At 36.1% G+C, this 72089-nt stretch overlaps 3 protein-coding genes and 1 long non-coding RNA gene across 8 annotated transcripts; 2 read left to right on the top strand and 2 right to left on the bottom strand.

The window, feature by feature from the left end:
• Positions 1-7397: 7397 nt before the first annotated feature.
• On the bottom strand, positions 7398-8633 carry LOC110624179 (paramyosin-like). Its single transcript, XM_043960670.1, has one exon. It carries the CDS (start codon positions 8631-8633, stop codon positions 7398-7400), a length of 1236 nt encoding a protein of 411 aa, XP_043816605.1.
• A 14437-nt stretch (positions 8634-23070) lies between these two features.
• Positions 23071-37076, top strand: LOC110625219. The gene is made up of 2 exons (XR_002489549.2): positions 23071-23609; positions 36683-37076. It is a non-coding gene; the product is annotated as an uncharacterized LOC110625219 (long non-coding RNA).
• A 7802-nt stretch (positions 37077-44878) lies between these two features.
• LOC110624903 (beta-glucosidase BoGH3B) lies at positions 44879-52089 on the bottom strand. Of its 5 annotated transcripts, none has more exons than XM_021770336.2 (11): positions 51672-52087; positions 51242-51486; positions 50139-50343; positions 49707-49797; positions 49423-49568; positions 48804-49047; positions 48098-48202; positions 47775-47957; positions 46496-46700; positions 45436-45928; positions 44879-45151 (listed from the first exon to the last, which is right to left on the bottom strand). In XM_021770336.2, the coding sequence occupies exons 2-11, from the start codon at positions 51462-51464 to the stop codon at positions 45067-45069; spliced, it is 1980 nt and encodes a 659-aa protein (XP_021626028.1). In that variant the 5' UTR covers positions 51465-51486; positions 51672-52087; the 3' UTR covers positions 44879-45066. The 5 variants fall into 5 exon arrangements, with proteins under 5 accessions (XP_021626028.1, XP_021626029.1, XP_043817047.1 ...); XM_021770337.2 differs by having other exon boundaries at positions 51734-52087; XM_043961112.1 differs by having other exon boundaries at positions 51242-52086.
• A 14013-nt stretch (positions 52090-66102) lies between these two features.
• Positions 66103-67888, top strand: LOC110624665 (inactive protein RESTRICTED TEV MOVEMENT 2). The gene is made up of 2 exons (XM_021769888.2): positions 66103-66301; positions 66512-67888. Exons 1-2 carry the CDS (start codon positions 66184-66186, stop codon positions 67711-67713), a joined length of 1320 nt encoding a protein of 439 aa, XP_021625580.1. The 5' UTR covers positions 66103-66183; the 3' UTR covers positions 67714-67888.
• The last annotated feature ends 4201 nt before the right edge of the window (positions 67889-72089 follow it).

The raw sequence follows: 72089 nt of genomic DNA, 5'->3' as shown, positions 1-72089 counted from the left end.
CTGGAGCTTCTGGTGGCATTATATTGTCTGCGGATGTCTGTGGGAACTGTGCTGACATGACCGTAATGGGACACTCTCGTGCCATGTGCCCCTCCTGTCCGCACCTGAAACATGCTGTTGTCCCAGCCCGACATACACCTTTGTGCCTCCTACCGCACTTCACACATCTAGAACTATCCCAACCAGAACTCGAACCCTCGCGACAACCTATGCCAAACTTTACCCTATTCCAAAACTCCCTTTTCTTTGACCCTTTCAGGCCTCTCACTTTCTTTTTATTCTTTGCAGCAGCTTCACCCAAAGGAAAACGATCACTAGTCTCTGGGTCATTTTCTATACTCATGTTTTCTGTCTGCCCTGGCTGCTCACAGTCACTCTCTTTATGCTCCCTTGAGCTATCTGAACAAGCCCATCCTGCAAACTCTATAGCAAACTGTTCCCAGGATAAGTTTTCTACCCTCGGATCCACATACTGGGTGAACCATTCCCTTGCCTTCTCACATTTCAATGTAACCCCTGCCATCTGTATGGCTCTACTCTCATTAGCTCCCAACTCATTGGTTATCAGCTTAACCATTCTAAGATACTCAACAGGGTCATCACCAGTCTCAAATTTGGGAACATCCAACCTCAAATAAGCTGTCATCTGCACCATACTTTCCCCAGGTGAACTAGGCTTGGGTGTTTGGACAATTGGGGCTACTGTTTCTCCTGGTGGTGGAGGAGGTGCAACATTCCCTGAGGTAGGGTTTGCTAAACTTGGATAACCAAAGAAGGGTGGAAACATGGTATACTGTGGATGTGGCGGTGGATATGGCAGATAAAAGGAAGGATAGGGCATAAAGATGGGATATGGGATATACCTAGGAAACTCTGATGTACTTCTTATCGGGTACTCTGCCCCCCACTGATAGGGTGGATACTGAGGTGGAACAAACCTCGAGGCCTGAGTGCCTCCTTGGGACTCACCCATATCTCCTCCCAACCTACTTCTACTAAAGCTATCATCTCTACTCTGCTCATCCTCCTCTCCTTCTCTCCGATACCCTGACATACTACTCTGAACAACTCCCCTTCTACTCTCATCAACAGACCTTCTAGGGTCCCTTGATGTACCTTCTCTGTTTATACTATCTGATGTTGCCCTTTGCAGAACGGGGAGATGAGCATCCATGTCCTCATCCTCCGGCGGAGCTCCTGTCAATCTAGCAGATCGACGAGTTCCTCTCATCCTGCCTCTGAAAAGCACAACATCACACAAAAATATCATCAAATGATCCATGTGAAAACACATGAATCCTCAGCACATATTAAATATATCAATAATGCACATGCAACTCATCATGGCATTTCACATCAGCATGCAAAACAGGACTCCACATCCTATCCTAGTGGACATGATTTTACCAATTGTGCTTCCCCTCCTATACAAGACAACACCTCTTTCCGATGTGGGATATCTCTAATCCTTGAGCAAAGATGCTCAACACACCGTACTCTTGAGGCCCTATGCTCTGATACCAATCTGTAACGACCCGGAAACCGGTACCCCTCAGTAACGGTCCGAACCATCACTGGCACTAGGATCCAGATCGGCTTAAGGCCGCCGGGACCCGTAGCAAGCCGACTATACTCTCTGTGTACCTGATAAATCCCATACATGATACAACGATACTCAACAATCCTGTAAAACTTTGTAGGCTTAACTACTGCTACTCAGATATATCAATCTGAAATGGCCCTCAGGGCCTATACCAGGGACTACTATCTGCTGTGGATCAAGGGAATGAAACCCTTTTACTCTGTAACACAATCCACTGGTATCACATCAAAGCCATACATTAAGCCTAACTCACACATTTCTCATCAAGAAATGTAAAACAGGATTCATGTACAAGGGATTAATCATACATCACACTATAGCAATGATACTAGGAAAAGCACAAGTCTATCCAGTATACGACAGTACATATCTATACATTACATTACATTACAACTACTCTTTTAATTACATCATGTCCACTACGCTATTACAACATACATTCAAGCACAACTTTCCTCTGTACTCTTGCTGACTTTGACTTCCCATAGCTATCTCAGAACCTGCAAAACTGGGGTTAAGGGAGTGGGATGAGCTCTATAGCCCAGTGAGGAGGAACAGTAAAACAGTTCATTAATTACATGTTATCGTGAAATGCGTCACATCACAAACAAATCATCAAACGGATGAACTTGTCACCTATAGCCCCCTACTATAAACAAATACCCTACTTGCTAGGGAGGCAGAGCCATCACCTAGACTTCTATGCCCAACTGTGCTAGGGAGGTAGAACCATCACCCAGTCTTCTCTGTACTGTATCATATCACAACAAATCCAATAATGCTAGGGAGGCGGAGCCATCACCCAGTCTTCTCTTATGCTGTATGTCTATCTGTAACTGAGTACCAGGAGCGACCTGGACTATCCAGGAGCGACCTGGAATGGCTATCTCATGCCATATCTCTGTAGTAGTATCTTATCTCATGTCAAGGGCTAAGGATCATCCAACGTTCATCCACACCACAACAACAACTTATGCAATGCATCAAATTCGTGGAGTCTAATGCAATACAACCTATTACATAACATGGCATTTTATGATGCATGGATCATGCTAGAATCGTGTCATTTCTCAAAATAAAATATTCAGTTTAGTTCCACTCACCTCTAGCCAATGCTGGCTAACTCTGGGCCAACTCTAACTCTGGAGCCTCCTCGGTTCCTCGGTCCAATCCTACACAGATGGACATAAATGAGGTACCAAACATACTCTAACATAACTAGGAACATCTCTCCAAAAACCCTCTAAAACATCACAAAACATGCATGCAAAACAAGCAAAGGAAGGCTGGACAGGGCACCTTCGGCAGCACCTTCGGCGGCCGAATGTCTCCTCCAGAGACGAAAGTCAGGCATGTTCGGCGGCCTAACTTGGACTTTCGGGGGCCGAACCTGAGTTTAGCCAGAACTCAGTTTCGTGCACAAGGACGCCTGCCAGTCCCTCCATCACCTGTTCAGACCTCAACACATGCATTTAACCCTTCTAAAACATGCATAAACACTTCAACAAGCCTAAGGGAGCTTCAAATAACTTTAAACTCCAACAAACAAGCTCACAAGACACACATCAAACATAAAGGATTCATAAACCCTATGATGCACATCTCATGCAAACTCATGCCTAGCTCCCTTTTCCCTTTACAACACTCATAAAAACATCAGAAGAACCATGGATCAACACTTACCTCTTGAAGAACAAAGGCTGAGATGATCCAAACTCAAAGATATGGAGAAACCAAGCTTTAAAAGCTTCAAACTCCAAAACCTTGTTTCAAGCTCACAACTCTTCAAAACAAGGGTAAAACTCATAAAAACCATGAAAGATTTGAAGAAAAACCATGAAAATACTTGAAGGAGATCAAGACCTCACCTAGGTCAGAAGGAGAGAAGAAACCTCCTCCTTTTTCTGCCACTCGGTGCACTTATAGATGAGCAACCGCCTCAGGTTCGGCTGCCGAATCGCATGCAAAACTATGCAACTTTCGGGGGCCGAACATAACCTTCGGGGGCCGAACATTGGGCACTTTAGGCGGCCGAACTTAACCTTAGGGGGCCGAACATGGCAAAATGCCTCCTTGGCCATATCTCTTCAAAACTCAATCCTTTTCTACGCTAAACCTTTAAAACACTTGCACATATTTTAGAAAACTTTCTCTTACCCTTCCAGAGACCTCTGACATCCTCGAACTCCCCCGGACGGTAGGAATTCCGATGTCTGAATCTAGCCGGGTATTACAATTGAGGTCTGCTCTTTTGCCAGGACCTCATTGAGGTCTTCTCATGTCAGGACCTCATTGAGGTCTTCTCATGCCAAGACCTCAGTGAGGTGAAGCCAGGACCTCATTGAGGTCTTCTTTTGCCAGGACCTCATTGAGGTCTTCTTTTGCCAGGACCTCATAGAGGTCTTCTCATTGAGGTATGCTCTTTTGCCAGGACCTTATTGAGGTCTTCTCATGCCAGGACCTCATTGAGGTCTTCTCTTGCTAGGACCTTATTGAGGTCTTCTTTTGCCAGGACCTCAATGAGGTCTTCTCATGCCAGGACCTCAGTGAGGTCTTCTTTTGCCAGGACCTCAGTGAGGTCTTCTTTTGCCAGGAGATCTTGGAGATCCTGGTCTTTGTTGTTCCGGGAGATCTTGGAAATCTTCGCCGGCCGTTTTTGTTTTGTTTTCCTGGGAGTTCTAGGGGATCCCGGTCTTCTTTGTTTTCCTGGGAGTTCTAGGGGATCCCGGTCTTCGTGCTCCGGGAGGTCTTTTAAGATCCTCACCGGCCGTTTTTGTTTTGTTTTCCCGGGAGTTCTAGGGGATCCCGGTCTTCTTTATTTTCCCGGGAGTTCTAGGGGATCCCGGTCTTCTTTATTTTCCCGGGAGTTCTAGGGGATCCCGGTCTTCGTGCTCCGGGAGGTCTTTTAAGATCCTCACCTGCCGTTTTTGTTTTGTTTTCCCGGGAGTTCTAGGGGATCCCGGTCTTCTTTGTTTTCCCGGGAGTTCTAGGGGATCCAGGTCTTCATGCTCTGGGAGGTCTTTTAAGATCCTCACCGGCCGTTTTTATTTTGTTTTCCCGGGAGTTCAAGGGGATCCCGGTCTTCTTTGTTTTCCCGGGAGTTCGAGGGGATCCCGGTCTTCATGCTCCAGGAGGTCTTTTAAGATCCTCACCGGCCGTTTTTATTTTATTTTCTCGGGAGTTCTAGGGGATCCCGGTCTTCTTTGTTTTCCCGGGAGTTCTAGGGGATCCCGGTCTTCTTTATTTTCCCTGGAGTTCTACCAAGAGTGCTTATCTCAGACAATGGCAGACAGTTCGACTGTAGTACCTTCAAAGCATTTACAACAAACATGGGCATATGGCACAAATTCTTCTCCGTGGCCCATCCCCAGACTAATGGCCAAACAGAGGTTACTAACAGAGCTATTCTCCAAGGACTAAAAAAACGGCTGGATGGAGCAAAGGGGAACTGGGCAGAAGAGCTCAACAGTATCCTGTGGGCACTTCGGACTACCCCCAGGACGCCTACTAAAGAAACATCTTTTGCACTCGCCTACGGCACAGAGGCTGTAGTCCCAGTGGAGTTGCAAATCCCCACTCATCGAGTCCAATTCGTTAGTGAAAACACTAATGATGACAAGTTAAGAAGCAACCTGGATGCTCTCGAAGAAATCAGAGAAGAAGCTCAAGTCCGAACTGCCGCTTATCAACAACGGACAGCACGATATTACCACCAAAAAGTCAGAGAAAGAAGCTTGAAAGTGGGAGACATAGCCTTGAGAAACCTGGAGGCTACGGGAAAAAGAGTCGCAATGGGTAAGTTGGCACCGACCTGGGAGGGCCCATTCAGAATAACAAAAGTGGTCAGGCCGGGAGTATACCGAATTGAAGATATGCAGGGAAACCCTGAGCCCCATGCTTGGAATATCCAACACTTGAAGAGGTATTTCCCTTGAAATATTTGTAAAGAAAAATATTATATTCTGAAAAACACAACTGAATAAAATGACGTCATTCTTTATACGATAATGTTATTTCTATTATGAATGTCACTTGTCAAAAGGAAAAACAGAATACGAAGGCCCTGTAGCAGAGAAACCTCAGGGGTAGAAGACCGGGATCCCTAAGAACTCCCGGGAAAACAAAACAAAAACGGCCGGTGAGGATCTTAAAAGACCTCCAGGAGCATGAAGACCGGGATCCCCTAGAACTCCCGGGAAAACAAAGAAGACCGGGATCCCTAAGAACTCCCGGGAAAACAAAACAAAAACGGCCGGTGAGGATCTTAAAAGACCTCCCGGAGCATGAAGACCGGGATCCCCTAGAACTCCCGGGAAAATAAAGAAGACCGGGATCCCTAGGAACTCCCGGGAAAACAAAACAAAAACGGCCGGTGAGGATCTTAAAAGACCTCACAGAGCATGAAGACCGGGATCCCCTAGAACTCCCGGGAAAACAAAGAAGACCGGGATCCCTAAGAACTTCCGGGAAAACAAAATAAAAACGGCCAGTGAGGATCTTAAAAGACCTCCCGGAGCATGAAGACCGGGATCCCCTAGAACTCCCGGGAAAACAAAGAAGACCGGGATCCTTAAGAACTCCCAGGAAAACAAAACAAAAAACGGCCGGTGAGGATCTTAAAAGACCTCCCGGAGCATGAAGACCGGGATCTCCTAGAACTCCCGGGAAAACAAAGAAGACCGGGATCCCTAAGAACTCCCGGGAAAACAAAACAAAAACGGCTGGTGAGGATCTTAAAAGACCTCCCGGAGCATGAAGACCGGGATACCCTAGAACTCCCGGGAAAACAAAGAAGACCGGGATCCCCTAGAACTCCTAGAAAAACAAAGAAGACCGGGACCCCCTAGAACTCCCGAAAAAAAAAAAAAAAAAAGACAAATCCTAAGTTACTGAGGAAAAATCAAATTCCGACCTCCCAAAGGAAGCTCGGGGCATAATAGCCAAGAGCGTCACAGCCCCAGGCCAATCTCCAAAAGCGAGCTCGGTACAACATTAAGCTCACAAATCAACTTCTAATGCTGAGTTAGCTAGCCTAGAAAGAGGTCCGAACGGCAAGGCGTCCGGACAATACTCAGAAGTATAGGACGAGCTGCAGATTGCAGGTATAAAAGCCTAAGCAAAAGCGAAGAACCGATCTCCCAGCTCGGATAGACTCGTAGTATGTGACATTCAGAAAGATAGACACAGGCAAAAGATCGTGTTCCCAGCTCGAGCCAATCGGTCTTAAGCAAACATTTAACAAGAACAACCCCAACAAAAAGAAAAAACGACAAAAGCCGACCTCCCCGTCCCAGTGGAGCACGCAGAAAGGCAAGGACCAGACAGCCGACCTTACAACTAAAAAAGGCAAAGTAAAATCGCCTAAGGGGAGGCCATGCGAGCACAAATAAAATACAGAGATTCACTCCCTCACTACTCATGTAATAAATATTGAGGAAGTAAAGGGGCATTCCGAGGGAAATCCAGTGGCATGAAATAGAGGATACCTCAGCTCCAATCCCCGTCAAGACAGAACTAAAGGCAAAAAATCAGCCCTGCTATTCACCATCAAAAGGTACGCGATCTGAAAACCGAGCTCATGGCTAAAAATAATCCAGCTCGACTAGTTCAGATAGGAAAAGGCTCATGAACAAAATTTCTTAGTGAAATATCTTAGTAAAATATAAATCACGAGATATGGAGATTAAGTGCTCCAGTTACGATAAGAAAAGATAAGTTCAAGAATAAAACAAAAGCAACAATAGTTCAAGTACAAGAAATTAAAACTTTCATTAGAAGAAGAAGATGGTACAACTTATTTATCTGATGGGTTTGAAGGAAAAACAGTCCTCAAGGGACTTACATCTCTCAGAATGTCATCACCTATAGTATCTTTATTTACATTTACACCCGGAGGGGATCTGGCACCCTCCAACCCTGGGCCAGGGTCTCCCTCCTCAGGCTCAGGGTCTTCGCCTTCAGTCCTAAAGTCCTCCATATTGTCCCCCTGTTGCTCGGACTCTTCCCCAGAAGACCCAGCCGCAATACGAGAGGTCCCCCTAGGCAAGGGAAAATCATCTTCCCCATACAGAACCTCCTCACCATCAGAATCCACTTCTTTAGCTCGAAGTTTTGTCAGAGGAGTATCAGGAGCACGTCTGGCTTCCCTTAAACCCCTATTATAACCAGATCTAAACATACGAAAGGCTTTTTGCCAAATAGCAGTCTTCATCTCCTCAGAGGCTTTATACTCGTCTAGATGCAACTCACAGGCCTCAGCTATAACCGCCTTCAATTCAGAAGAATCCTTATAGTCTTGGAGGTGAGCTTCACAGGCCTGCTCAATCTTTCCTTTCAGCTCATCCGACTCCTGATACTCCTCCAGACGCCTCTCGCACTCCCGCTGGATCTTATCCTCGGCATGTTTAACCACCTTGAGTAGGGCTGAACATTTACGCTCTGCAGCCCTGACTTCATGGCTAAGCTGTTGATTACGAAGCGTAGACTCCTCGGCCGATGAAACTAGGTCTCTGATACGCGCAGAACTCGTGCTCAGCTCCTGCTCAAGGACCTCCACCCGAGCTAAGGCCCTCTCCTTTTGAACATTCACCTTATTTAGGTGAACTTGAAGCCCTTCAAAATTAGCCTTCAGGGCCTCATACTGGCGCTGGACCTCCTCCTTCTGGCTTATCGCCTCATCCCTTTCACGAAGGGCCTCCACCAGGGAGGACAGCTGCTTCAAAACTTCTTCACTTCGAATCTCTGCTGCAGCCGCCCTCTCATCGGACTCCTTGAGAACCCTGCGAGTATGAGACAACTCTGCCTCCAGGGACTTAGTATGCTCTTGTGCTTCAGCCGTCCTCTCGTCGGCTCTTTTGAGGGCCTCCAAGGCAGAATGCAGCTTCGCTTGGAGGGACTCAGTATGAGCTCGCGCTGCGGTAAGGTTGCCCTTGGCATCACTAGTGGCAGACAAATTCTCCTCTAGACGAGCCTCCTCTATCCGACAGTCCACAGATTCCCGGAGAGAATGATCACGGGCATCCACCTCCATGAAGAGGCCCATCACCTAAAATAAAGGAAAAAACTGTTAAAACAAAGAAAACCAGAATAAAAGCAAAAGAGGTAACTTAGTTTACCATCAGGAGCATCTCCCTGATCGTATCTCCGAGGTCCCCGCGAGATCGGGAACGGAACGCTGCTTGCTCCCTAGTAGAGCTGGCCAAAAGACCAGTGAGAGCAAGCAAGCGCGAATCTGAAGCCTCCAAGACGCCACCGAACATCCGTTCCTTGACAATCTCAGCAACCACGCTAGCTGGGGACTGATGAGTGATATCCTTTGCGTTCAGAATGTCGTTATCAGGAGCAGACAGCAATGGTGTCACAGGGACTTCTTTCTCTTTCCCAATAGGAGGGAGAGTTGGAGCTGATCCCTTAGAAGCTTTAGACCTCTTTTGAGCTGGAGCTGGGGATGGCACTTCGAGGGAGGCAGGACGTTTGTCCCCTACCTTCTCTATGACATCCTCGTCCTTGGCAAGGTCGGACCTCACCCCCTCAGGGGCATCTCTGGTAGGAACCTCCGGGACACTATCGTCAACAAGAACAATCTCCAGCCCTGTCCCGGGAGCCTCCTCTTCAACAATAGGGGATTCAAGCCTTCCCCCTGATGCCTCCTCAACAGAAAGAGCAAGATCCGTCCTCATCTGTCCAATATCCCCTGCCTGCTTCACAACAGTTAGGGGAGCTCCCTCCGCATCTTCTGTAGAATCCTGACCAGATTTAGCCTCCTGAACGGGTTTTAAGGCAGGGGCCAACCTGCCATGACGAGATGACCGAGAAGGTCTGGCACCATGAGAGCTCGACTTTGGAGCTCGAGAGGGAGCTCTAACAAGAGGCTGGCTAACCTTTTTAGCAGAGACAACCCGAGCCACCTCTGCAGCGACCTCAGGCACGGGACGCCCAGCCAGGAGGGCATCTAAAGCAGCGTTCATACTCTCCCGAGATAGAACTAAGTTCTTAGGGGGCTTGATCTCATCCATTTTCACGTTAGAAGCTGCCAAAAAACACAAAGTCAGAAAGAGTTAGCGTACTTTCTAATGTCACTTACGAGGAAAAGCGAAGTTGCTAAACAAGGCATTATACCCGTGTCCTGGATATCCCTAAGATTAGACACGAACATACATCTCTCGACGTCATACTTCTTGTCAACAAAAGTCAGTCGAAGATACCCCACCTGCTCGGTGAGGCTTAGTTGGGGCAGGTCGTTGATGCCTGGGGGGACATCCTCCCAATCTAGCCCCACTCCCCACGACACGTCAACATATTTTCTCGGCTCCGCCACAAGGAAATTCTCTACCCATTCTTTTATTGAATCCTTGTAGCCCGTGAAAAGAGACAATCCACCACGAGGGGAAAAATAATAAAATTTCTGAGTCACCCTGACAAGGCGGAAGAAAGTGACAAATAGACACGCTGTGGGTGTAAAACCCTAACTCAGGCAAATGGATTCAAAACAAGACATAAACAAAATGGAGTTCGAGGACAGCATCCGGGGGGTTATCCCAAAATATTGGAAAACCTCGATGAAGAAAGGGGTAAAAAGGAAGGTCAGACCGAAATCCCTCTGTTTAAGAAAGAAGACTATGCGAAGACCCCTCTGGGGATCTACCAAACCAGGAGGGGCAGGCTTTGGAAGAACTATCCTTTCATTCCGGAGAGGAGCGCGAATATAGTAAAGAGGAGTATCTAAATAACTCCGAGAAATATACTTGGTTATGGAAGAATGAGTAATGTGCGACTCGAGATTAACAACAACGGGAAGTTTAGAATCCTCCATGGCAGAGTAAAAGAGCGTACCTGAAAAGCAATAAGGTCGAGAAGGCAGAAGAAGTTGAAGGAAAACAGAGAGCAGACGAGAACAAGTTTCTTCAGGAGACAAAGAGAATTCGAAAGGAAAGGCAATAATGAAACGAAGTATCACTCTGAACAATTTTGTCTTGGAGCAGCGCGGTCATTAATTACTCTCGAAGTTTACCCCCTCCTCAGTTATACAATAACTGACGAGAAGGTAAAGGGGCAATAACCGACGGCCGCTGGATTTCACCACCTCTATTAAGGGTTGGGCCCACGATAATAGCCCATCACCCAAAAGCAATTGACGGCCACTGGATTTTCCTCACCTGGTCTAGGGCTAGGCCCATGGCAATAACCTGTCACCCAAAAGCCCACATGCCATCTGCATAGAACAAACCCAACTCGCTCAAACCTTAAGACCAAGCTTCACTTGGACATCTCGCCCAATGATAAAGACCAGCCCTGCTTATTACCCAAGAAGGTCAGAAGCTCGGCTCAAAGGTTAAAAGCAGAGCCCACGAGTACGACTAGTCCAGCTCGGAAAAAAGTGAGTCAAAAGCTCAGTTGGCCGAATGAACTCTAGTTCTGAACGATTAAAGGCGCAAGAAGGAGAAAGCAATACAGCAGATCCCTTGGAAAAAATTACGGAGCAAGCAATCTAAATACTTCAGTTATGATAAAGAAAGAACAGTTCGAGTATGAACGCAAAATAAAAATTTCATTAAAAGAAAAACACATTACAGCATGTCACAAATACCAACACTACGGGATAAAAGGCTATCCTTAAAGGATTTACATGCCCAGATACATCATCATCTACGTTTACATCACTATCGCCTACCCCACTATCTTAGCTTTCGATTCAGAGGAATTCCTATAGTTCGGAAAATCAACTTTGTAAGCCGGCTAAGCTCCGTCTTGAGGAGTGATTTACGATACATACGAACGAGCTCAGATATTATATGCCGATCTCATGAAAAACATAAGTCTTCGAGTTAAAGTCCCAGGGAGATCGGCATCATTACCCGTCCACCTGCCCGAAGCGCCAACAAAAAACCGGCAAGGTTGTAACGACCCGAAAATCCGGACCGCTACCGGCGCTAGGATCCAGATCGGCGTAAGGCCGCCGGGACCCGTAGCAAGCCTAACATATATCCTGTAAACCTGTAAATCCCATACATGATCAACAAAACTCATAAACCTGTAAACATTCTCATATAACAACCAAGCTCAACCTGTACATAAACATGAACATATCATAAACCTCCACTGGAGCCCTCATCAAATGCTCCAATGGGGTAACTCATCATACATAAGCTTGGTTGAAACATAAACTCATATCTCATATCATAAGGACCATGTACATACAAGTGGGATTAACAATCTGTATTGGTCAAGCACAACTCTATCCTCAATATTCAAATTACATAACATAACTTTAAACACTTTTACATTACATCATAATACAATTGTCATGTCCACCATCTAACTATTACATAACATTGCTTCAAACTCTGTCTAACCTCTTGGTCTACCCTGTACCTGCACATCTGGGGTTAGGGGAGAGGGGTGAGCTAAAGAGCCCAGTGAGCAGAATAGAGAAAACATGTATTAAAATATTTCATGCTTCCATGAAATGCAACACATCACAAACATATCACATAAGGATGGTATTGTCACCTATAGTCCTCAACATAGTCCAATCGTGCCAGGGGCGTAGAATGGGCCTCACTGGTCTTCCTCTTACATACATAACATAACATATCATTCCAATATGCCAGGGGCGTAGAATGGGCCTCACTGGTCTTTCTCTTAACATAGTCCAGGGGCGTAGAATGGGCCTCACTGGCAATCCATACCGTATCATCATCATATCTGTAACAGCCCGGAAACCGGTACCTCTCTGTAACGGCTCCAAACTGCTCGGCGCTAGGATCCAGATCGGCTTAAGGCCGCCTAGACCCGTAGCAAGCCTGCTACTGAACTCAGGGTACCTGCTCAATCCCATACATGATCCAACAACTGGAAAACTTTTCTGAAAGACTACCAGACTTAACTTAAAAACCACTCAGATATACTAATCTGAAATAGCCCTTAGGGCTATCTGTAATACACCAGTGACACGTTACCAAGTAACCTCCATGCACTATGCGCTGTGTCATAGAACCCACTCTGTAAAGGTCAGCATATCATAAGTTACCTTGGCTACCATAGAGTCACAGGAATCAAACCTGGTCTTCTCTATTGGCCTCTCTATGGATCACAGGAATCAAACCTGGTCTTTCCTCCGCACTGGTCTTGGGTCAAAGGAAGTAATCCCTGTCTTCCCTCACAGTTATAATTCACTGGGTTTTCGAAACACAACATTTAGTAAGCCTGGTTTGACTCATTTCTCATCAAGAAACTAAAAACAGGATACATGCATATACAAGGGATTCAGCACACACTGGGCAAAGCACAACTCCTCATTATACTCTATCTCTTTACCACAAGCTCTTTCCATGCATAACCTGTATACACAGTATATCCATACATCATGTCCACAACTATACTATACAAAAATACATAACATACCATATCATCCTTAATCTTTACATCATCTTGCCTAAACATATACATCAAGCTTCTTCGATACCTATACATGCCACATACTACTCTAGCAAAACCTAGCTATGCTATTACAGCCAAACACGGCAACCCATGCTTAACCTCTGCTCTCCCATAGCTCACTCTGCTGAACTCTGGCCCTGCAAAACTAGGGTTAAGGGAATGGGATGAGCTATAAAGCCCAGTGAGTAGAAACACTGAAAAACAGTTCATTAAATACACTCGGTCATGAAATGCATCACAACACAACTAGTCCATATCTTGGATTAGACATGACCTCAAAACTCCCTCGACGGGCTATTGATGTCGCCTTGGTCCAATCCGCATAAACAATGATAATGCAATGCACCATCTTCGTGATTCTAATGCAATCACCCTAATACATATCATGGCATCCATGATGCATGAACTATGCTCAAACATTCTGTTATTTTATTCTAAAATAGTATGTTTAGTTCTACTCACCTCTGCTCCTCTGGCAGAAACTGTACTGACTCTGCAACTGCTAATCCTGACAACCTCCCTGAACTGTCGGGTCCACTCCTACACAAACGGACTCGAATGAGGTGTCAACCAATGCTAACATAACTCTAACACAACTCCCTACACACCTTCCCAAAAACCCCCTAAAAGATCCTAGAACCATCATGCAAAGCATGCAAAAGAAGGCTGGACAGGACACGTTCGGCGGCAGGTTCGGCGGCCGAATGTCCTCTCCAGAGACGAAACTCGCTTACTTTCGGCGGCCGAATCTCCTCTTTCGGCGGCCGAAGCCTTCGGGGGTAAGGTTCGGGGGCCAAACCACACTCCAGAGACGAAAGTCTCAACCTTCGGCGGCACCTTCGGCGGCCGAACCTCCCCTTCAGAGACGAAAGTCCAATCCTTCGGGGGCAGGTTGAGGCAGCCGAAACCACCTCCTCACCACGTTCGGTGGCCGAACCTTCTTTCGGCAGCCGAAGCTGGGTTCTCCAGTTAGGCAGAACCTAGCTCACCTCATGCACAACTTCCCCCAAACCTCACTCAACATGCATCTCAACACACATAACAAGCATATACTCAAATATATGCACAAAGGGGTCCAAAACTACCTAAAAACCCCAACAAACAACACCCATAACACAGAAACATACTCATGCATAAAAACCCTCAAAAACCGCCTTGTACACCTCACCATGCAACTCTTCCCTTTCCCTCCATAAAACTTGCTGAAAACACTCTAAAACATAAGGATCAACACTTACCTCTTGGCTGGTGTGATCCTAGCTTCAAAACATGGAGAAACCAAGCTCCTCAAGCTTCAAGCTCCACAACTTCCTCTTTTTACTCAAAACCTTCAAAACCAAGTGAAAACTCATAAAAACCTTGAAAGCTTTGAGGCAACATCATAAAAACATCCAAGGAGAACCTAAACCCCACCTTGACCACAAAGAGAGCTTCCAGCACCCTCCATGGCCAGTCAACGGGGCTTAAATAGGTGGCCAACCGCCCTTCCTTCGGCTGCCGAAACTGCATGCAAAACCATGCAATGTTCGGCGGCCTAACGTGAAGTTTCGGAAGCCGAACCTATCGCACTTTCGGCGGCCGAACATGACCTTCGGCGGCCGAACCTGCATTCTGCCTCCTTGGTCTTTTCTCTTCAAAACTCATTCCCTTGCCTTTCAAAACCGAAAAACACTTAAAACATAACCTTGCTAAAACCTTGTAAAACCTTTAGTGTCCCGTGCAATGCCCCGCAAAACGAATCCGACATCCGAGATTCCACCTGACGGTAGGATTTCCGATGCCTGAACGAGCCGGGTATTACAATATCATACCATAGGAGGACTAGAGGATCATTCAATAGCCAATCCGCATCCACATCATATTATGCAATGCAACATATTCGTGAATACTAATGCAAACAACCTAAAATATATCATGGCATATATGATGCATGAACATGCTCTAAAAAGTTATATTTCATTTATTTAAAAACTTAAGGTTCATTCCACTCACCTCTTAGCTGAAGCTCAACAGACTCTGAAGCAGCTATCTCACTGCTGGGGTCCCTGATTTCTCGGGTCCGAACCTACACAGGTGGACTCCAATGAGGGACCAAACATATATAAACATAACTCTAATAAACTTCCCTAAAAACCCCCTAAAACATCCTGAAACATTACATAAAAATATGCATGAAAAGGCTGAACAGGGCACTTTCGGCGGCACCTTCGGCGGCCGAAAGTCCTGGACAGATCCGAAAGTCAGGCACTTTCGGCGGCACCTTCGGCGGCCGAAAGTCCCAGACAGAGACGAAAGTCTCTTTTCGGGGGCATCTTCGGCAGCCGAATGCTGCCTCCACAAAGGGGGTTCAGCGGCCGAAGGTCACTTCGGCGGCCGAACCTGAGCTTCTCCCGAAGGGCAGAAACTCAGCTCTTTTATGCCCATTTCGCCTCTCAATCTCAAATCATGCAAAAACTTGCTCTACAACATGCATACTTCACATACATCACACCTAGGGGTCTCAAACTAGCATATACCCCAACTACAACACTTTCAACAACACATAACAAGCTACATTGTTCATCAAAGCATTAAAACCCATAAACTCAACATATATTCTAACATGCATTTCTACCCATAGATCTTGCATAAAACTTGGTTAAAACACATAAGGAGCTTAAGATCGGCTCTTACCTCTTGAAGATCGAGAGGGAGACGACCTAAACTTGGAGATCCACGAAAATGAGCTCCTGAGTTCCCAAAGCTCCAAAACTCGTTTCAAAAGCTTAGATCTTCAAAACCAAGGGAAAACAAGTGAAAATCTTGAAAGATTTAGAGGAAGAACATCAAAAATGGGTGAGGGGCGGCGGAAAGCTCACCTTGGCCGAAAATGGGGAAAAACTCGCCCGTTTTTGGCTAAGGGACCCTTTTATAGTGGCTGGCCAGACCACGTTCGGGGGCCGAATGTGCCTCCGCATGCATGCCATGTTCGGCGGCCGAACCTGGACTTCCCTCACTCATGCTTTCGGGGGCCTAACGTGCCTCCAAAACGCATGCATGTTCGGCGGCCGAACTTGACTTTCGGCGGCCGAACCTGGGTTTTTCCTCCAAAGACTTTTCATGTAAAAACTCATTTTCTTTCATACTTAAAACATTAAAATACATGAAAACATTTTATAAAACATGTTTCTACCCTTTTAGAGGTCTCCGACATCCGAGATCCCACCGGACGGTAGGGATTCCGATACCGGAGTCTAGCCGGGTATTACAAAGGTATTCTGAAGGGCAATGGAACAAGTGAAGGCAACACCAGAAAATTAGCGAAACATTCTGAAGAGCAATGGAACAAGTTAAACTTTCAATATTGTAAAACATATGCGGAAAGGCATCATCAGGAGACAAGGCAAGCTTTGATCCTGTTGACCTGACGTTCGCGATCGATCTCAAAGTCCGAGAGGACCCAACAGTTCGAACAATTGAAGCAGTTGAGATTGACTTGACACTGGTGTACAGTCTTGAAGATTCGGAACCTCGAGAGCTCGGTATGGAAGCCCGAGCTAGGGCAAGGGAAGAGCAAACCATCGAGAAGAGAAATCTCGCTGTTTTGTTAACGATCCCAAGGATAAGAAGGAAAGGTTAGTAATATATAATCAGAGGTTGAGCTTTTAATGTGAAACAGAGCGACTTTATACTCTAGGCGGGTAGCATCAGAATCCTTAAAGGCTATTCACCAGAAAGGAAAGGAAACGTACCGGGAAGATAAAAGTAAGAAAGCGAGGGTAACAGTGCGCACAAAAGGCAGAGGAAAGCTAAATATAGAAAAAATATAGAGAAGATTTAAAGCTACAAGTGACAATAAGATGAAAGGACAAGCCGAATTCCAACAGACGCGGTCATAATGATTCTAGGGGTTTACCCCCTCGACAGTCGGAGCAATAACTGCCGAGAAGGTAAAGGGGCAATTGATGACCTCTGAGTTCACCTCATCTCCGTCTAGGGTCAGGCCCATGAAAATAGCCCATTGCTTAGAGATCCTCGAGCAATTCACGCCAGCTGGGTCCAGTCCACTGAGCCTCACGACCGGGTTTATCTGGCTCTCTCCACCAGGCCGGCCTCATCTTCCCTGCACCTTGGGTCGATCCCATTTAGGCCCTGCTTTGTCCCTACTCACCAGTCCAGCCCAGAACCTGAAAGAGGATCCATCCATCCATCTTGCAGACCCGCCTACCCGCACCCTGAGAGAATCAGAGGCCGTTACGCATGGGGCAGAGATTTGATTCCCTCGTACGTCCATATCTGCGTGGCAGGGACAGGTGGTTTACTGATACTCGTTCTATTGGCACGTCGCTAGCAGACAAAAGGAAACCTATAAAAGGAGAAATACTCTCTTCTAGGTTCAAACTTTTTCTAAGTTTTACAGAGCCCATTGTAAAAACCCTATTTCTCTGGATCTCAGATCATCAATTTTCATTTTATATTAAACTTGTTAGATATAAAAAGCCAAATTTTACGTGTAATCATAATTATAACTAAATTTTTTAATTATAAATTATAAATTTATTATAATTATAGGTAATTTTTAAAATATTTTATCTAATTAGACATAAAATATAGTCAACTCATAAAATATTTTTTTTATCATTTTTAAATTAGTGCATGTGTTATATTCTTTATTCTTTATTTATTTTTTAAATATTAATTAAATCCAGTTATTTAATTTTAATTAATTATGTATCCTAAAAACACTTGACATTTGTTGTTCTAATCTCTAAATTAAAATTATTTAGATTTAGAAATTTATTTTAAATCAAGGATTAGAATAATAAAAATTAAAGAATTATTTATATAGATTTAACTAATATTTAAAAAAGATAAATAAATAACATATAATATGATATAATATGCATACTATTTTAAAATTGATAAAAAATTATTTTAAGCTATACACATAAAATTTTAGCTTTTTAGGTTTAATTAGATAAATTATCTAAAAAATTAACTACAATTATATTAAATTTAAAAATTGAAGTTTGGTATTTAAATGTTTTGGTTACGTAAAATTTTTATTTTTTATATAAAATAAGTCTTTATTTTATTATATTTTTAATTAAATATGTGATTTTATAAGTTATAAAATTTTTATATTAAATAATTAAAATTTTTATTTTATTAATAAATTATTATAAAAATAAAGTGGTAAACTTTATATTTCACATTTTAAGTTTTTAACGTGATAATGACTCCTGGTGATTTTTCATTTGCATACATTATTTGAAGTAAATTAATGTAATATAAACTATTAAAGTTTTATTTTAATTATAGCAAAATTAAAATGTAATAGAATAAAATTTAGATGTATCTTATTATAAACAAAATGGAAAAAAAAAAATCTCAGCAACCTCAGTGAAAAAGAAAACAGTAAATCATATGCTTAGTAAGAAAATAAAATATTAACAAAACCATTAAAATATATTTTATTATATTTGAAAAAGTAAAATAAAATAAAATAAAATACTGGACACATCTTTTAGTCATATTCAGTGACCGCTGCATTAGACACGTTTATAGCTGTTTTATTTTTTCATTAAATGATACAACGGAAAGTATAGATATGCTGTTGATTAAACCTCAAAGAAATAGAAAATAATTGATTATATATATTGGCAGTTATTTTGATATTTAAATTAATAAATTAAAATAATAGGATTAGTGTAAGAAATTTATTTAAATTCAAATATAGTACATTTATCTGTGTGATCGTTGACTTTCACATGATTTTTATATTGTGAAAGGATATAGTTAATTATAGTATTTTTTTATAATTCGATAACAATGTATTGATAAAAAATCTTATCAGTTTAACTCGTCAATGATCTCATAATTATAAGTGTAATGAGAGTCTGCTGAATTGTGACTATTAACGGTAATTTCAAGTGAATGTTTGACTTCTTTAAATGCGGGCGAGTCTTAATAAAGAACTGAATGCCGCAATATCTGAGTCTTCTTTTTCTTAGTGGGACTGCATACCCACTTGTCAGACTCTTATCACGTAATCCTATTTTAGAGTGATAACTCATGATTCACTTGGATATTCTTGAATAGTATAAAAAAAAATGGCAAAAGATGAGTATAAATCGACTTAAAAATATTCTTTTTTATAAATAAATTTTAATTCAATATCAAAAGGTAAATAATTTTTTAGTCCCATAATTTATATAAAAGGTATATTTTAACTGTTAAACTATTAATCAATAGTGAGATAAGTCTTTAATTTTTTTTAAGTCTAAACAAGTGCTTTAATTATTTTTTCTTCTCTTGTTCACTCCATTCACTCTTAGACTTTTGCTTTTATTTTTCCTCTACCATTTTTGTTGGAAAAAATGACCATTCTCTCTTATATCCCACAAATCAACTCCTAATTTAATGAAATAATACATTTTATTTTTTTAATATAGAAAGTCATTCCCATAAAAAAAGGCTAACAACCAATTAACCTTCTTGAGCATTGAGGGTTGCCATTAATTTTTTACTTTAAGATGATTAAATTTCCTAGAAATTAAGACTAGCTTTGGTATCACTTATATCCCTTAAAGCAACCCAAGAGGGGAGGGGGTGATTGGTTTTATAAAAAATTTAAAGGCTACAAGCAATTTAAAGAGTTGAAATGGAAGGAAATATAAACTGAACACGTCCTCAAGCCCACGTCCTCTCCTCAATACCCTCTTTCAAAGTTCAACTCCACTATTAAATTTCCTTTGGGTGAAGATTAAAACCCTTACAATTCTAGAGCAAACATTTGGTCTTTACAATCCATTTTTCTTACAAGAGCAAACCTTTGCTCAATATTGCATTCAATACAATAAATTCACTCAACAACCTTTACTCAATTTAAAAATGCAAACTAATTACAGCTCAAAATTAACTGTTAAGAAATTAATGCTATAACTCAAGACTTAAAGAGAGAAAGAGTGTGAAAATCTTGAATATCAATAAATGTATATTTAAATGGTTGTTGTAACTTTTTTCATATAAAAACATATTATATTTATAGTTCTAACATAAATATGATTGTTGGGGATGCGTTAAATGCAAATAGAGTTGCTTGTATACTAAAATAGCTATTATATTATGTTAAAAAACACTCAGGTTTGGTGACCAAATATTTAAGTCCGGGTGCCGAAACCTTGGGAGGTAAGAAATCAAAGAACTTTAAAAACATATTCGGCAAATTAAAGTCCACTTTCAGTAGTCGAAAGTTGTAGACTTTTGCCTCTACTTCTCTTCACTTCTACCACCTAAAGTCCACTTTAGGAAGCAGAAAATTTATTCATTGAATCTTTGAAAAACCATAACTTAGGCTACAAAACTCCATTTTTAATTCGCTTAAATCTTTGTAACCTATATTTTAAGATCTTTTACTTTGAGGAAAAATAACTTTAAGAATATTCTATTTGTAAACCTTTGCTGCCTAAAATCTTGATATCGAGAAAATACATTTTTGTCGCTCTTTAAGAGTATCAATATATCAAAACAAACCAATCAAAACTCATTTCATTAAAAAGAGAAAACACACTATTTCATGAAAATTAAAATGCAACATTGCTAAAAATGATTGAGGTGCTTAAGATATAAACAAACTGTTTCAATTACAAAACATGGAAGTACAATTTAAAGACATACATAGTGTGAAAACAAATGAAAGTTTGGCAAAGTGGTTTTAAAATAAGACTTGTTAAAAATATAGCTATTCAAAAACAGATCTCTAAAACTAGTATGGGATATTCTCAAATAGAGTATAATAACACTTCATATTCAAACAAGAATATCACCAAAATTATCAATGGATATGCATCATTTAACATTAGTCAAGATTAATCATGCCAAGCTGTTTTTAATCCTACAAAAGACATCCTCATTTAAGGATTTTGTAAAAATATCAATAAATTGTTCTCTGTAGGTATAAATTCTAGTTCTACATATCATTATGTACATGATCTTAAGAAGTGATGTTTGATCTCTATATGTTTTGTTCTAGAATGCTAGATAGGATTCATTGTCAGATTGATAGCATTAGTATCATCACATTTAATGCATACAAGATTAATCTTAACACCATAGTCCTCTAATTGTCGCTTCATCTAAATAATTTTTGCAACACAATTTCCAACAGTAATATACTCAACTTAAGCGATAGATAGAGCTACTGAAGTTTGCTTCTTACTAAACTAAGAAATTAAGGCATGTCCCAGAAATTGAGAAGTTCTAAATGTGCTTTTACTATCTATTTTTTTTCAGCAAAATCAAAGTCACTGTATCTTATCAGATTAAAACTTTCACAAATAGGGTATCAAAGACCAACAGAGGGAGCGCAAACTAAATATCTAAAAAAATCATAAAAATATAAATTAAACTAGAAAAATACATATTTAAACAGTAATAAAAATGATAAAAATGTTGCTAATTTATGTTTGATCAATTACCGTAGTTTTTTCTTTTCAAGCCTTTAGAAGAAATCTAAAGATCTTCTTGACCAATTAAAAATTTTCAAACCTTTTACTGGGGGCTTTCAAAAGGTTAACCAGATCAGTAAATCTGGTGCTCCTTTCAGCAAGGGTTTCACAATATTTTGTATCAAAGAGCTCATAATCTCTAACTAGTATATTTTTTTTTAGACTCTTCCACTTGGTTTGTGCTTTCATATATCACTTAAAGTTTGTCTCATACTTTTTTAGCATATACATATCTCGAAATATAGTTATATTCAATTATATTAAGTGCACAATCACTACAAAAAAACTGTGAAATTGCGACTAAAATTAGTGACCAAAATTTTTGGTTGCTATATAGCAACCAATCAGCGACCATTCTGCTACTACATGAATGAAATAATATTTTTATTTAACAAAAAGCTCAACGACCAAAAATTGGTCGTTATTTGGTCGCTATTTAGCGACCAAATCTTAAATCATCGCTAAATTTAGAGGGAATTAGTGGCGCGAGATATTTGCGATCATATTTGCGACGAAATTGTGACTACTTTTTGGGCGGAAATATTTTGCGACCATATTTAGCGACTAATTAGTTTAGTCGCTAAATAGCGACCAATCAGCAACCATTTCATTTTTTAAATTTTAATTTAATTTTTAATTAAATTTTATTTTATTTAAAATTTTAAATTAAGTAATTTCAATTCGGTATACAAAATGACATCGTTTTGATAATTTAAGGATACTCTAACCTAATCCCTAATCCTAATCCCTAATCTCTAATCCCTAATTAATCCCTAATCCCTAATAAAATTAACTCTAATCCCTAATCCCTAATCTCTAACCCTAATTCCTAATTAATCTCTAATTCCTAACAAAACTAACTCTAATCTCTAATCCCTAACCCTAATCCCTAATCCTAATCCCTAATCCTAATCCCTAATCCCTAATTCCTAATTCCTAATCCTTAATCCCTAATCCCTAACAAAATTAACTCTAATCCCTAGAGGTGAGTAGAAATCGGTTCAAACCGAAAGAATCGACCGTACCGAATCGATTTAAAATTTTGGTTCGGTTTTTTATACATTTCGGTTCAGTTCGATTTTTAATTTTAAAATTTTTTATTATTTCGATTCGGTTTTGATCAGAAAAAATCGAAAAAACCGAACCGAACCGATTAATGATAATAATATGTTTTTTCAATAATATAGAGAAATTAAATCATATTAAGATTAAAATATTTTAATTAAATTTTAAAATACTAAAAATAAAGTGTAAAAAATAAAAAAAAATTATTAAAAATCGAAACCGATCAAATCGAATCGAATCGAACCGAATCAGACCGGTTCGGTTTGATTCAATTTCTGACCAAAATCGATTTGGTTTGATCAGTTTCTGACCAAAATCAGTTCGGTTTGATCAGTTCGGTTCGATTTGATTTCTGATCAAAACCGAACCGAAATCACCTATACTATGTCGTTTTGAAATGTACCCTTATTTGCCCTAAATCTAAAAGTCGTGCCACTGAGTAGAGACGCTAATCTCCATTCCACGCCGCCTCACGTCACACATGCCTCTGCCTCTTCTCTGAGCATTGAGCTCCACCACTTCCAGCGGGTCCACTGTCCACCGTCCAACCAACCTCCACTCTCCTCTCGACATCGACCGATTAACCATCACGACTAACTCGGGTCATCGATCTTCACTACGTTGCGGATGCGCGACTTAGTTAGCAACGCCGACTCCTCCTTACCTCACTGTCGCTCTCTAGTCTCTCTGTCACTGGTGGATTTGTAGTTTTCTCCCAAGGTTTTTTCAATTTCTCTAGCTTCTAACCCAAATCCTCTCTCCCAGTACTTGCTTCTTTGTGTTGTTGACATTTTTTTCGCTTTCTGATGTGTTGCATGCAAGAAGAGCCTCTTCGCGGCCTCCACACCATCGTCGGCGTCGGTCGTCGCTCTCCACGCAATCGTCGGTCGTCGCTCTCCAGTCCATCAGCTCTCCGCGCCGTCAGCAACTTGGTTGTCCTCAATCCTCTGTCTTCCTCAGCCCTCAGTCTTCCTCAGTTCTCAGTCCTCAGTCCTCATCAGCAACTGTAAAAGGTAATTAAATTTTTTTTTATAAAGAGTATTGAGTCACTATTGAGAAAAGTGTTGGTTGTGTAACTTTCTTATTTGAGGTATCTTATTAAATGTCCTAACACTACAAACAATATAGACGGCATGATAAGACAAAATCTAACATAGCTAAGAAAAGAGACTTTATACTTGTTACTAAAAATCTCCTTAATTCCTTTCAAATTCTTCTGATGCGGTCATGCTTTCTGGAGAAAATGCCCATGGAAAGTAAATGAACTGTGAACTTGGCTCTGTAACAGCCCGGAAACCGAACTGCCACCGGCACTAGGATCCAGATCGACTTAAGGTCGCCGGGACCCGTAGTAAGCCTGCTATCCTGTCTGTCTACCTGTAAAATCCCATACATGATCATACATTTGCTGTAAAAACATAAAACTTTTCTTCATTCCAAGGCTTAACCTGTGCATGCACTCTCTCTGTGCTCTACCAATCCCTACTAGAGCTCCTCATGGCTCTAGGCGGATCAATCTCATAATGTTAAGCCTGGTTTTGCTCATAAACATACAACAATAAAGAAACATACATAAACTGATCATGTGACTCCACAAAGGGATTACAAGTCTTATAAATCAAGCACCATTCTATACACTATACATATACATATACATTATCTCTATACATTTACATGTCCACACTAGCTATTACACCACTCTGTACTCTTCCTGTACCCTGCTGAGTTCTCTCTGACCTCTGAACCTGCACAACTGAAGTTAGGGGAGAGGGATGAGCTACAATAGCCCAGTGAGTAGAATAGGCAAATACAGGTGATAAAACATGCTCTCATGGAATGCAACACAGAATCACATCACCTCGGCCGGACGGATCAAAACTCCCTCTATCTCATCTGGGGTACCTAAGTACCATGTGCCTGGTCCCCGTAGGGCTGTTCCAGGTCTTTCTGTGTGTGCCTGGTCCCCGTAGGGCTGTTCCAGGTCTTTCCTCTGAGGGCTAATGAATCCTCACGAAGTCCGTGCCGTCTCACATAAGCAATGTACAAGGAGCAGTGCCAAGTACAAGGATAAATGCAATGCATCATCTTCGTGTACACTAATGCACTCACCCTATAGCATATTCATGATGCATGAAGCATGATAAAATATTCAGTTCTCATATTAAAACATTAAGTTAAATTCCACTCACCTGTAGTTCTCTCTGAACTGACTCTGCAGGTTCTGACTCTGGACTCACTGCTGATGTCCCTGATTCCTCTGGTCCGTACCTACACAGGTGGACTCAAATGAGGGACTAAACTCACTCAAGAACATCTCTAAGAGACTCCCCAAAACCCCTCTAAACAATCCTCAAACCATCACATAAAACATGCAAAAGGAAGCTGGACAGGGCACTTTCGGCGGCAGGTTCGGCGGCCGAAACCCCACTCCAGAGACGAAACTCATGCATGTTCGGCGGCACCTTCGGCGGCCGAAGGTCTCGTCCAGAGACGAAACTCACACACTTTCGGCGGCCGAACTCCCTCTTTCGGCGGCCGAAAGTCCCTTTCTAAACCGAAAGCCTAGCTTTCGGGGGCAACCTTTGGCAGCCGAACTGCCTCCACAAAGGGTTCGGCGGCCGAACCTTCCTTCGGCGGCCGAACCTGGTTTTGCCCGAAGGACAGAACCCTGCTCTGTTTCATGCAAACTTTGCCCAAAAACCTACAAACATGCATAGCAACTACTCCCAACTAGCATATACACATAGATATGCACAAAGGGGTCTAAAACTACCCTAAAACCCCAACAAACATAACACACAACACTTAATCATGCTGGAACACCACAAATCACCAAAAACCTCACCTAAACCTAAACATGCATACTACCCATACAAACTTCATAAAACCTTTCACAATCCATCAAAGAAGCTCAGGATCTTCACTTACCTCTTAAAAAACTTGAGGATGAAGGATCCCAACGTGGAGATATGAAGAAAAGCTCTTCCAAAGCTCCAAGCTTCAAAACTTGCTTCTTTTGCTCAAAACCTTCATAAGTCACCAAAACTCTTAAAACTCATGAAAGACTTGATGAAAATCATGGAAAACATGAAAGTCAACGTGGGAGAGGCTGAAACTCACCTCTGGCTGCAAGTGGAGGAGAAATAGCCTCCTTCCACCGACCCTTGGCCCTTTTATAGGTGGCTGGCCAGACCACCTTCGGCAGCCGAACGTGAAGCCGCAACCATGCAATGTTCGGCGGCCGAAAGTGACCTTCGGCGGCCGAACCTTTGCATTTCTCCCTTGTTGCTTTTCTTTCAAAACTCAAGTCTTTTAACCCTTCAAACCATGAAAACCAGTGAAAATACTTTAAAAAAACATATGTATTACCCTTCTCGAGGGTTCCGACACCCGAGATTCCACTGGACTACAGGAATTCCGATGCCGGACTCGAGCCGGGTATTACATTCTCCCCCCCTTAAGAACATTCGTCCCCGAATGTCCCTAACACAACATAAACACATAGAAAAGGGGAAAAACTAACCTTAAAACAGATATGGGTATTGCTGGAGCATGGACTCCCGAGTCTCCCAAGTGCACTCTTCTAGGTTGTGGTGGTTCCATAAAACTTTCACCATTGGTATCTCCTTGTTTCTCAGCTTTCTGATCTGGGTGTCAAGGATCCGCACTGGCTGCTCTATATAGGTGAGATCACTTAAGATTTCCACCTCAGGTTCACTAAGAACCTTCTCTGGATCTGACACAAACTTCCGCAACATAGAAACATGGAATACCGGGTGAATTCGTTCCATAGAAGCTGGTAAATCTAGCTTATACGATACAGGCCCGATCTGCTGCAATATCTCAAAGGGACCAATGTACCGTGGGGCCAGTTTACCTTTCTTTCCAAACCGAACCACTCCCTTCATCGGAGATACCTTAAGCAATACCATATCCCCCTCCTGAAATTCTATCTGCTTCCTACGGAGGTCTGCATAGCTTTTCTGTCTGCTTACAGCTGTTCTGATCCGCTCTCTGATGATAGGCACTAACTTGCTGGTTATCTCAACTAACTCTGGCCCTGCAAGAGTTTTCTCTCCTACCTCTTCCCAGCAAACAGGTGTTCGGCACTTCCTCCCATACAAAGCTTCATAAGGGGCCATCCCTATGCTAGCATGATGGCTGTTGTTGTAGGCAAACTCCACCAAAGGTAGATGCTGCCTCCAAGAACCGCCAAAGTCTAACACACACATTCTCAACATATCTTCAATGGTCTGGATGGTCCTCTCGGACTGACCGTCTGTCTGTGGATGGAAAGCAGTGCTGAAATCCAACCTTGTGCCCATTTCATTTTGCAGACTCCGCCAAAACCTGGAGGTGAACTGAGGTCCTCGATCTGATACTATCGACACTGGAACTCCATGCAACCTTACTATCTCGTCTACATACACCTGCGCCAACTTGTCCACAGAGTAGTTACTCCTGACTGGAATGAAGTGAGCAGATTTAGTGAGTCTATCCACAATCACCCAGATGGAGTCTAGTCTGTTAGACGTCGCCGGTAAGCCCACTACAAAATCCATAGCTATGTTTTCCCATTTCCATTCTGGAATCGGCAGTGGGTTAAGCATTCCAGCCGGCTTCTGGTGCTCTAGCTTCACCCTTTGACATGTCTCGCAGGCTGACACGAACTGTGCCACTTCTCTCTTCATTGCTGGCCACCAATACACCCTTCTCAGATCTTGATACATCTTGGTGGCTCCCGGGTGAATGCTATACCGCGCATTATGAGCTTCCCTCATAATGTCTGCCTTCAAACTGCTATCATCTGGTACACATAACCTCTTACCATGTCGAAGAATCCCCTCACCGTCAAATCTGAACTCTGTACTGTTGCCCGACTGAACAGTCCTGGCAATCTTCACTAACTCGGGGTCTTCGTGCTGTTTCAGAGCCACTTGCTCTAGAAACACTGGTGTCACTCTCATCTGTGCAATCAAAGCACCTGTACCAGATAACTGCAACTGTAACCCGTCTTCCACGAGCTTGTAGAAATCCTTCACCACCGGTCTTCTCTCTACTGCAATGTGGGATAAACTGCCAAGTGACTTTCGGCTTAAGGCATCAGCTACCACATTAGCTTTGCCTGGATGATACTGGATCTTGCAATCATAATCACTGAGCAATTCTACCCACCGTCTCTGCCTCAAGTTTAACTCTCTCTGACTTAAGATGTGCTGCAGGCTCTTATGATCCGTATAGATCTCACATTTTACCCCATAGAGGTAATGCCTCCACATCTTAAGTGCAAAGATAACAGCTGCCATCTCAAGATCGTGTGTCGGGTAATTCAGCTCGTGCTTCTTCAGCTGTCTAGAAGCATAAGCTATCACTTTGTCATTCTGCATCAACACACAACCTAATCCCACTCGGGATGCATCACAGAACACTGTGAAATCTTCATCACTGATTGGCAGCGCTAACACCGGTGCTGAAGTTAACCGTCTCTTCAACTCTGCAAAACTTTCCTCACATTCCTCTGACCATATAAACTTCTGATTCTTTCTGGTCAGTCTGGTCATAGGAGCAGCTATCTTCGAGAAGTCCTGAACAAACCTCCGATAGTAGCCTGCCAAACCCAGAAAACTCTTGATCTCTGTCACCGTAGTGGGTGTAGGCCAGTTGGCTACTGCCTCTACCTTTTTGGGATCTACTGCTATACCGTCCTCTGATACAACATGTCCCAAAAAGGAAATGCTCCTTAACCAGAACTCACACTTGGAGAACTTGGCATACAAGCCATGCTCTCTCAAGGTTTGCAGCACTATCCGAAGATGCTGGGCATGGTCCTCTGCATTCCTGGAGTACACCAAGATATCATCAATAAAGACGATCACAAAACGATCTAAGTACTCCCTGAAAACCCTGTTCATGAGATCCATGAATGCTGCAGGGGCGTTAGTCAACCCGAACGGCATCACAAGGAACTCATAATGCCCATATCTGGTTCGGAAAGCAGTCTTAGATACATCTCCTTCCCTGATCTTTAACTGATGGTATCCGGATCTCAGATCTATTTTAGAAAAACAACCTGCTCCTGCCAGCTGGTCGAATAGATCATCAATCCTGGGTAAAGGATACTTGTTTTTGATCGTGACTTTGTTCAACTGTCTGTAGTCGACACAAAGTCTAAGAGGTCCATCCTTCTTTCTGACAAATAATACTGGAGCACCCCAGGGTGAGGTACTCGGGCGGATGAAACCCTTAGCTACCAAATCCTGTAACTGCTCTTTCAACTCTCGCAACTCTGCTGGTGCCATCCTATAGGGAGGAATAGAGATCGGTCTGGCATTGGGCATCAACTCAATCTCGAACTCTATTTCCCTATCCTGTGGTAGTCCTGGAAGCTCTTCAGGAAACAAATCTGGGAAGTCTCTAACAACTGGTACTGAGGATGGTTCCCTAATCTGACTGTCTAGCTCTCTCACATAAGCTAGGAACCCCTGACACCCCTTCCTTAACATTCTACGAGCCTGGAGGGCTGATATCAAACCCCTAGGTGTCCCTCTCCTGTCTCCTCTGAAGACACACTCTGACCCATCCTGGTCTCTGACACTGACTACCTTGTCTCTACAGTTCAGGGTAGCATCATACGTAGATAACCAGTCCATCCCTAGAATGACATCAAAATCTGTCAACTCTAGAACCACCAGGTCAGCTGGAAGGTATCTACCCTCTATGCACACTGGACTGAACCGACAGACTGACTCTGCCAAAGATGGATCACATTTGGGTCCACTGACCCATAGAGGATACTCTAACTCAGACACCATCAGACCCAACCTCTCTGCAGCTCTAGAAGAAATGAAAGAGTGAGAAGCACCGGGGTCCATTAAAGCATACACCTCAGAACACCCAATGAGGAGATTACCTGACACCACCGTGTTCGACGTGTCTGCCTCCTGCTGAGTCAGGGTGAAAATCCGTGCTGGGGCTGACGGACCTGCACCTCGGGAACCCATCCCTGATGAAGAGGCTGCCCCTCTTCCTCTTCCTCTGCCACTGCTTGGTGGTACGGCTGAAGCTACGGGCTGAACTACACTGCCCGTACTCATCTGCTGGGATGGTGCAACCAAAGTCGCCTGAGGACATTCCCGTGCATAATGTCCCTCCTGCCCACATCTATAGCAGGCTGTGGATCCCAACTGACAAGCTCCTCTATGCTGTTTGCCACACCTCTTGCACACTGGAAAATCTGCGCCAGAACTGGAGCCACTACTCATTCCTAGACCTGACTTAAGCCTGTTCCAGAACTTGCCTTTCTTTCCTCTGAATTTCTCCCATCTCCTCTTACTTGCACTTACTGTACCCTGTGAGGAGGAACCTGGTTTAGCACCAGAAGACTGTGCCTTAACTACACCTTGACTTATAGCACTGGCCTCCATCTTTCTAGCAGCATCCACAATAGAGTGGAAACTTTCCTTCTCCGCATGAAGAATCAAAGAGAAATACCTGGGATGAAGCCTTGTGGCATATCTCTTTGCCTTCTTCTGATCTGTATCATATGCTTGACCGACATATGGCAACAATTCCAGGAACTTATCTGTATACTCATCAACGCTCATCTCCTCCGTCTGTCGCAACTGCTCAAACTCCACAACCTTTAGTTCCCTGGAACTGTCAGGAAAAGCCCATCCAGCAAATTCGTTGGCGAACTCTTCCCATGTCATACTCTCAAGTCTCGGGTCCACATAGTTCTTGAACCATTCTCTAGCTTTCTTACACTTTAACGTGAACCCTGCCATCTCAATGGCTCTACCATCATCTGCTCCCAACTCACTTGTTATCATTCTGACTGCACTGAGATACTCAAAGGGATCATCTCCTGTATTGAATTTCGGAGCATCCAACTTTAAGTACTCGGTCATCTTCACCTTACTTCCCCCTGACGAACTGGGTTGCTGTGCTTCCACAACAGGGGCTACTGGTTCAGGAGGTGGTGGTGGAGGAACTGGTTCCCTCACTTCAGGCTGTACTGGACTTGGATGAACAGGTGGGGGTGGATACATATGATATGGTGGATAAAAAGCAGGATAGGGCATATATGGCATGTAGGGTGGATATGGGGCAAAACTGGAGAAATCCGACGTGCCTCCCATCGGATACTCTGGGCCCTGTGAAAAGGGTGGATAGCCAAACCCCGAGGCCTGCATGCCTCCCTGGGACTCCCCCATACCTTCTTCTGACCTTCCTATACCCATGCTTGCATCTCTACTCTGATCCTCTTCCATCACACCTCTTTCTTCTACTGACCTTCCCCCTCTGCTTACTCCTCTCCTACTCTCGTCAGAAGACCTTCTAGGGTCTCGTGACGTTCCCTCCCTGCTTGACCTGTGAGATCTTGCCCTTGGCAAGGCAGGTGGACGAGCAGCTGTACCCTCACTTACGGGTGGGACTCCAGTCAATCTCGCGGATCGACGAGTTCCTCGCATCTTCACTCTCTGTAAAATAACAAATCACATAACACATCAGCAACACATCAAAAACATGCACATGCATAACTCAGGGCATAGCACATCAGCATATAGACAGGACTGACATCCTATCCTAGTGGACATGTTTTCCTATGGTGCTTGACCTGCTAAACCTCTCTATGAGCCCAACTCTCTCTCTATAGGTCCGACCATATGAACCTAGGGCTCTGATACCAATCTGTAACAGCCCGGAAACCGAACTGCCACCGGCACTAGGATCCAGATCGACTTAAGGTCGCCGGGACCCGTAGTAAGCCTGCTATCCTGTCTGTCTACCTGTAAAATCCCATACATGATCATACATTTGCTGTAAAAACATAAAACTTTTCTTCATTCCAAGGCTTAACCTGTGCATGCACTCTCTCTGTGCTCTACCAATCCCTACTAGAGCTCCTCATGGCTCTAGGCGGATCAATCTCATAATGTTAAGCCTGGTTTTGCTCATAAACATACAACAATAAAGAAACATACATAAACTGATCATGTGACTCCACAAAGGGATTACAAGTCTTATAAATCAAGCACCATTCTATACACTATACATATACATTATCTCTATACATTTACATGTCCACACTAGCTATTACACCACTCTGTACTCTTCCTGTACCCTGCTGAGTTCTCTCTGACCTCTGAACCTGCACAACTGAAGTTAGGGGAGAGGGATGAGCTACAATAGCCCAGTGAGTAGAATAGGCAAATACAGGTGATAAAACATGCTCTCATGGAATGCAACACAGAATCACATCACCTCGGCCGGACGGATCAAAACTCCCTCTCTCTCATCTGGGGTACCTAAGTACCATGTGCCTGGTCCCCGTAGGGCTGTTCCAGGTCTTTCTGTGTGTGCCTGGTCCCCGTAGGGCTGTTCCAGGTCTTTCCTCTGAGGGCTAATGAATCCTCACGAAGTCCGTGCCGTCTCACATAAGCAATGTACAAGGAGCAGTGCCAAGTACAAGGATAAATGCAATGCATCATCTTCGTGTACACTAATGCACTCACCCTATAGCATATTCATGATGCATGAAGCATGATAAAATATTCAGTTCTCATATTAAAACATTAAGTTAAATTCCACTCACCTGTAGTTCTCTCTGAACTGACTCTGCAGGTTCTGACTCTGGACTCACTGCTGATGTCCCTGATTCCTCTGGTCCGTACCTACACAGGTGGACTCAAATGAGGGACTAAACTCACTCAAGAACATCTCTAAGAGACTCCCCAAAACCCCTCTAAACAATCCTCAAACCATCACATAAAACATGCAAAAGGAAGCTGGACAGGGCACTTTCGGCGGCAGGTTCGGCGGCCGAAACCCCACTCCAGAGACGAAACTCATGCATGTTCGGCGGCACCTTCGGCGGCCGAAGGTCTCGTCCAGAGACGAAACTCACACACTTTCGGCGGCCGAACTCCCTCTTTCGGCGGCCGAAAGTCCCTTTCTAAACCGAAAGCCTAGCTTTCGGGGGCAACCTTTGGCAGCCGAACTGCCTCCACAAAGGGTTCGGCGGCCGAACCTTCCTTCGGCGGCCGAACCTGGTTTTGCCCGAAGGACAGAACCCTGCTCTGTTTCATGCAAACTTTGCCCAAAAACCTACAAACATGCATAGCAACTACTCCCAACTAGCATATACACATAGATATGCACAAAGGGGTCTAAAACTACCCTAAAACCCCAACAAACATAACACACAACACTTAATCATGCTGGAACACCACAAATCACCAAAAACCTCACCTAAACCTAAACATGCATACTACCCATACAAACTTCATAAAACCTTTCACAATCCATCAAAGAAGCTCAGGATCTTCACTTACCTCTTAAAAAACTTGAGGATGAAGGATCCCAACGTGGAGATATGAAGAAAAGCTCTTCCAAAGCTCCAAGCTTCAAAACTTGCTTCTTTTGCTCAAAACCTTCATAAGTCACCAAAACTCTTAAAACTCATGAAAGACTTGATGAAAATCATGGAAAACATGAAAGTCAACGTGGGAGAGGCTGAAACTCACCTCTGGCTGCAAGTGGAGGAGAAATAGCCTCCTTCCACCGACCCTTGGCCCTTTTATAGGTGGCTGGCCAGACCACCTTCGGCAGCCGAACGTGAAGCCGCAACCATGCAATGTTCGGCGGCCGAAAGTGACCTTCGGCGGCCGAACCTTTGCATTTCTCCCTTGTTGCTTTTCTTTCAAAACTCAAGTCTTTTAACCCTTCAAACCATGAAAACCAGTGAAAATACTTTAAAAAAACATATGTATTACCCTTCTCGAGGGTTCCGACACCCGAGATTCCACTGGACTACAGGAATTCCGATGCCGGACTCGAGCCGGGTATTACAGGCTCATTCACTGATCAATGATCAATTGCTTTCTTATTTGTTTTTTACAGTACTTGGGTGGACTTACAGCATAAACTGTAACTAAGAGCTAATTTGGAACTTACTTTTTGTGCTAACTGTGTTATATTCTAAAGTAGGTTATCTTTCGTGTAAAAGGAAATACTAATGGAGGCAAGAGCAGAATTTTTGGACTATTAATTTGATTATTAATTTGATTATTTGGATATTGTTGATTTTTAGAATTTATGGGCTGCAATTCAAAAGTATCTTCTTACCTTATTCTGTGCAATCACTTTTTCCGCCTGTCCTCTGTTGTAATTTTAGCCTTTTTAATGGAACCATTATCTATCCCCTTGGAAACGCTGGTCCCTCTCTCTCTCTTTTTATTTTTCTTTTTTTATTTTTATTTTATTGGCTTCTCTTCTCTCTGCATTTTGAGTCTTGGTCTTCGCTTTACTCAGTTTCTCCTCTATTATCTGTTTATGGCTTCTCCTCAATTTTCATTTGTTTATTTATTTCAAACTTTTTTAATTTTTCGCGTTCTTTTCTTATTTTCCCATCTTTGTTTGTTTGGTGGGGTTTTAGTTTAGGATGCAATTTTGGGAATTTTTCTTTCTCCCCATTGTGGATTACTACAGTTTGGTGATGGAGTTTAAAAGTGGTTATAAGATTTTCCCAATCGAGGGACACATTTTGTTTGAGTACTGTTAACACATTCTTCATTAGGAATTTAACTGAGAACTAACTCAAGAATGCCATTGTAAGACTGTCTTTGTTATTGGATTGATGCAACTTGGAGATGTTGCCTCTTTTTAAGCAATTGGATTTGGGGCTTGAGATATTTTATCCTTGATAGCTCAATCATTTTGTTTTTTTTCTTTTGCTTGTTCATGCGATATGAATGTTTTGTGAGTACAGTTTTTATTTGTCTTTGACTTTTGTTAATGATAGAAAGGCTTAGCTGTTATTATTGATATTTTGGAACGTAGGATTTAGGTTTAGAATTCCAGGTGGATTATAATTTTATTGATAACCGAAAATGTTATTTTTGACCGATTTTAATAATCACACAGTCAAAAAGAAAAAATAGTCTATAATTTGACACGGATAAAGAAAAATAACATACTTTTATAGTCTATAATTTGACACGGATAAGAAAAAATAGTCTATAATTTGACACGGATAAGAAAAATCAACAAGAGTTAAGTGGTAGAATGTTAATTTTCAATGCTATGAATTTACTTTGTTTACGAATTATACATTCCAAATAGGGATGTAAACGAGTAGGGTATCTGCGAAAATTAAACTACCCGAACCTGAACCCGATTTATATTAGTAATATCCGAACCCGATTAAAAATTAATTTAAACTATCCGAATCCGTCCCAAACCCGATTATTATTATCCGAATAAAATCCGAACCCGTTTAATCTTATATATTTTAATTAATGATTTATATAAAAAATATTTTTCATTAATAATTTTCATTTAAAAAATCTAATATTTCTAAAGAATATTTAAATTTTTAAATAAAAATATATATAAAAAAATTTATAAATATTATTGTAAAATATATTTTTTATATTAAATTAATTATTTATATAAACGGGTTCGGGTAGTGGGTACCCTGTACATAAAACCCGAATCCGATCCAAATCCGCAACGGGTATTATTTTTAAAACCTGAACCCATCCTAAACCCGATTATAACTACCCAAATCCATTCTATTAGGGTTCGGTCGGATCGGATACCCGAAAATATCCGATCCGTTGTCATCCCTAATTCCAAATTACAAATTATTTAATATTTTTTATTCTCAAACAATATTTAATTTGTAAAAAATAAAACTATCATAAAATATCATTTTAATTAGTATTAAAAGTATTGATATTATAATATTATTAATTTTAATATTAATATATTAAATTTATATTATATATTATTCAATTAATAGTTTTTATATTATATATTATTCAATTTATAATATATATGATAATATTAATTTTAATATTAATATATTAAATTTATATTAATAGTTTTTTAAATTAAAATTAAAATACTAAGATTAAATTAAAAATTACCTATGTAAAATTAATATTACCTTAATCAATTAATTTTAGTTAGACGACGGAATATTATGGATAAATTGCAGAGTATATGAATAGCTAAAATTATATATACTAAATAGTGTATATATTTAAAATTAAAATAATTTAATCAGTATTTTCTTGGATAAAAAGATTAAACAACTTAACTTTATTGTAGTTTAACTTAAAAATATTTAATTAATTAGTTTTAATAAAATATTAATGCCTTAATAATAATTTGCTAAAATATAATATTGCATTCAATAAAAATACAGTTTTAGAAAGCACAAACCTGAACCCAACTTTCTTATCTCAATGTTCAGGTTTATCAGTTTTATTTAAAAAGATTAGGTATATATATTTTAATAATAATTTTAAAATTAATAGTATATAAATTAGTACTTGGCCCTTCTAAAAAATTAAATATGAAACTAAAATATATATAGTTTGATAACTTTTATATTCATTTAAAATAGTAAAAAATTAATCAATACTTAATTTATTAGTTTGTCTTAAATTATCTTTTAACTTTGAAAAATTATAATTATAACAAATTTAATGTTGGAAATTAGTTTTATTTTCAATTGTAAGAATATAATTATAACAAATTAAAATGCCTCTATTAACTCCTAAAACGAGATAAAAATAAAAAATATAATTACTATCCAGCTAATTCACTTCATTTATGTTAATATGAAACTCAACCTGATAGGCTACATTAGGGTTTCATATTTTTTGATTCAGTGTGTTTGGATGGATTGTCCATAGCTGCATTTTATAATAAGGTAAGAAGATACTTTTGAATTGCAGCCGTTTATATTAACATGCTGTGCAGCACTGAGTGCAGCAGCAACGTGCACATGCTGTGCAGCACTGCACTTGCTGCAAGTGCAGCAGCAAGCATCTGCTGTGCATAAATGCTGTGCAGTGCAGCATTGCACTTGCTGCCCAGCAATGCACTTGCAGCCAGTGTACTATGCACAGCAGCACTTACTGCAAATGCAGTCTGAGCTATTGTTGTGCACAACAACACTTGACCGATTGACTGTAATTAAAATCATAATCAAAATTATCTCAATTTACTTTAATTCCTCCTTCCATTTTTATGAATTTAATTTATATATTTTTACTATACATATCTTGTGTAGGAAAATGAATGTCAATCGACAGTGGATGTATAATAGGCTCAAGGATGGGTTGTTGAATACTGAAGTATAATAGTTTGCAGAAACTTGTAGAAGATCAAAATCAGATGATAGCTCAAATGCATGATGAACTACAGGCAGCGAAGATGGGACATCAGTCTTCCTCATTGATGCCATCATCATCTGATAGTCCTCCAGCTCATAGATCCCTTGGTGATTCACATATGGATTAGCATAATGTCATTACTCACTGACTTAAATAATATATTTTATAATATGAATTTGATACTATTTGGATCCATTATGTATTTTGAGATATTTTAAGTTTCTTAGTGTTGAACTATAGTAATGTTTTGTACTTTTAGATTGCAGAATTATGAAATGAAGTTGATGTGTATATATTATCTTTGATGTGTATATATTATCTTTGATGTTTTATGTATTGGAATGTGTGTGTACATATTGATATTATAGCAGGTTTATGAATTTATTGAAAAAATGATATGAATTAGATTTAAATGTATTTATTAATGACTAATCAGCCACAAAAACAAATTAAATAATAAATATTTTTTAATTTTACTATTAATTTGCGACGAAATAGCGACTAAATGTTGTTCCCTGGTGCGATCAAATAACAACGAAACAGCGACCAAATTAGCGACTAAAACAGCGACCATTTCGCGATGAAAATGTAACGACCAATTTACTTCCACACAGCGACTAAATGCTCTTCCCTGAGGCGATCAAATAACAACGAAATAGCGACCAAATTAGCGACCAAAACAGCGACCATTTCGCAACCAAAATGTAACGACCAATTTACTTCCACACAACGACTAAATGCTCTTCCCTGAGGCGATCAAATAACAACGAAATAGCGACCAAATTAGCAACCATTTAGCGACCAAATTAGCAACCATTTAGCGACCAAAATTTAATGACCAATTTACTTCCACCCAGCGACTAATATTTCTAATACTTTATTTGCCATGACACCAAATTAGTGACCAAAAAATGGTCGCTGATTGGTCGCTAATTTAGCGACTAATTTTTAGATTGTCGCCAAAACTTTAGCGACTGGCCAAACACCGACTATTTCGTTTTGGTCGCTAAATGGTCGCTATTGCATAATAGCGACCAAATCTTTCTTTTTAGCGACCAAAATTTTGGTCGCTAAATCACTGTTTTTTTGTAGTGAATAAAATATGTTTAAAGCTTTAGTATTAACAGAGACTTTTTTTCCAATCAGCATCAACATTTTCAGCTTTTGGATTTTCTTTATTAGTATTAGCCATTAAAGGAATTTTAGGATCTCTTATAATCCTTTACCATGCTTCTATATTAACAGATTGAATAAAGTTTTTCATTCTAACTTTCTAAAAGTGTAATTTCTGTTATCAAAAAGAGATAGTTATGTGATAGAGTAATTTTCAGCTAAAGGTACAGGGATACCATTGAAATTTGATGGGCTAGCAATTTTGAATCTCTCTAAGAAAGAAATCAAAACTTTGCTATCAATTTCTTGTCCCAAAGTTAGTGACTAAAAAGGGATAAATTGATCACCTGAACCCATTTTTTAGCTCTTGCTCAAAGGTTAATGAAAAATTATGGTTGTTAATTCTGATGTGAATATATGTGATTGTTTAAAATAGGTTACTAAAAATTCTTCTGAAAACTTATAATACTTTACAGTAAATAGTAACTTTACAGAGCAAAAACATATCAAACAGAGCAAAAACAGATCAAACAGAACAACAATTATAAATAGCAAACTAATCTCAACATAATATGACTAACAACTTATTAGCACAACAAAATAAAAATAGAACGCCAAAATTAAAGAGTAAAAAGGAAAGAGAAGTTTCCAACATAGAGATATTTTAATAGTAGTTTCGCTAACTTGGCCTACATCCATTCTCTTAAAGTCCTTCTATGAGTCTAAACTTTACTATAACTTTTTTAATTTGGCAAGAGAATAATCCTTTTACATACACTGAGTTTCCCAAGTACTTGTAAATCTTTATAAGTTTGAATCACCTCTCAAACTTATACTTAATCTGTAATAGGTGCTTAAAACCTCTTCTAAGTGAATAGCCTCACTTGAACAACCTTATATAGATTTTGGTTGAAATAAAATTATTCTCAACACTCATAAATATAGTATAAATTTATTAAGATGAGAAAGAAAATTTGTCAATAAAGATCTTTGGTATTGAGTGAAAGTAGATTACAAAAGGTTAAGAACTCTCTTAGAATATCAACACGTTTATTAAGTTTTAAATAAGAGAAATAATCTCTTAAATATAAGTATTTAAATACTCAACAACTCAAGTATAAAAGAAACTCAATGGTAATAAAGCTTTCAAAATCTAGCTGTTATTGTATCGAAAAATATGTAGACTGAAATCAATTAATTACAGACTGAAATTGGTTATCCATAAGCAATCAGAAATTAGATACTCAAATTTAGAACGTTCTAAAATTATATGTCTAATTTTAACCTTTCAAAATTTTAGACTATAAAATATATGATTATTCTTAGTTTGTTTCAAACAAATTTAATACTTTAAGAATCATCTTGAATTTCATAAATTCTTTAAATATAGATCAAAAAAATTTTCAGAGCATTTGAAACTAATTTTTTGTAAAACATTAGCATATCAAAACTCACTCAATCTTTTATATTTAGGCCTAAAAATTTATATTGAGTTATCTACGGCGTCTCCTTTTTCTTTATAGCTATGTTTTTATAAATTCTTCAAACGTATACTACCTATTTACTTCTCAAGCAACTAAACTTGTTAAAATAATAAGCTCATTAAGTTTTGATATCAAAATAAAACTCTTTCGAAACTTATGGGGTTGACATATATTTCAACAACAACTCCTTAATTCATTACCTGACAAACATTCAAATATCCTCTTAAAAAATCATGATATTTTGTTCTTTCTAAAGGCTTTGTGCAACCAACACAAAGAGCTCCACATAGTCAGGATCAACATATTGAAAAGAGAAAAGTTAGGACTATAGCCAATGACTTGGATTCTTTAAACTCAAGGCGTAAAAGAAAAGTAGCCCATACCATTAAAGAAAACAAACAATTAATAAGCATATAATCTATGGACTCTATATCACTTTACCACATATCATACACAAAGGGTCTACCTCAACCCTCTTCTTCAATAGAATTTGATAGCAAGGACGAGTATTTTGCATACAATGTCAAAAGAAAATTTTTTCACTTTAGAAGGAACTTGCAAAGCACATAATTTAGTCCATTAATCAAATAGAATTAGCATACCAAATGTGTTAGGCATGTTTTTGTAAGCTCAATGTTGTAAATAATTATATGCACTTCAAATCATATACTTCCTCGACTTTGGGAGTATCTGTATTAGTTTATATACCGGTTAAATTAGCTTATAAGCTCTAAAAATAAATTGATCTATTTATTTATAATATTTTGTAAACTTATAAGTTCAGCTTATAAGATAAAAAAAATAGGGGTGATAAACTTTTTATTTGGTGAATATAAGCAATAAACTTATAAGCTAATTTGACTAAGTTGTTATATTGCTATCATTTAATTTTAATATTTAATTACATATTTTATTTGATGTCCTTTTTAGTAATTTAATAGTAAATGTGCTTATAAACTACCTATTATAAAAAATGTCTAACTGTTTATCAATTATTTATAAGTATTTTAACCAAATATATAATTGCATAAAATTTTAAATGTTTATAAGCTCCAAACTTATAAGCTAATTTTTATAAGTCAAATACACCCTTTATACCCATCCAATATATGTGGTCAAAAGGCTATCTAATACTTGGATGTATGGTTAAAATTTTTGTTCACAAAAGCAAGGAAAAGAAATGTATTAGTTGCATATTCCATATTACTTCTCTGGGGATTATTAACACCTTCAACTGCACATCAAAGACCATTTCATTCCCCTACTTCCTTAGGAAGCCATCTATTAGACCTTATTTTTACCTAGTCTCTATTACCAACACACCAGCTAAGGCTCAAAAAATAATTTATCATGTGTTTGAAGAATGATTTCCATAAGTAACTCAGCCTATGTCATAATGAAGCTTTAAGAATATTACCTCTAGGAAAATATTTTCCTTTATATTTGAAGCAAGTGATGTAGGAACTTTTAGGACTCACTATACAATACTGAAAAGCATTTTCTAAATTAAAATCTTGAAATATTATGAAACCAATCCTAATGATAGGCACACCATTTACCCTTAGAGTGGACGAACATAACATTTATACTTAAAAGAGGGTGAATACGGGGCAATGTGTTCATTAACTTTTACACTTCGTAGAAGCATAATCTACATTTAATAAGTTTAAATTATATAGTTATGCTAAACTAATTATAATTTAAATAAAATTAGATTTAGTAAAAATATAATTCTAATTTATTAATTGGAATTCATTAAATTTTTATTTACCTACACCAATAAAAAAATTACCTTTCAAAATTTTTTTTTAAGAATGAGGGATTAAACATAGGAATATATTAAACATAAACTTACACTTAATGAACTCTTATTTAAAAATTAAAATTTCAGGGAGGCGACAACCCTTGCTTGCTCCCTTTTGATCCGTCACTCCTTAAACCTCCATCCCTTTTCGATTTTAATAATTTCTCCCATGCCATCCAACGGACTTTCTAGTTGCCTTTTTTGTAAGCATCCTCTTTAAAAATCAGTTCGGTTCGGTTCAATTACTTCAAACCGAAATCTATAATTTTTTTAATTTTCTGCTTTTAATTTCAATAGAATAATTCAATAAATATTTCACATAAATTTACCAATAAATATTGTCTGAATATATAATGATAATATTTAAAAAAATCCATATAAATCCATGTAAAATTTAAAAGTATGTATAAAATCAGTATTCCACATAATAAAAGTATGTATAAAATCAGTTATTCGGTTTGTCGGTTATTTAATACGTTTAAATCAAATCGAACCGAAAATCGAATAAACTGAAAAATACTAACCGAACCAAACCGAATTGAATATTCTAATTGACCAAACTATTAAATCGAAATTAATAGGTTCGGTTCGATTTTTCGATTCAAACCGATATATGCTCTCCCCTAAATGCGTCTTTGTAGGCATTAAGCAAAACCTCTTCAAGAGAAGCTCTACCAAATACAATAGTAACATTTACAAAAGAGAAAAATTAAGCGTGGAATTAAAGGCTTGCTATCTTGATGCTATGGATAGCACCATTAAAAAATCACACCATCTTGATACCATAGAAAACACTATTAAGCTCTACTTGCCTGATTAAGAGTGGCAGTCCCTTCACAAACAACAAAAATATATAGGACATTAGGGGATTACCTTGTTTGATATATCTAGTAAGTTTAAAACAAAGAACACACATGGCATAATTAATCTCTTAATCTTTAAATATAAACAAATTTCAAATAGCTTTGAGAAAAATGTCACATATACTTTATTATAGGCCTTGCTTATATCAAGTTTTTCTGTTTAAGAAAATGGAACATCTCAAATGCTATCAAAGCATTATATTGGGCTAGTCTACTCTAGACAAAAAGTATATTGAAAATCATGAATCACAGTAGATAGAATCAAGCATTATTGAAATTACATAATTACCCACATCATTTTTGTTTAATATTTGCTAATATTAAAGAATGCTAAATCAGGGTTTATTATTAAAAATATGTTTAAAAAAACAATTTGAAAAAAGAATATGATTTCTAGACTATTTACCAAAGTAATGTAATAGGTTAAACTTAGTGTTTCTTTAGCAAATTATTATGCTCAAAAAGTTAAAATTATTTAATAATGAAAACACTAATTTTGACGTATTCAGTAAATTTGTAAGAAAACAAACTTTTTCAAAAAAAAATTATATATTAGAGAAAACACCAACTATTAGCATTTTCAATAAAGCATAAAATAAACAAGAAAACGCTAATCAAGCAGGCGTTTTCTTGTTTGGAAAACTTTGCACAAAGTCAAATAAATTTACAACAATTAGCGTGACTCTTTCACCGCACCCACTATTTATTCATGAGGTAACAGTAGTAGACAATCCAATCCGGTGGAGATAAAATTTAGTTTTAATCCAGTGGGTGGAAAATATTTATGGTTAGAAAAAATGTTGTAATTTTAATTATAATTTATTTTTATCTTTTTAAAAATTAATCACTAAATATTTATAATAATTTGTATAGGTATTTTATATAAATTTAATTAATTTATTTATTTTAAAAAATAAATTTAATTAATTCCATTTATAAAAATAAATTTTCAAGTTATTCCCTACATGAAAATTCATAATAAATATTTAAACCTTAAAGTTATGTCTCATTGGCCAATCAGTGGAATGATTGCAAAGGAAGAGTCGTGCTAATTATTATAAATCTATTTAACTTTGTGCAAAGTTTTCAAATAAGAAAACGCCTACATGATTAGCATTTTCCTGTTTATGTTATGCATTATTGAAAACCCAACACAGTTCACGTTTTCTCTAATATATATTTCCCAAAAAGCTGATTTGCTTACAAATTTATTGAATACGCGAATTAAATTGACATTTTCATGGTTAATGATTATGACATTTTAAGTTTAACAATTTATTTAAAAAACGCCAATTGAATTAACGTTTTTTAGCCCATTACATTATTTTAATAAATAATTTAAAAATTACATTTATTTTGTAAATTGTTTTTTTAATATTTTTAATAATAAACCCGCCAAGTCTTTTTGTTACTTCGGTGAAAATTTATTTAAAAAATAAAATCAATTTAAATTAAGATATTTAATTTCAATTAAAATATGTTAAACAAAATTAGATAGAGTAACAATAATATTTCACATTTAAAAAAGTGATAAAATACAGTTACATCAAAATTTAAATATTTTAATTAAATTATAAAAAAAATTACTATTTAATTCTTATAATACAAAAAATCCACTAGTTGGTCTTTAAATTTTAAAAAATATATTAAAATATTCTTTATATTTTGAAAAATCTATCAATTAGTTACTCTATTAATTTTAACAGTGAAATAAAAAATATTTAGTCTGTATAATTTTAAAAATTTTATTAATTAATTTTATTAATTTTTAAAAAATTTACTAATTAAACTTTTTGAGATATTTTATATTTTTTTACAATACTTAATAATTAAAAATAATAAAAAATTAACTAATTAATTTTTTAAATATAATTTTAAAAATTAAAAAATTAACTAATAAATATCTCTAACACTAAATAATAATTTTCTCTTATAAAAAACATAGAAAACGGGTAAGCTTATTTTTTGTAATTAGGCGAATACAAAACCATTATTGGAAGTGTAAGTTAATACAATTACTATCATAAAAAGTTAATAATTATTATATTAAAAATTATATCAAATAATTTAAATATATAATAAACAAAAAAATTAAATATAATAATTATTAATTGCGTTCTAATATAAGGCCCACCTTATTATATCGGAGATCAACTACTAAAAAAAAGCTGAAAAGAAAAGAAAAGAAAACAGACTCGTAAAAATAAACCTCAGTCATTATATGGGCATTTCATCTACATTTTTCCGCTATTTAAAATCAAATTGAATTAAATAAATTAAAAATTAAAATTTTAATATTTATAAAATTTAAATTAACTTAATTTTAATAAAAAATTAAATCAAATCAAATTAATCTAATCTAATTCAATTCAATTTAATTTTTTAAAAATTTTAAAACTTTATTTTTTCCATTTTATTTTAATTTTTAAAAATTTAAATTATTAATTAATTCAGTTTTATTTTTTTTATTAAAATGAAATCAAAATAATTAAAATTTTTAAAAATAAAAATTAAACTAAATTAAAATCAATAAAAAAAATTGAACTAAATTTTCTGCTTCTCCTTGTAAGTTTTATTCAAGGATCTTGTGTTGCGGCTCCTGCCAAGTGTGCTTTGCGGGACTTCCAACACACAGTGCACACAACCTTATCCCTAGTGCTAAATAAATCATTTGCTTAAAAATAAAATCAATTATACATTAATTTTATTTTCTTTAAAAGTTCAATTTCTTTTTCATTGTAAACATAGTAAATAAATAAATAAATAAAAGAGAATTGTTCTTCTTAGATTGTATCTTCTGTTTATCTCACTTGCGTTCATTCTTCAAACTGATGAAAATGGAAAATATATTTCTTATTGTTGCCATAAATAAAAAAAAGTATAAGTTGCAACGGAAGCATTCACTAACTCAAGGAAAATGGGTAAACATATCTTCAAGGTGCAGGGAAACAGATCAATCTACTCAATTATCTAAAGGAGGATAGGTGTGCATGAGTGATTCAGGTTAAAAATTATACCTACCTATGAGATAACAAATTCAAAGTTACAAGGACAATAATAAAAACTATATATGGCCTCCCAACTACACCAGCTGATGTTGACCTACAAACAAACAACACCAACAGAATCAAATACAGGCAATAGTCAACTAAACAGCAGAGAAAAGGGTTGAGATATCCCTGAATTTGCTAGAAAGGAACCAAGTTGCATTGCAAATAAAATGTTCACATGCAGCAAACTCCATATGGTAAAACAGAGAATGCAAAAACAGGAGAAAAAAAGATAGCCACATTGTTCATTTTTATCAGGGAATAAATATGCAAAACGCACCAACAATCAAGGCGAGACGTTGATGAAAGAAGAAACAAGTAAACAATAAGATTTACCTTCCCACAATGCCTGGAAGTGACCCAGTCTTCAGCCCAAAGCCGAAGGGGAAAAGTGGGTCATAGTGTGAATCCCCCACATTCATTGGCAGCTGATCTACATTCTTAAACCATGTTCTTGGGAGTTTTCCACTAAATTGATAGTCGCCATATAGGACATCAGTCACACCTTGGCCTTCGGTGCCGGGCAACCATGCTGCGACTAAGGCATCAATTGACGAAAGATATGGTTCAATCACAATAGGTCTACCAGAGACTATGACAACAACACACTTGACAGCCTCACAGACATTGCTAATAACGGTTGGACCAGGATCCATCATTGTGAGGTCCATGCTGTCTCCTGCTGTTTCAGCGTAAGGGGGCTCACCAACAGCAACAATAGCATAAGCAAAGTTATTGGACTTGACAAAGTTGCTATCCGGATTCTCTTGGAAGACAACTTCTGTGCTTCGATCAACTACAGATCTTATGGCTGAAAGGACGGTGGTTCCTGTAATCAAAAGAAACAAGATTATTACTTCTACCAAAAGGATATAAACAAGAAACTTAGAAATGATTTCTCAGGATTACAATTAACCACAACAAAACAAAACAAAACAAAAGACAATTGTGAGTACCAGTGTATAACACATTTGAAAAGAGAGGCTTATTTGAAGCTAACTACCAATCTGCAGTTCTCAAGTGCCAGAATGTATATCCTGGGACTTTCACACGCAATTCAATCCATCCTGAACGGAGAGAATTTCCATACACAAGGAAAAGGGTATGCAATCATTATAATTACAAACGCACTATTCTATTAGGGAATTTGTAATCGTCCTTCAATTCTATGGCAACATTTGCATGCAAAAAAATTCTACCAAACACCATTATTTTTCCTTCTCTCTCTCTCCCTCTCTCTATTTCTCCAGTCATATTGGTCATGCAAGTTACAGAGAGATAGATGTGCTCCAGACATGTTAAAAATAACCCATAACCCTCGTACCATGCACAATATGACCAACACATAACCCTTGTACCATGTAGATATGACCATAACATGTTAAGCAAAACATACCCCTTGTATAGTTGTTGCCAGTAAATCCTTGCCATGCAATTGTCCACCCACCACACTGATAGCCCAAATTGTCGGCATGAGTACCTGCAACTAAAATCTTTGAAGCTTTCTTGGGAAGGGGTAGTAATGGATTAGATCCATTTTTTCCATTCTTCAGCAAAACAAGTGATTTCCTTACAGCTTCCTTTGCCAAGTCTCTATGTTCCTAGATTAAAATGTCATTTATCACTTATGAAATGTATTCTTCATTATAGAAATCACTTTTAAATATCAGTGCAGCAAAAAGACCTGTCAGCAACTAAATGCAACCGAGAGATACAAACATGTAATATTATAAAGGAAGAGATACTTTTTGCACGTCTCATACTATCCAACACCAACAGCATATACTAAGGTAAATTAATTAGTAAAAGGCTACATTATAATTAAATCCTGAGTATAACAAAACACGCATAAATCTCTGGTTTATTTTTAACTAACAAATTTGTCCTCCAAATTAAATTCCTTCAAAGAATTAGTTCCTGCTTCTAAATTGACCTTTACCTGCTTTTTAATTTGAAACACTTTAGTCCGTGAAGTTTTGCTTTATTAATAAAATAGTCTCATCTAAATTTTATATTTAAATAATTATATATTTATAAAATATTTAGTGTTTTCTACTTTTATAATTATTTAAATATAAAATAGTTAAAAGTATATGATAAAACAATATGTTTTACTCAATTCTAAATTTTTTATATTAAGGTGTATAATTTTGTTAAGAAATAAATAAACAAAAAAGTTTATTTTTATATGATCTAATACAATTATTTTAACAATACATAATCATACATCTATCATTCAAAGTCATAGCTTCTATATGATTTGATTAATATTCTCAAAAATTACATTATAACTTAACTTTCTATTCAAATTAATTGTATGAAAAAGCAATTATTACCCAATCAAAGATTTGGAAATATGTATTTATTTAAATATAAAGTAAATAATTACTTAAATATAAAATTTACATGTCGGAATTATTTTGTTAATAAAACAGAATTTCAAGGACAAAATTGTTGCAAATTAAGAAAAGCTAATAACAGTCACTCTAGAAGGTAGTGACTAATTTATTAAGGAATTCAAATTTGAGGATCAAATCTTTACTTTAAGAGAGAGAGAGAACAAATGACTGCAATGTGGGTTTTGCTATACCTCAATGACTTTGCTGTAATTTATCTAATTGAAAAAACCAACTTTGGTGTAATCTTGATGCTGAATAATACTTTGATTTACTAACCTGGCTCCCAAGCTCATTGACTAGGCTGAAATCAGCCAAAGGGTTTTCAAACAGGCCCATGCTGAACTTGACAAACAAAATCCTTCCCACAGCATCATCAATGCGATCGATTGTGATGACATTCTTCTTGACTAGGTAAGTAAGATCATCAATAAACTCAGTATAGTTGAAAGGGACCATGACCTGAAAAACAAAGAAACACACTTCCAAGTTTCAAAATATTCACTTTTGTCCACTTTAGCAAGCCTGAATTGGCTATTGCAACTAAAATAATCACTTGAATTCAGTCTCAAATATCATTCCGTTTAAAGGTATCTGCTAACCATGTCAATGCCAGCTTGAATTGCAGCTTGAATAGAATAGGAGTAGTTTGCATGTGGTGGTGAGGTAATCCTGTCAATGCCCTGCCAGTCTGAGATAACAAAACCCTGTGCAATTCAATCCAACGAAACAAATGCACAGTTAGCATAACCATAGATAATATTCTGATGTATGGAAAAGCAAACAGCATGATAGACAGCACATAATGGCAAGAAAGTCCTTTAAAGCAAATATTTCCATAAACTGGAATCAATCTGTCATGAATAAAGAACATTGGTCAGTAAAGTAACAATTAAATTGAGAAATGAAGAACAATATAAAGATTTAAGAAGGGCTGTTGGAAATATAAAATGTGAAGGAAAATGAAGATTTATGAAATATGGTAATCTGCTTCCATCCAAACAAATGGCTGCTTAGCATGCGCATATGTCTAAATTAAGGAATTAATGATCCTATCACACCTTGTATAAGTGACTGCTGTAGGATACATCTCAAGACAGATCCAACAGATGCGAAGTAGTTAGCACTAAATTGCTGTCAAGTTGAGCCACACATCAAGATCTAAATTGTCTCTTCATCCAATTACTTCTTTTTACACAAGGACATGCAATGTTCCCATGCCTTATTCATTGACCTATCTACATACAAATCTTAAAGTAACCACAATAAACAGGTATCAAAAGATTCAAAACAGAAATCAAACTTAACCTTAAATTTGAGGGTATTCTTTAGGAAGCCAGTAATTAGCTCACGATTTGCATGCATCTTATCCCCATTCCAACTAGAGTAGGAAACCATGATTGTTGAAACACCCTTGATGATTGAATCAGAATAGGCAGGCATGTGGATGCTCAACAGTCCATGCTTGTCAGTCACTGTGTTATTCTCATTGATGCCCTTTGTTGTTCCACCATCACCCACAAAGTGCTTTGCACAAGCTGCAACCTTTTTCCTACAAGAAAAGAGAGGTTCAATAACAAATATATCAAAAAAGAAAAGCATCTAATATGTATATGAAATTGAAGAAAAGTTAGTTATAGAAAAGAGGTAACAAGTAATACAGCAAAGTTAAGAAAGAGAGAGGCAAATTTGTTAATGTTTTGATTTAAGCATATATCCATTTAAGAAATGGCATTGTTTAACCAGTACAAATCTCAAGCATCAGAAAAAACATTTATTTGAAAAAAGACTAGAATTCTGGTATTAGCATGCTTAGTTTATTTTAGAAGTAGAAATGCGATAGAGCAAGTTACCCTTGAATAATGAATAACTTTAATAACAAAACCTATTCTATAAAAGATATATTTTGACTTCGACAAATTCTTACTTTCCACCAACATATGGAACTCCTTTCCGAGAATTAGCTGGAAGGTCCCCTTGCAAACCAAGAATAATTTCAGTCATGTCTTCCACAATTTTGTGATCCTCACTGTAGCTTTCGTAACAGCGACCCCACCTTGGATCTCGACAAACCTTTAAAGAGGAAAGCAGGAAAAAACAAGGTGTTGAATAACATTCTAGTAAACACAAGGAAGGGATTTTTTTCATAGTTCAAAGACCTAATAACTTATATACTCTACTTATCAACAAATTTCAATTCATGCTACATACTGCAATGCATGGAGCAAAGACATAAGGAATCCCTGTGGCTCTAACTTCAAGAGCAGTTGCACTGCCAATCCTCTTCATCAGGTTTGGATCCCTGTTTATGAGCATTTCAATAAATTACTGAATAAGTAGACATATCTTAACGAAATTTTCATTGTTTAATTATCTAACAACTTGATGGGTTACAAATTAAAACATCAAAAGCTCCATTAGAATAAAAAAGGATATCCACTGTCCAAATGTGGATTGTTTTATCTAATATATTTTAAAATTTAACATGGTTTAGTTACATTAAGACTCTTGCTCGGTATTCAACCAAAGAGACACAAAAAGTGAAAATGCTTCTGTACACCTTGCTTGAGCAGAAGGCCAGTTCTTAGTGATTGATAATGTTGAGAACAACCATTAAATAAGAAACACTACATTTACACTTGCCTAGTTGCTCCAAGCCCAACATTGTGGGGAAATATTGTAGCATTGTATACATTGTTATGTCCATGGACAGCATCAATGCCATAAATCATTGGAATGCCCAAACGGCTGGACAAAGACCCATTTTGAAACCCATTTATCATATTAACCCAATCCTCAGCAGTAGCCTCAGGAAGTGGCGCACTTCCACCACCGCTCAGTACACTGCCTGCAGCAAGGAGAAACAATTAGTCCAGTTTGTCTTTATTTATTTATTTATAGACTACTTTACTTTATCATGAGTCCTTATTTATTCACACTCTACTGTTTACTTCATCATGATTCCTTATTTATTCACACTCTACTATCAACCTATCGGTCAACTACATAAATGACTATATCAATCATTCAGCTTTTCTTCTACGAGTAGTTTGATGTGAGACTTGGTAAAAAATGCAGCAACAAGTAAAATAAATGAGTAATCTAAGGACAGAATGAACTATGTGAACAGAAATGGAAACTTTGGAAGAACCTTAGGTTCTTAATTCTTAATGCTTCCAAGGAGCCATTGTTAATAATTAAGCATTTTTACAAGCAAATTCAAATGATGTTCATATCACTAAATTTGGCACTCCCTACACAACAAATGTATACTTGTTGACTTATTGGCACTTCCTACCCAAACTTTGTAAGCTATTGTACTTTTTTAGCTTGTTAAACCAAAAGGGTTATTGACCAAAAAGGTCGAAATCAACCAAAGCAAAGGAGTTAAAAACATAGGAATGCACCCAGCACGTTTTTAATGAGTAAAACAATACAAAATCAACCGAACATCGTTTATAAAGCAATTACACTATCAATTAAATGAATACCCTCCATTGAAAATAATATTATGAACTGGGACTAGATGTTTCAGAAAGCCCAGCAATATAAGTGACAAAGAACGTGTCTATCCTTTATTTATATTTGACACAAGACAAATGCAACGTTATTTAATGGGGACAGTATATGTTTACTAATAAAAGCATCAGAAACATTATAAAATTGCTCGAATGGTTTGATAAAATTTAATATCAATGAGGAAATAATTAAACTATAAAGAACAGCGAGAGGAGGGTGGGATATACCAATGGAATTGGTCTTCATAACTGCAGGACTAGCAACCGATCTGTCAATTTGTGCCATTTGACCAATTTTTTCTTCTAGAGTCATTCTACTCAGTAGGTCCTTAACTCGAGCCCCCACCGGCTGTTTTGGGTCCTTGTATTTCACATACTCGGCTTCTACCATAGCTATCCACACCCATAACCACAAAATCCCAATTACTTCAACCACTAAAACCCTAGACATCTTCACTTGCCAAGCGCTTTTCCTACCGTCAATCACATCAAAAACCAAGGGAAAAGAGAGAGAAAGTGAGAACCCAAAATCTGAAAAAGAGAAAAAAAACACTAAACTCTGATGTTTGCAGAGAAAAAGCCAAGGAAGTCAGTTTTGTATTAGGAAGCAGAGAAATGTAACTACTCAGCATTAGTAAAACTGAAAACAGAAAAATACAAGAACTTGATCCTTCTCTACTTCATTCTCTTTCTCTACATTTTCTCAGCAACCAAACTAACCCAATTTAAGATCAATCTCAGCCAGCTCTCAAAAACCCAAAAAGCACAAAATAGAGAGCAAGAGAACGTAATAGAGCAGCAGCAGAAGCACAACAATGGAAGTAAAGTGTAGAGTAGGAAGTAAAAATTGTGCAGTGGTTGAAAAGGCAAGGAAATAGAAATGGAAAAACAAAAAAAATAAATTGAAACTTGAAGCAGTTAAGTTTCTGGTTGGATGATGTGGTTGCTTAAAAAGCAGTTTCTTTATTGGATTCTTGATTGGCACACAGGTGGTGGATTCAGAACGTGGTCGAGACTGTCATTTTTTTTCATCTTGAGAAACGTGAGGGCGACGTGTGAATCGTGCTCGGGTCCATTTTGTTATTATAGAGAATTTCAAAGCTAAAAGTATAAGGATGAGTATGATTTTAAGTTGCTAAACGTGGGTGCGCGGTATTCGGTTCAAATCGAAAAAATTAATTGAATTGAATCGATTTGAAAATTTGGTTTAGTTTTTTATATATTTCGGTTCGGTTCGGTTTTTAATTTTAAAAATTTTGGTTATTTCGATTCAGTTCGGTTTTGATCAGAAAAAAATCGAAAAAACCAAACCGAACCGATTAGTAATAATAATATGTTTTTTCAATAATATATAGAAATTAAATCATATTAAAATTAAAATATTTTAATTAAATTTTAAAATATTAAAAATAAAGTGTAAAAAATAAAAAAATAATTAAAAATCGAAACCGATTAAACCGAACCGAATCGAACCGAATCAGACCGGTTCGGTTCGGTTCGGTTTCTGACCAAAATCAATTCGGTTCGATTTTTATAAACACTCAAATTTCGATTTTCGATTTATTCGATTCGGTTCGATTTTAAACCGAACCGACCGAATGCTCACCCCTAGCCAAAAGACTAAATTTACTCTTGAATATGTTAAAAAAGAAAAAAAAAATAATAGAGTAATGATAATAATAATAATAAATTTAAATTATCATTAAAAAAATAAAATAAGAACGTGTGATAATTTAAAAATATGTGCATTCTTGTCTGTCGTTTGGCTTTTTAGAATTTTGATATTTTTGAATCTTACAATATAATTTTTACAAAAATTACTATTTAATTTCATAAAAAAGTTTATTAAATAATTTATTAATTTTAAAAAATATAAAAATCTATTAATTAATTTTTACATTAATTTTATTCACTAAATATAATTAAAAAATCTAAAAAATCAATGATACAACATTAATTAATAAAATTTTATTTAAAAATATAAAAATTAATTAATAAATTTTTAAAAATATAAAAATTAAATAATAAAATATTTAATAGTAGAATTAACAGAGTAAATAGTAAATAGACTTTTTAAAACCTTATAAATATTTTAATATATTTTTTAAAATTTAATAACTAATTAATAATTTTTTTATACTATAAAAACTGAATAATAATTTTTTCCTATACTAATTAAGAGTAACATCCAATTAAAAATTATAAAGTCTAATTAAAAATTTTACCAAACTAAATTTATTTTGTTTATGGTTTTTCATTAAAATCAAATTGAGAACTATATCATAGTTAAATTGAGAACTGATTTTTTACACATATTTTTTTATAATATTTTTAAGTACTAGTATTTTAAATGTGCAATACAAGTTGTCTATACTTGCTATATGCACTCATAATTTAATTTATTTGCATATTTTTTATTAATTTTATATATTATATAATATTATAAATTGTTTACATATTGAAATTTTCATAACAAATTTGATCAATATAATTAATAAATTTAGGGAAAATTACTTCTTAGTCCCTGAGGTTTAACGTAATTAACACTTCTGTCCCTATATTTTGGCGACCCAACACTTAAGTCCCTCACTTTCTCTTCCGTCTAAATTCGTAGTCCTTCCGTCCATTTAAACCGTTTGGTCAAAGAGTCAAAAGTGAGAGGTGATAATTTTTTCCAGAAATACCCTTCTCTTAATGTGAAATTCCTTTTTTTTTTCTCTTTCATGTTTTCTCCAGTTGCAGAAGAAGAAGAAGAAGAAGAAGAAGAAGAAGAAGAAGAAGAAGAAGAAGAAGAAGAAGTTGCAGAAAGGAGGGTAGGAAGAAGAAGAAGAAGAAGAAGAAGAAGAAGAAGAAGAAGAAGAAGAAGTTAAGAAGAAGAAGAAGAAGAAGAAGAAGAAGAAGAAGAAGTTGCAGAAAAAAGGAGAAAGAAGAAGAAGAAGAAGAAGTTGCAGAAAAGGGTAAGAAGAAGAAGAAGAAGTTGCAGAAAGGAGGGTAGGAAGAAGAAGAAGAAGAAGAAGAAGAAGGAGAAAGAAGAAGAAGAAGAAGAAGGAGAAAGAAGAAGAAGAAGAAGAAGTTGCAGAAAAGGGTAGGAAGAAGAAGGAGAAGAAGAAGAAGGAGAAGAAGAAGAAGGGGTATTTGGGTTTGGATTTAGTGAGGATTAATTTTGTCAATTCACGTGTCCCAAACGGCTATTTTGGACGGAATGACTGCGAATTTGGACAGAAAATAAAGTGAGGAACTTAAGTGTTGGGTCGTCAAAATAGAAGAACAGAAGTGTTAATTACGTTAAATCTCAGGGACTAAAAAGTAATTTTCCCATAAATTTATTATTTCATCTCTTAATGTGATACTTCTAATATAAATTTTAACTATTTAATCTCTAAATTTTAATTTTATCAAAATTTTAGATCTCCTCATTAACTTTAATTTAATTTGTCATTACTCACATTGGTAAAAAAAATATTTACTCTTCATTTGAAAATAATAATTTTTTAAAAATTTAATTCAATTCATTTTTTTCTCCAAAAATTTTATTATTTGAAAAGTAAGAATTTAATTTTTTTAACTTGAAAATATTTTATTTTAAAAGAAGTGAAATTATTATATAATTTTATAATAATTTATTTAAATTATTTTCTTATAAAATGAATCGTGTTAAATAAGATGTTAGTAAATAATAACTAATATATCCTCCCTTCTCCCTTGTCCTTAATCTTTCCTTTCCATCCTCCTTTGCTTTATCTTGCTCTTCTTAATTTGACTATCAAAAAACATAACATTTTATAAGTATATTGCACTGTTGAGTCTATTTTGGATATATTTCAGTATCTCCTTAACCTCCATTTGTTTTATAAAAAATATTTTTCAAAAAAATATTTTTTAATATAAAAATATTTTTTCATATTTTCTAACATTTAATGTACTCAAAAAATTTAATTAACAGAAAATATTTTTCTTGTCAAAGAAAAAAGTAAGTCATTATAAGAAAAATGACTTCTTTTAAAAAGAGAGTCATTTTTCACACCTTGAGATTCTTAGTAAGACCTCTATATATAAATTTGTTAATAAATTTTATTTTTTAAGTTAAAATTAAGCAATGAAAAATAAGTTATGTTATTGAAAAATATTTTTCATGGAAAATATTTTCCATAAAAAATATTTTTCACGGAAAATATTGATGTGGCTGAAACGAGACTGTGCTGCGATTGGTCAACCTATAAGGAAAGAAAGTAAGGTGATTGGCGCCTATGAAAGCTACTCCAACTCTCAAATTAGTAAATTAAAGAAAATGGCAAGTCTAATGAGATGATTTGAACTCAAGGGTAGTTATGTCAGAAGAGCATGCCTTGATCTCTATATTCATCTACTTTTATGCTGTAAGAAGATGGAGTTAGTTATCACATCTCCTAGAAATCCGACTAACAACAACTAGTGGATATGAAATCTCGTGATTATAGGTGTAATGAGGATCTACTGAATTGCGTTATCTAACGGTAACTTCCCATAGAGCCTTGCCTTGTAGTTGAGAGGATGAGTCTTGAAGAAGAGTTGAGATCTAGATGTCCGAGTCTTCTTTTCTACCAGTGGGACCAAGTATTATCTTATCAGACCTTTACCACGTAGCTCTGTCATTGAGTGCCAACTCATGGCCTACTTTGGGCATTGTTATGCAATATTAAAAGTCTCACTGCTGGTCTTCGATTCTTCAAATTCGAAGATGACAGTTGTCTCCACTATTTAGGGCACATGGCTTGTTTAGATTGGCCTTCCACACTCGCATCATTTTACCTGCTCCTGTCCATAAATGACGATTGTCTTGTTTCTCAAGCTGTATTCAAAACTTGCTGGTAAAACCATAGTATAAAAATCTTTCATCTCCTCCAAATATCACTTTTGCTCATAACTGATATTTGCGCTTTAGAAAAGACTCAACCACTCTTCTTTTCCATTCACACTTTCTTACTTCAAGGTAATTCCTATTTGTTTTTCCTTTTATAGAAATGAATAGGAATATTTCATCACCATCATCATCATCTTCTTCTTCTTCCTCTAGTGAAAGTTCTGCCTTAAGCTCCTTCTTCGACGGCTCCATTCGTGCTCCAGCACCCATCATTCCACTAAAGGTAGTCCATGAGAATGAAAGCCCCCTGGCTAACGACATCCCTTTTATACTAACTGAGAAGGATGTAGACCGCTTACACGATCAATACCACATCTCTCAAGAAATCTTCTATGTCTTCGCTCCATCTCTAAGCGTTCATGTAGATGATCATATCCCTACGGAGGATACCATCATGTTCTACGAAGAGCAACTGAATGAGGGTCTTCAATTCCCTATGGACCCATTTTTTACTAAGGTTCTTTGATTCCACAAGCTATCAATCACCCAACTGCACCCCAACAGTTGGAGGATCTTGGTAGCCTTCCGGTTTATTTGTTTTAACAATAATATAGAGCGAGCATTGCACTTTTCTCCCAACTATAATAGCTGGGTACATGAAAGAATGAGGAGTTATGGTTCTTCAGCAGGAGAAAACGTTAAATGCTCTTCGATCGGATCCCCTCTTCTTTGAAATGCTGGAAGAATAAATTTTTCATTCTCTGCCACTGGGTGTCCGGGAGTTTCGGTCCCCTTGAAGGAGCTAGAACATATATGTGGAGTTGAGAAAGGATAGGTTCCAACCACAGAAGAGTGAGAAAGAGGCTTTAGACTTCCTCCAGACAATGGTCATGTCCCAAAAGATAGACATTACCATGGCGGTGAGGAATGCTATTTTATCCTGGTAGAGCCATCTCGAGGAAAGCCAGACACGGGCTCCTCACCCACTCAGCTTTCCTTGCCTTGGAGAAAGAACCTCCCTGGCTAGCAAGCAGGGTATTTCTCTTTCCAATTCTTTTTGTATTTCAAACTATCCTACTTACTCACATTATGTTTTATACAGATATGGTCGGATCACGAAATAAGTTTGCCAAGGCAGCACGCGCTGCTCGTAAGGGTAAAGCAGTTGCTAGAATGATCGATCCACCTCCTGAACGGGCTTGTCATACCGAAGATATAATCATGCTTCCTCCTCCTCCTCCTCCCCCTCCTGTAGCTAAAGAATCGACTCCCACTTAGCCCAAGTCTTCTACAAGGGATACTCCTCTTGTGGCCCCTACTCAAATCGGTGCTCCACAAGAGGAAGATGGTGTTGGAGGCACATGGCCCTAGGTTATCCAACACCTAGCATTGGCTCTAAACCGTTCCACTTCCCTTCTCAAAGAGCCCTGCCTGTATGTTTTTATCGCTAAGAGCGCTCTAAAGCCCGAGGACCGCCACCGATTGAATGAGTTCGAGACTAATGACTTCTATGACAACATTATCCATTCTGCCATGCAGAGTGCTCTCTGTGCCTATACGGCCAAAGAAAGTAACAAGGTTCTGAGGCAAGAGTTTGGAGCGCAAGAAACAGATAGGAATCTCCTATAGGAGGAGTGAAGGCTAGGGTTGATGAGGTGGAAGGCACGATGAAGGAGATTCTGGAGTCAATAGACAAGCTCCAAGCGAACTTAGATGAGGCCAACGCTAGAGTACCAAGGATCAAGTGGCTACTCTCTAATGCCAAGTCCAGGAGATGCAGTCTCAAGCAAAGAAGGCTCGAGCCATTATAGATAAAGTGGCTGAACTGGAAGCTGAGCTTTAGGAGACGATGGCTCGGGGTAGGGAGATGTTCGTACAAGGTCAAGACTCTATCAAAAAGGAGCTCATCAAGTGATTTCCTGCAGAGGACTTCTGCTGGATTGATGACATCTTTCTTGACGAGGAGGATGAGGACGAGGATGGGAAGGGCGAGTAAGAGATCCTTCTGACTCGGCTTCTACTGTAATAGCAATAGATGAACCTGTACTAGAAGTTCGGGGGGGAGGGGGAGGGGGAGGAAACTAATAACGATCCTCCTGACTTGTAATTTTTATTTTTATCTTTGATGAGAAATCTTTCCTTCTATACTCTTTGTCATTATTATTGCCAAGTGTTTATATGCTTGGTACTCGACCATAACTCTCATCCTACTATAGCCAAATAAGACTTAAATAATTTCTAAAAAATTGCTAAGGGGTTAATACCGGTCAAAAAAGAACTTGATAATCATTGCCTTTTCCAAAAAAATGATTAAAACAGGCTTACTAATTGAAGAATTTTTGGAGGAATTTTTTATTCTATTTCAATTGAATTGATCTTTATAAGGTTTGAGTATTTATACATAAAGAATCAACCTAAATTAAGAATATTTATAATAAGAATAAAATTTCTATAATCAAGCCTAATGAGGATCCCAAAGATCTGAATCCTCCTAATTAGGAACCTTCTATGTTGGTTAACACTCCCTCTCAAGTTGGTACATAGATATAGAACATGCCCAACTTGCAAACTAAGGTGTGATAGGTCTTGTTGCTGAGCTCTTTAGTAAATATATCAGCTAACTGTTCATCGGAAATCACATGATCTAATCTCAAGATACCATTTATTATCTTCTCTTTAATGAAGTGTCAATCAATCTCTATGTGTTTCTTTTAGTCATGTTGAATTGGATTATGAGCTATATTGATGGCAGCTTTATTGTCACAATACAAGAGAAGTTTATCCCTCTCCAACAGTTTCAATTCCTCCAATAATCTTTGCAACTATAGGAGTTCAAAAACACCTTGTGCCATTGCTCTATATTCCATCTCAACACTTGATCGAGCAACAACACTTTGTTTTTTGCTTCTCCAAGTGACAAGGTTTCCTCCCACAAGTGTGCAGTAACCACTAGTCAACCCCCTATCATTAAGGGATCCAGCCCAATCTGCATCTGTGAATGTGTGTATGTAGAGATAACTATGTTTAGAGAATAGGAGATCTTTTCCAAGAGCAGACTTCAGGTATTGCAAAATGCAAAAAACAGCTTGTATGTGAGACTCACAAGGATTATGTGAGACTCACGAGGATCATGCATAAACTGACTAACTAAGTTGACTGCATATGCTATGTTTGGTCGAGTATGCGAAAGATTATCAGTCTGCCTACCAACCTCTAATATCTGTCAATATCCACTGATTCACCAATTCCTGCTTGTAGCTTGTAATTACCCTCAATGGGAGTTTTTGTTGGTTTGTAACCTAACATACAAATTTCTTCCAAAAGATTCAGAATGTATTTTCTCTAAGAAATAAAGATTCTCTAAGAAATAAAGATTCTTTTCTATGACCTGGCAACCTCGATTCTCAGGAAATATTACAGTTTTCCTAGATCTTTAATTTTGAACTCCTGAGCGAAAAGTTTTTTCAGCCGAGTCATCTCTTTAGTGTCATCCCCTGTCATTTATATCATTAATATAGACTATGAGAAGAGTAATTTTACCTGTATGATGTCTGATAAATATGGTATGGTCAGCATTGCTCAGTTGATAGCTAAAGAAAATCATAGCTCTACTGAATCGATCAAACCAAGCTCTAGGTAACTACTTCAACCCATACAAAGTCTTATTTAAACTACACACTTTTTCTTGTGTTTCTTCATAAGCAAATCTAAAGGGATTACCATATACACTTCCTCCTCCAAGTCTCCATGGAGGAATGCATTTTTCATGTCAAATTGTTGTAGGCCCCAATCAAGATTGGCAGCGCAAGATAGCAATACTCTGATTGAGTTCATTTTGGCAACAGGGGCAAATGTCTCTTGGTAATCCACTCCACAGGTTTGAGTGTATCCCTTGGCAACTAGTATGTTCTTGAATCTTTCAATTGATCCATCTGATTTATGTTTCATAGTAAACATCCATTTGTAGCCAATTGTTTTTTTTTTCAAGTGGAAGAGACATCAACTCCCAAAGTCTCATTTTTAGCCAAGACTTTCGTTTCTTCAATCGTTGTTCCCTTCCAATTAGAATATTTGAAAACTTCCTTCCAATCCTGTGGATAGACACAGAGGAAATAGACAAGGCAAAAGCTCTATAGGATGGAGATAAAGAATCATTAGAGAGAAAGTTAGAAATAGAGTGCTTTGTATAAGACCTAATTCTTTTTCTTTGAGCAATTGATTTATTTAGATCATCAATGGACTCAAGGTTTAGGGATGACTCACCAGATGGAGAAGATGAAGATTTATGACACTGAGTAGGCTGCAAAATGGCTTTTTCTGCTTCTGTTTTGTCTCTTTTTTAGTATCTCCTTAAATTTGGTTTATCCAAATGCTTAATTAGGTCACCAATAGTCTCCTCTTGTATAGTAGTCTCCTAATCACCGATAGTCTACTAAAATGTTCTAGAGTTATAAGACTTGCAATCATCTCTTCTCTCTCATTGTCTTCCCCCTGAAGAGGTGATGGGGTAGTATTGAAGTAAGGTTTAGTCTCTTTAAATGTAACATCCATGTTGACAAAGTATTTTCTAGATGGAGGGTGGTAACATTTATAACTCTTCTGTGTGGGAGAGTACCCAATAAACATACATTTAAGAGCCCTTGGATCAAGTTTTCCACAGTCTTAGTATGAAGAAAATACGTGTATCCAAACATTTTTGGTGGAATAGTATAAGTATTTTTCTCGTGCAGCACCTATAAAGGACTTTTAAAGGTAAGAGCTTTGAGATGCATTTTATTAATGAGATAAGCTGCAGCTAAAATTGCATCTCTCCAAAAAGGAGAGCTCAAATAAAAAAAATATTTCATATAAGAGTGAGGTCAGGAGCCTAATGTATACGATAAAGTATACTAGACTTGATATATTCTATGAATGAGTATAGTAAGTATCAATTTGACCCTAGACAAGCACACTGAATATCGTGAAATGGATATTAAGATATCTTAGACGTATATTATATTATTCATGATATTATCAATGAAATAGTTTGCAAATGGGAGGTTATAAGGATGCAGATAAGAGAGGAGATTTAGATGAGCCTAAATCTACCTCAATATATATTTTCTTAAGAAGTAAGAAGTTATAGTTTACTATATCAAGGATATAGATACACATAACTTAAAAGTCTTTTCTACGCATGAAATGACTTTGAGTTCTCTAATGAAAATTGGTACAAAAGACATTTTGTACATATTTGTAAAGTCATTGAATTAGCATAGAAGATAAATTATTGAGATAATTTATTTTAAAATATTAATTGCAATTGTGCATGTCATATATATTATTTTATATCAGAGATATAATTATGAGAAGTGTGTTAGACAGATAACAAATGCTTTCTCACACAACATTATTAGTTTTATTATCTAGTAGACAACTATAAATTTTCATTTATCCGTAGATAAAATTGAGAGTTCAAAAACTTATACTATGATATTTCATCTCAAAAAGATCGATAATAATAATGGGGGATTATTGTGTTAAATACATTAATCTTATATGAATAAGTCACATTATCTGTCTTAAAAACCAAATGGAGTTATGTTTTAAAATGAACAGTTTAGGAAATTCAAATTTGAATATTAAGTATGTTCAAATTATCATTTTATGGTATCTCATATTGAAATTATAAATTCCTACATTAAAATTAGAGTTTTAAAACTATAAAAACATGTTTAAAATGGCAGCCACAAATTATTATTAATCGGTAGATAATTAAAATTAATATTTTTTTTTCATAATGAGAATTACTTTTATCAAGATTTTTCTTGTGATATTTTTAATTGGTTTATCGCTCTATAATCTTTATTTATAATACATTGGTTAATTAGAAGTGTGGTAAAACGATCTCTAAAAATTATCTAAATTTCATTCGTTTTCAAATATATATTTGAGATTCTTGATCACAAGTTTTCTGAATTCTGCATCAAATATGAAATATAAGCTCAAGCTATTGAACTTTTTATGCTAATTGCATAGTAGTATAGATTTGTGATTTTAATTGTTAAGATATTACCATTATAATTATATTTAATATATAGTAACAATTAATATATAATTACAATTAAAGTTTTAGCGATCAATATTATAAATTTTTTCTAACGGTGACAATTAAAGTTTCAGTATCAATATTATATACTTTCTTTAAAATTCAATTATGATCGATTTTTTTTTTATCACATAAAACTTTAATGACAAAGCTTATTTCGTTGGTATGTGGTGTAGTATATTTTTTACTACTAACAATTAAAATTTCAGTGACCAATATTATAAACTTTCCCTAATGGTGATAATTAAAGTTTCAGTGATCAATATTATAAACTTTTTCTAAAATCAATCGTGATCAGTTTTTTTTTTTTGTCTCATAAAACTTTAATGACAAAGCTTATTTCGTTGGTATGTGGTGTAGTATATTTTTTACTACTAACAATTAAAATTTCAGTGACCAATATTATAAACTTTCCCTAATGGTGATAATTAAAGTTTCAGTGATCAATATTATAAACTTTTTCTAAAATCAATCGTGATCAGTTTTTTTTTATCTCATAAAACTTTAATGACAAAGCTTATCCCGTTGGTATGTGATGTAGTATATTTTCTATTATTATTATTATTATTATTATTATTATTGCGATGGGAGACTGCCTTTTTGGGCCTGAATTTTCCTGTGCTATAAAGCTATTTTTTTTTTCTATGTGAAATTAGATTCCGTTTATTTTTTAAGAAATAGTAAAAATATTTTTTTTTTATTTTTTCATATTTGAGCTATTAAAAAAGTATTCAATTAAAAATATTTTTCCTATCAATTAAGATATTTTTCATAAAAATAACTTTTTCTCCATGGAGAAAGTAATTTTCTTTATTAATTTAAAAATCTTTATTAATAAATTTTATGTTTTTGATATTACTGAAAATAAATTATTTTCTTAGAAAATATTTAATATGAAAAATATATTTCACATATAAATTACTTTTCATAAACAGAAATTAAATTAATTTTATTCCTGGGAGACTAATTACGGATAATTTTATTGTTGCTTTTGAGATCATGCATGGTTTGAAATTACAAAATAGGGGTAGTGTGGGGTCGTGTGCTCTGAAAATTGATATTGCTAAGGCCTATGATAGAGTTGAATGGTCATATTTGTTTGTGATGTTATCTGCATTGGGCTTTTCTGATACTTGGGTTGGTTGGATGCGTATGTGTTTTTCAAACATGAGCTACTACATTGCTGTTAACGGAGCAGAGATTGGTCATGTGGTTCCAAGTCGGGGTCTCCGGCAGGGGATCCCATTTCTCCCTATTTATTCTTAATTGTTGCTGAAGGACTGTCTTTGTTGATTTAGGATAGTGAAAATAGGGGCCTTTTGCATGGGTGTTGTGCGAAAGTTGGTTGCTCCCCGGTTTCTCACCTTTTCTTTGTAGATAATTCCATACTATTTTTTGATGGTACAGTGGGGGAAGCTATACGGATTAAGCAAATTCTTGGTGTTTATGAGAAGGCTTCAGGTCAAGCTGTAAATTTTGATAAATCTGGTATCATGTTTAGTCCGTGTGTGTCTGAGGAAAACCGGTTGACCATTTCTGGTATACTTGATGTTCATCTTCCTTTGGGTAGCGGTAATTATTTGAGGTTACCATCTCTTATTGGCCGTAGTAAAAAAGCAAATTTTCTCTTTCTTGAGGGATCGCATTTGGAAACGTATTAGTAGTTGGAGTAATCATTTTCTTTCTCGTGCAGGTAGAGAAGTATTAATTAAATTTGTATTACAGGCAATTCCAACATATTGCATGAATGTTTTTTTATTACCTGTTTCCACTTACCGTCAGTTACAGGTCATGATGAATAAATTTTGGTGGGGTGGTTGTCGTGAGGATGGGAGAGGGATGAATTGGCTCTCGTGGGATCAAATGTGTGGGCGTAAATCGAAAGGTGGGATGGGCTTTCGGGATTTGGCTAGTTTTAATACTGCCTTATTGGGAAAGCAAGGTTGGCGTTTGTTGGTTGACACCAATTCTCTTCTATATAGAGTGCTCAAAGTTAAATATTTTCCGAAAGGGGATTTTTTGTCAGCTCGGTTAGGTTCTCACTATAGCTTCGTTTGGAAGAGTATTTTGTCTTCTCAATAAGTGTTGCAACGTGGGGTAAAGTGGCGAATTGGTGATGGTAAGCAGGTTTTTGTTGTTAATTGCCCTTGGATTCCTCGGGATATTAGTTTTATGCCTTTAGATGAGTCGATGTTTGTTCCTGAAACCATGAGAGTATGTGATTTGTTTGTTGAAGGTGAGCTGTGTTGGGATGTAGAGAAGCTAATGAATATTTTTAGTGTTGTTGATATGAGAGCTATTCTTACTATTCCATTGCCTCTATTCCCAAAACCGGATAAATTAATTTGGCACTTGCATAAGAAGGGTGTGTATTCAGTTAAATCTGCCTATTTTTGTGCCTTAGAATTGTCGGTAGGACTGGTGTGCTGGGTTATAATGATGGGTGGAACCGTCTTTGGTCTCTTGATGTTCCTCCCAAAGTTCGTGATTTTCTTTGGCGTGCTTGTCGTGGAGTGCTTCCTACTCGGGATATTCTTTTGAGGCGTGGGATACATGTACCTGCTGCATGTCTTTTTTGTGATCATGATGAATCTATTTCATATGTTTTTTTGCATTGTCCAATGGCTGTTGAGTTATGGAGACTTGCTGGTTTTTCTACTGCTGTTGATTTTCCTATATTCATGGATTTCTTTATTCATATTTATAATACTTTTGGCAGAGAAAGGACAGCACGTATGGCTATACATGCATGGAAGTTATGGCATGCCAGGAATGAAAGATTGTGGGTCAATAAAGTTTTGTCACCTAGTGAGGTTCATCATGCTGCTAGTTCCTATTTTAATGATTATGTGGCTTCACTTGTGGCTCGGCCAAGGACGTTATCCCACCCATCTGTTCCTCGTGTGCTCCCATTGGTTGAGACTACCACTCTTGAAGTTGATTGAATTGCATTCATTGATTGTGCAGTTTTTGCTAGTGCTGATTTGTTCGGTTTTGCAGCAGTATTTGAGGACTTGGAATGCTTCTTTTCCATTGCAATTTCGGGTTTCTATGAGGGGGTGGGCAACCTGTTATTGCTGAAACTTTGGCCTTGCGTCAATGTTTATCTTATGCTAGAGATTGTTTTCTTCAGGCTGGTTGTATTTTTACGGATAACTAATCCTTAGCCTTAGCTATTCGCTCTCCTCTGGATGACTTTTCGGAGTTTGGATTAGTTGTTTCTGATCGCAAGGATGCTATGCAGTTTCATGGTAACATTCATGTTCGTTGGGTACGGCGTTCAAAAAATAGAGCCGCCCATTTATTAGCTAGAGAGTCTATTCATCATGTTAGATTCAAGATTTGGATTGATATTCCTGATTATCTCTTGGATTATTATTCTACAAGATAAATAAAGTCTTTCTTGATTCAAAAAAAAATTAAGACTCTTGTTATTTTATAGAAAATATTTTTAAATTTCTTTTTTATATTTTTTTTATGTTTAAAACACTCAGAAAAATAATTAATGAAAATTATTTTTTCTCAGTAAAAGAAAAAAAAACTTATTTTTAAGAAAAATATTTTACTTTTGAGAATTTTATAAACACTATTGAACTTTCTATATAAAGACATTATTAATGATCTTTGTTTTGTTTTTTAATAATACAACCAAATAATAAAAAGAAGTTTTTTAGATGGAGACTATTCCTATAAACTAAATCTCATTCGTAGCTATAGGTATGCTTTTCCTGATACATTATCACATACATACATAGAAAAATTCAAAGGCAAGGCAAGGTATCCTTTCCTGATACAACGGTCATAAGATTATGTGTAGGTTTCATTCAGAAACCGAAATGTCTTCAAGCTCAAGAAATCCGGTTGATTCACCCAAACTTCATACACAAATATAAAATAATTTTCTGTATATCATAAAAACTAAATAGTAATTTAAGAAATTAATAAAGGTTATATATAAGCAAATGAGTACAGTACAGGGCAAACAAAGAACTTCCAACTTTTTTCCTTCAAAGGTTATACTTTGAAAGCTGATAATTGCAAGCCCTTGAAAAGTCCTAAAACATCAACCAAGTGAGGATTGTTTCATTATGAAGAAATCTATGTATATAAAAAAAATAAACTGAAAAATCTCTACTTGATAATTGTTTGTATATAAATAGAGATATACTTTACCAAAATCTACATAGTTCCATTAACGTTTTGCCAAAAGTGAAATAAAAACAAAGCAAGAAAGCAATAGAAATGGCTACAAGAACACGTACTGGAGGATCAAACACTATTCAGTATGAGGATTTTAAGCCCAAATCTGAAATGAAAGAAGAAGCAGCAGCTCATGTACTGCTTGTACATCTTCCGGCTGGTGAGTTTAACATCTCTCTTTTAAAAAATTTTCCTTTATTTCATCAAACACGTTGAAAATTAGCTCATAGAATTATAAGTTACGGACCAGAAAATTAAATATAGATTACTTTTTGAAACCCTGAGTGTGTATTCAAAATTATTAATTTTATTTAACATAGAATTTCAAGATTTCATTGTGTTTATGTTGAATTGAACTTATTTTCCACAGCTTTTCAGAGGGAGCAAGTGAAGATAACTTATGAGCGTTCGACCCGTTTGATTAGAGTAGTTGGTGAGCGACCGATCGGTGGAAACAAATGGAGTCGAATCAACGAAGCATTTCCCGTTCCTCAAAACTGTGATGTGCAGAAAATTCAGGCCAAGTTCGAAAATAGAGTTTTTACAATTACAATGCCAAAACTCGCCATCACGCAACCTCAGAAACCTGCTTTTACAAGCACTGGAGAAGAACCAAAGCAGAAGAAAGCGACTTCTCAAATGCCTCAGGAAGCCAAAACTGATGAGAAGATGCAAAAGGGTATGGAAGGCACTGAGACCCAAAAACAAACAGTTGGAAAGCAAGTGGAAACAGCTGTTAGCCCTGGAGAAGCCGCGAAAGATATTCCAAAGTCGAAAACTCAAGATGAAAACACCGAAACCCATAAACAAACAGTTGGAAAGCAAGTGGAATCAGCCGTTATCCCTGGAGAAACCGTGAAAGATATTCCAAAGTCGAAAACTGAAGATGGAGACACTGAGACCCATAAACAAACAGTTGGAAAGCAAGTGGAATCAGCTGTTAGCCCTGGAGAAGCCGCGAAAGATATTCCAAAGTCGAAAACTCAAGATGAAAACACTGAAACCCATAAACAAACAGTTGGAAAGCAAGTGGAATCAGCCGTTATCCCTGGAGAAACCGTGAAAGATATTCCAAAGTCGGAAACTGAAGATGGAGATACTGAGACCCATAAACAAACAGTTGGAAAGCAAGTGGAATCAGCTGTTAGCCCTGGAGAAGCCGTGAAAGATATTCCAAAGTCAAAAACTCGAGATGAAGCCACTTCAAAAGAAGAAAAGCATACTGAAAATAGGGAAGGATATGAGAAGACAATGGAGACAAAACAAGAGGAGACTGACAAGAAAAGAAAAGGAAACTTGTTAGCTGATGAAAGTGTGGAAAGAAGCAAGAAAAGAAAAGAAGCAGCGGTGAGGAGTTCAGAGAAGGAGAAAGGAGGTAAGCTTGAATTCATTGCTGAGAAAGTGAAGGAAGTGAAGAATGTGGCTGCTGCTGCAAAGAAGAGTGTGATGGAGCTGAGCGAAGAGAGGCAGTCTCTGGTAAAGATAGGTGTGGCAGTTTTAGCGATTGCAGCGCTTGGAGCTTACATCTCTTACACCTATCGCCATCGATCATCTGGAAATTCCAAGGACTAGTTTAATCTTCTACGACATTACTGATGATATATTGTCAAACATTTGTTCAAGTTGCCATTGAATTGCTTTTAATTTTTAATAATAACATACATATACCCTTTTCAATTAAATATGCTATTAATCAATAGAATAATATTGATCTCAAAGCGCGAGGGCGAATTTTAAATTTTGCTTACAACCATTTTCAATGTTTAGTAAAAATTTGAACCAGAATCGCACCAAACTGAATATTTGATTTTTTATATATATTTTTTAAATAATTTTAATAATATTATGAATATATTATATAATTTCAGAAATATATTTTATATATTATATAGTTTCAATATAATTTATAATTTATATTACTAGAATTATAGAATTTTATTTAATAAATTATATAATAAAAAATTATAAATAAATAAAGGTATTCTATACTTTTGATTGTGTATATATACTCTTTTTTATTATTTTTATATTTAATGCTATCTAACTAGTTTTATAAATTAAATTTTTATATAATTTAAATATGACTTTCTTTTATAACTATTAAATAGTTATTAAGGATATTATAAAATAATCATATAATTTAATTAGTTATTAAAAAATTTTAACCACATAATTTAAATAATTTAATTAATTAATTATACTTTATTTTAAATAGGTTATATATATATATATATAATCACTTTAGTGAATCACATATAATATAATATATTTTTATATATTAATTTCATATGTATTTTTACATTAAAAATATATATTTATTGATTATATATAACATAATATAATATTTTTTTTTTAGATTTGTATGGAAAATATATTAATATTGATATTATTATAAATGTTAATATTGTTATTTTTATTTTAATATTAATTATTTTACTCTTTTAAAAGAAAGGTAAAAAAATATAATTTTATTTGAAAAACATAAAAAATTGAAATTGAAATTAAAATTAAAATTTAAAAAATTAAAATTTAAAAAATTAAAATAAGAACCATACCAAAATTGCTTAAAACTATTTTGAACTATACCGAAATTTAATTTGAAATATAGTTTCTAAAAGTTAAAAACCGAAAATTTAGTTTCAGGTCTCGTTCTTCGCAAGAACTGTACTAGAATTAAAATCAAACGGTTTTATTAAAAAACGTAATTCAAGTATTTAAAAGTAAACGGCAAAAATTTTAAATCAGTGCTTAAACTTTTTATTAAAGTCTAAATAAGTCTAATTTAATTATTTTTTTACTATATAAAATTCTAAACTTTGCTTTTAACGTCAAATAAATTTTGATATAATATAACATTATTGTTTAATAGTAAAATATTATTTTTTAATTTGAAATATTAAAATTTAGTATTTTTAATTAACATAAAAATAAAAAACAAAATACAAGAATAATATATAAATAATTTTAAAAATATAATAATATATTTTTTATTAGAAAAAGTCATATTTTATTAGGTCAAAATTCATTTGAACTTAAATATAAAGTTTAGGATTTTATTTGACCAACAACAATAAAATGAGCTTATTTTGTCTTTGATAAAACATTTAGGGGCAAATTAAGATTTTTTATTTTTCCGATCCAATCCCCTTCGCTCAAACCCTTTGTTGAGAGTAACTTTAACCTTTGCGTGTGATTGGTCCAATTGAAGGGAAAGCATATGGACATGGAGATTTTCAAGGCATGGGAGTCTTAGATGCCGTGTTGGTGTGGACAATTTAGAGGATCAACGCTTGGGGATCTAGCACGGAGAAAGGCGGAATGTGATTTTGCACTTTAAAAAATAAACATAAGCCTTTTAGCTTAGATTTGTGTTTGAATTGCACGAACGGAAAATGGTCGTATTAAAGGTTTTTTTTATTTATATCAATACACCATATATTGTATTTAATCAAGGCTTAAAAAAATTATATATAAAAAGGTTTATAGAAAAAGTAATAAAAACCAACAAATTAATCTAAATCCAAGAAAAAAAAACTAAAATAAAAAAAAGTAAATTAAAAAAAATTTAACACCTCAAACCAACTAAATAAATAAATTAAAATAAATAAATAAATAAATATAAAAATTCAAACCATCGATTGAACATCGATTTCGCCTAAAATTACTACCACAACTTCAATATACAACAAGTTAAAACATATCTTCAAAACATAGTAAAAATATCGAAGATCTAAGAGCACTATAAAGGAGAGAATGTTGTTAAGCTCAACTTAACCACATATCAGAACGAAGATCGACGAATTTAGAGTATAATTTCAAATTTTCAACGTAATTAAACATAAATCATTCTTAAAACTAAATGAAAATATTCAAAGTAATTTAGATTTCGTAAGTAAATTTATATTAAAAAAAAAAAGAGTATAATTGATAGTTATGACTTGAATTTATCTTTGAAAAAAGATAATATGACATTGTAACTTTCATGGGAGGTTAAATAATTCTATTTTAAAACTAAATAAATTCATGTTTTGAAAAAAAAATTCAATCTATATTTTTATTAATAAATTATTAATTTTATATTTTAAAATATTAAAAAAATATTAATTGAAAATAATAACTAACAAGAATTTTTTTTTTTTTTTGTCAAACATCTCTTCTCCAATACGGTGATCCTAACGCCTCCTTCAGTTTTATTCGCAACAATCAATGTGCATTGTCAATTTAATTACATATTAAGACCTGATACCATTAAAAATAAAAATTATTTCGTTAATGAAAAATTATTTCATTAGTAAAAAGAATTATTTTAATAAATTTTTTAAAATTAAATAATTAATTTATTAATAAAAATAATACTCAAAAATTAAATAATAAATCTCTAAATTATATATTAACACCTGACACTATCAAAATTATTATAAATAAAAATTAAATTATGTGGAACTCCATGAATTTGTATTCGCTCCTCTTCTACATTTAACCTTTTTACTTTCATTTTAATTATTAAATAACCGTAACCCTGGGTCGGTCACAAGTCTAAGACTAGTGAGAAGTGATCCAGTTCGGTGATGTGACATGAAGAAAAGCAGCAGGCTCAGCCACTTTGCAACCCTGCTCGCATGCGAATTAGGAGAATTAAATAATCGTCTAGCGTGGAGAGGAGTCTGATACTTCCATACGTATGGATTTAGATGACAGAAACAGATGACACTGTAATAGAGAGGCCGTTAGATGTTACTAGCAGACAAAAGAAAAAAAAATAAAAAGAGAGAAATGTTTTTCTCTTCACTAGAACTTATCCTCGTATCATAAATTCTATTTTCTGAATCTCAGCAAATCAATAATCAAATATTATATTTTTTGTATTCTTGCTCCATCTATTTAATATATATTTTTTACGAATTTTTATAGCATTTTTTTACAATATAAACTCTTAATGCATGCGAACAAAGAATGTCCACATATTCAAATTTTTTACAGGTGCAATTGATTTGCAAAGTAATCTTATTAATTAAATTGAACTGTAGGTGATCTTAAATGTATATTTTCTCCCATCATTTCAAAAGTACAAACATTGACACTTCTTTAGAAGCTGTTGCTACACCATTAAAAAATTCTTGTTCAAATAATTTAAAAAATTTAATGATGCAGATATTTACATCGTTATTCAAAATTTCACTTGTTTTAAAAGCATAATAGACAATCCTTGTTTGCAATTAAAAATCATATGATGCTTCAGATGCACGTCCATCTGCTACTTGTTTTTCAAAAAACAAGCATTAAATTAACTCAATGGGGTGGTTTATTTGCTAAACCATTTAATATATTATTCTTTCTTTCACTATACTGAGAAAACTTAATTTCACTTGAATAGAAATTTTTATTTAAATTTGTGCATTATTTTTACAATCATTATATAATATGTTTAATCATTTATACTAAAATTAAATTCATCAACTATTTTATTCTATATTTCTTGAAACTGAGCTTCAAACTCACACTCTTGTAAACACTTATAAAATAATCGATCAATTTCCTACGAGATTGTAATAAATAAATTTAAGATGATAATGTAAGTTCATAATTGTGGTCCAAAATAAACTTTGTTATTGTCCACACATTATTTTTAACACCGTTTGCAATTTAATATTTAGTGTCAAAAGAATTTCTTTCCTCTTTAGTATCTTGTTTTGAACAACAATTATTTTTTTGTGGAAAATATTTTTTATTCTAATATGATATCTACTAATAGATTTTTTGACACTTAATCCTTTTCGATTTCTATATTTCTTATAAAAGTTTGTATGTCTATTCTCATTATTCACACCGGATCCTTTTAAATTATCATTATCATCTTGTTTTCGACTAAAAAATTATGTTATATACTCGATTCGAATATTTTTATCATCTTTTAGACATATTACTACAAATATGAATTAGAAAAGAAA

The sequence above is a fragment of the Manihot esculenta genome, chromosome 10 (genome assembly GCF_001659605.2).
Source record: "Manihot esculenta cultivar AM560-2 chromosome 10, M.esculenta_v8, whole genome shotgun sequence".
Taxonomy (NCBI): Eukaryota; Viridiplantae; Streptophyta; class Magnoliopsida; order Malpighiales; family Euphorbiaceae; genus Manihot; species Manihot esculenta.
The sequence above is the reverse complement of the archived record's forward strand: the minus strand, read 5'-3'. Positions and strand labels throughout refer to the sequence as shown.

Coding starts and splice junctions, on each gene's coding strand:
- LOC110624903 (XM_021770336.2), bottom strand. CDS start 51,464: ATGTCTAGGGTTTTAGTGGTTGAAGTAATTGGGATTTTGTGGTTATGG. Junction 49,569..49,706: donor TCTTTGCTCCATGCATTGCA/GTATGTAGCATG, acceptor TCCTCTTTAAAG/GTTTGTCGAGATCCAAGGTG. Junction 46,701..47,774: donor TCAATGAGCTTGGGAGCCAG/GTTAGTAAATCA, acceptor ATTTTAATCTAG/GAACATAGAGACTTGGCAAA.
- LOC110624665 (XM_021769888.2), top strand. CDS start 66,184: ATGGCTACAAGAACACGTACTGGAGGATCAAACACTATTCAGTATGAG. Junction 66,302..66,511: donor GCTTGTACATCTTCCGGCTG/GTGAGTTTAACA, acceptor TATTTTCCACAG/CTTTTCAGAGGGAGCAAGTG.
- LOC110624179 (XM_043960670.1), bottom strand. CDS start 8,633: ATGGAGGTGGATGCCCGTGATCATTCTCTCCGGGAATCTGTGGACTGT.